Below are 72,089 nucleotides of genomic sequence, written 5' to 3'. Positions count from 1 at the left end.
ACAATATACTTTATTATATATATGTAATTTGCATGAGAAATAATCAATCATGCAAAGAAAACTTATCCAAAGTGAAAGTCGCCATGTCATGATGCTTTTCCTTTCCGCTGCAATTTTGACTAAGCTGATATGAGCCTGGAGATCACTTGACCCTGCCAGCAGGCAATAAAGCAAGAAAAATGAAACAAAAACACCTTTGGAGGCTAGAAAATAAAATGATTATTTGACCGCTATCCTAAAGTTTGAAAGCATTATTATATGGCAATGTGAGCTTCATTAAATGGCTGGTAATGGCACATCAGTTAAAGAGGAGGAACAGGAACCATGCCCCTTTAGTACCCTATATTTGTTCTATGAACAACTCTTTGGTTGGCCGAAAGTGTTGAGCGTAGGCATCTTCCTTGAAAGATGAATTGACCAAACTATATTGTTTGATAACTGAGAAAGGCCCCGGATTCTAAATTAGCACAAAAAATTCTTAAAAAATGCACATTAATTTCATGGATTCCTCCTGTCTTTTTAGTGGCTTTATGCTTTGCCTTGAGAGGTAGAAAAATGTTCAATTATACTTACATAATTAGTTTTAAACTGATCTCTCTTGTTTGACATCATTGACAGTAGAGTTGTCAAATATGCTGTTCTATGGTATCTATCTATATATATATATAGGCATAGGTAAGTGGCTTAATCTTTGCATCTCTAAAAGCAAAAACCAAAAAAATGATGTTATAGCATGAAAAACATTAGGTGGCAAGTGAAATGCAAATGATGTTTGAATCAACGTTGCGCAGTGGCAGCAGTTTGAAGTTGTTGAAAGGCTGAGCTGAAAACCTGCAGTTTTGGTCCCTAAGCCCCCACAGTTGGCTTAAAATGACAAGGGAAAACAAAAAACCTGATGAAATCACGCATGTATGGTAGGGTAACTTATCTGACAGGACCTTGATGTCACCCATTACTAATTTGGTGCATGCAGAAGACCCTACAACTGGTCATGTCTGTTGGGTCCAGGTAAGGTAACTCAAACATCTATCTTTTATTGTTATTATGCATTCAAATACATGATTTTGCTGCTGCTATAAGGCTACAGTGGGAAAAGCAAAAGCAATTGGCACCTGAAAAAGGAAAAGGAAGGGAGGTCATTTCACCAACTAGAAACCAATCAACAGAATTAATTTGATGGATTAAATTAAACAAGATATGCGTTGTTGACTTTGTAGAGTATTTACCGTCGATTGGATATGAACCAAATATATATGTATGAATGTTGAAGTAACTTGCTTCATTGCCAACGCCAGCTGACCGTACAATTAGTGGCAGAAGAATATGGGAATATATGCACTTATATGAGACTTAGACACAATATATTATATGCTTTTCACAGTGATTCCTTATATTCATTTCTACTTGGATTGGAAACAATTCCCATTGCTATTCCACCTTTAGAATGGGAATTGAATTATTTAATCAGTGGTTTGAAGGGAAAGGAATCATGAGATGGATAGCTGGGTGAAGCGAGAAAAGACTTTGCTGACGACTATATATATATATATATATATATATATATATATATATATATATATATATCTATTTTTGCTACCATGTGATTCCTTGAGTCACTTCCATATCTGCTCTAACCCAAGATGCCTCCCTCCGTTTCTAAGATTGTCATTCTCTCTTAACAATATTAGCGCTGAAAAACGTTTCAAATCGATTCAAATTAGTACTTTTTTGTATTTTTATATATAAAATAAAAATGTTTATTTTATTCTAAATATATGTAGATAAACTAAAAATAATATAAAAAATTTTCAAATTTAAAAAATCTCAAAAATGTTATGAATATTTTTGTAAATATCCATTTAATCTATCTATATCTAGATTTGATGGAAATTAGATTGGATTAAGATTTAATCCATCTAATATCTAAGTGTTATCTTCATCTTGAAAATTCTATCAAGATAAGAGAGTTATTTGCCTATAAATAGGCTCCCTCAGTTCATTTGTAAATATATACTTCAATAAGATCTCTTTTTTCCCCCTAAATATTTTCTTTCTTCTCTTTAATTGTTCTTTCAGTTATCTTTATTTATTCTTTTAAGTTATTTTCATAACACTTTATCAGTACGATCCTCTCTGATCTCTCAAGTTTTGGAATTATTTTGTTTCATCAAGGATTTCAATAATTCAGTTTTGATTTATAGTTTTAGCAAATCAAGTAAGTGTTGCTATTACTTTATTTTCATCATCTCAAACCTTTAAAAGGATTTCAATTGTTGGTCTTTAATTTTTGGTTGTAACAAAATCAGGTAAGTAACTTGATATCTTTTTAGTATTTCTATTCTCTTAAAATCAATCGGAATATGAATTTTACTATTATATAGTATATATTATATTATGTCTCTTAATTGGAAAGTGAATTTGCTATTATATAGCTATTAATGAAAAATCATAATGTTCATTCCCTGAAGTCAATGTGACAAATGAGTTACTAATAAAAAAATTATAAATTTGTCTATTCCCTGAAGTAAATGCGACATCATTTAATAATTATGATTATGGTCATAAATCTATCTATTCCTTGAAGTGAATGTCACTATTTAATAATTATGATCATGGATATGAAAAATGTCGTTATAATGATACAATGATCCAAGCCTTCAAGAGAAAATGATTTGGCATCAAAATATTAAATTTAACAATGAGAAAAAAGAAAAGGAACATTACTCTTTCGAGCCAACTAGCATAAAATTATATATAAATCACATACACAATGACCTTTTTGCTTAAACTTCCATGTCTGTCTCTAGAAAATTTAGCGATGTTTAACTGAAGTTTGTTCATGTTACCACCAGAAGTGGATGAATGCTGTAACTTACTAAAAAATGTATAATCCACCAGAAGTGGATAACCCATCATATGTGGATCACCCACCAAAAGTGGATATATACTTGTAACCTACCACAAATAGATGAATACTTTCAACGCACAAAAAGTAGATGGATACCTTAAACCACTAACCCATTAGAAGTGGATAACCAATCAAAAAGTGGGTGAATACTTGTAACCCACCAGAAGTGGATAAATAATGAAAAGAATAAAAGGAATATAAAAAACATATTGTTATTGATGTGGCATGAAAGATCATTGATCACGTACCTGTTGTATGTCTTAAATTTTATCAAGCATCATATCTTGTGATAATTTTAATCATGGCCAAGTTGGTATAGCACATCAAGATATTTGTCCACTTTGAAAAAAGAATTGATTACATGATTGGTAATAGAAATATCTGAGAATGAACTTAATAGTAATTGGTATATTTAATATAACTATATTATGAAGATACTTTAATATGTTTTCATTATATTTAAATGATATGTTCTTATTATGTGTTTTAATTTTATATTTAATATTCTTTTATGTTAACTTGCAAGTTTTTTATTGTATATATTTTATTTTATTGAAGAAAATATAGATATTGATCTTGTTGGATCTAAGATCAATAATGTAAATATATGTCTAGCAGATATTGCTATAACACGCACTATATTTAAAGACAAGAAATATTTTTCCTACTTGACAACAAAAAAAAAAAGCCAATGTTAATTCAATATATGGTAGTCTAAAATTAATTGAAGGCTCCGGAAGAGCTAATATTTTACTACCTGGAGGAATAAAGTAATAGAGGATGTATTATTTTCTATTAAGTCTCAAAAAAGTTTATTAAGTTTTAAATATATTTGTTTGAATAGATATCATATTGAGACAACGAATGAAAAAGACACTTAATACCTCTATATTGCAATTATCTCAAGTAGAAAGTGTGTGTTAAAAAAAATTACTCGCTTTATTTTCCGAATTAAACTATACAAATATTAGAATAATTGAAACTCATAGTAAACCAGAAGTTTACTAATGATTTTAATATTTGGCATGATCGGTTGGACCATCCCGGATCAATAATGATGCAAAAAAAAAATGATTGAAAATTTATCATTCATTGAAAAATCAAAAGATTTTTCAATGTAATGAATTTTATGTGCTGCTTGTTTTGAAGGCAAATAAATTATAAGGCTACCACCAACTAAAGTTGGGACTGAATTTCCTACGTTTTTGAATAATATTCAGGGTTATATGTGGATTCATACATCCATCTTGTGAATCATTTAGATATTTTATGATTTTAATCAATGCATTGACTAGATGGTCACATGTGTGCTTATTATAGCTTGCAATTGGGCATTTGCAAGCACATTTTTCTGGTTATGTAATCAAGATTATTTGTCTTGATAATACTGGTGGATATACATCTCAAGCCTTTAATATTGCATATTAGTTGGAATAACTATTGAACAATATGTTGCTTATGCTTATACACAAATGGTTTAGCAAAATTATTTATTAAACACTTCCAACTGATTGCAAGCTTATGAAATTCAAACTCCCAATGTTGACTTGGGGGCATGCCATTTTAGATGCAGCAGCATTTGTATGTGTCGTAACGTGCGGGTCCGGGAACCCGACCGCTATACGATGAACTGTGAAAACTCACTAAAAAATTAAACTAGGAGTCGCCACCAATTTTTTTTTACTAGGTGTGATTGGCCACCTATTGACTCGATTCTAATCGATGCAAACTTAAATTAATTTTAAGCCCACCGAAAAGAACCTTAAACCGGTCTACAATTTTCTGGATCTAGGTTCGGGAGTGCGGTTACGCCCGGGGAAGGATTAGCACCCCTCGGACGCCCGTTCTATGAACGGTACCATTTTTAGATCATCATATTGGGCTTTAATTTTTAATTTCACTAGATTTCCTTAATTATTATTTTTATTATTTAACCTAAAATGGAACGCAAATGAGTGGCGAGATGAAATGCATGGCGTGAGATAAAAATGCCGGACGAATAACCTTTTATCGAGGATACTTTTCGAATCCGCCCATCATACTGGTGGGACTCGGGATATTCTCTCACCTAGGGAATTATCCGAGAAACTCGCCTTCGCAAATTCGACGAATAATTCCCGTCTTCGGGGTCATCGTACGTTTTCTTTTTAAAATAATATTTTTATGCCTAATGAACCTAGTTCGGGCAAAAGCCTTTTATTAAAGATGGTTCTCGAGCCCTCTCATCATACTGGTGGGACCCGAGGACATCTTTTCACCTAAGGAACTTTTCGAGAAATACCCGCCTTCGCAGGATCCCCGCAAGATCCCATCATCGGGGCTTAAACTCGAAAACCAAAAATATTGATATGCAATGATATGTATGATGCAATATGTATATGTTATGCTAATACAATTATTTATTTTTTTATCATTTATTATTTTTATTTTTATTATATATTTTATTATCCTATTTCCTATTCTTATTTCTTATTATTATTATTATTATTTTTATACTTTACATTTTTTGTCCTAAGTTCTTTGTTTTTCATTTATAGTTAGACAAATTGTTTATAATTCTATGTTATTTTAATGAATAAAAATTATATATTTTTTATCGTACTATTTTATATATATTTTTATATTTTTATTATTATTATATTTTTCATAAGCGATTTTTATTCAAACCTAATGCCTAAGGTCTTTATTTATTATTTTCACATTTCTTTATGCCACTTAATATTCGATGCTTACTTTTAAATTAGTTATTTTTTTATTATTATTAATTTATTTATTTACTTATTTAATGTCATATATATTGTATTTTCACGAATTAATTATTATATATATTTGAATTGTTATCATTTTATCATTATTTTATTACTTATTATTTATTTTTTTATCAATTAATTTCATCAAGTAATAATTTTTGTTGTATAATCAAGCTCTTTATTTATTAAGGATTTCGGAATCTTAAAAACGAGACCCTCCCATCGTACTGGTGGGGCCTTGATTCGGATTCCGAGCCTAGGGAACATAAGCTCGGGATTGCGACTTCTCGCATCCCGATCGATTATCCCATCATCGGCACTAAGTTAAATGATTCTTTAAATAATCTATTATCTCATCCTATTTTTATTAACTTTACATTTTTCATAAAATTATCTCCTTTGATTTGTTTTTTTTTTACTTTACCGATCTTATTCCATTACATTTTACATGTATACATATTATATATATTTAGTTTTAGCAATTAGATGTATTTCTTTGTTTTGTTATATATTTATTTAGTTTTTTATTTACCTTTGTAACCAAATATCTATCTCTTCATAATTTTATTATTATTTATTATACATTCAAACATATATATATATATGTCCCTATATTCTTATCTATCTCCATTTTTTTTACATTTTTACATTTTTTTTTATATATTATGAAACATCCTATTTTTATTTCTACCTATTTCATTTTTTTGTTTTTTGTTTTTAACTAATCATCTTTAAAATGAAATGCTTGTCATTTTACCTCTTTGCATCTTTACATTTTTGCTCATGCTAATTCCCCTACTTATAGAATGCTATTTGAAGATTTTAAAACATTATATTGAAATGATTAAACTTTGCCATATATCATTAATCACCACAATAAGCCCAATTCATATAAAACATAATAAATTATGAAAGACATATGATTTTTTTTTTTTTACCTCACTTGAACGGTGTCGTTTGGAGCCTCGTTTTGCACTGAGGTATGGTTTTCGTCCTTTCTTCTCTATGCTTCTTGTTCCTGACTATTATGTTGCTTTTTTCTCTAAAAAAAAATCATCTCCATTTTTTTCTCCTTGCTCTCTTCCTTCTCTCCGCCCCCTTCGCCGGCGATGGGATCCAGGATCTTGCCGTCCGCCTCTCTATTCCTCTGCTCAAGTTTCCTTTCTTCCTTTCCGCGTCAGCCGTCGCTCCTCTCTCTCTGGTGCCGCGCCAGCCGCCGCTCCTCTCTCCCTTCCTCCGTTCGGTGCTCCTTCCTCTTGCGCCGGCAGCAGATCACTGTCACTGGCACGGCGTCATTTCCAGATCTGGTGTCGCGCCAGCCGTCGCTCCTCTCTCTCTCTTCTTCCGTTCGGCTCTCCTTCCTCCTGCGCCGGCAGCAGATCACGGCTCCGCCTCTCCCTCCTTCTCTCCTAAAAAATCTGGATCTTCTCCTCCAAAATCAAAACCCCCACCCTCCATCATCCATTCCTATTTCTCTCCTTTTTTTGATTGATTTTTCAGTGCTCATTGTGGAATTTTTCTGGGTGTGACTGTTGGAAATTTTTTTGTTGCAGGTTCCTCCTCCCCCCCGAAATGCTACAGTGCCCCCTCTCCTTTATACTCGATTCTCGGGTTCTGGAGGGGGCACGCCCCATTGCCTTGTCCCTGGGCACCCAGGGGCAAGTTCCACTAACCTGCCAGACGCGAATTTTTCGCGTCTGGCAGGTGAGAGAGGTGCCTGGCAGGGTGCGTCCGCACCCTGCCAGTCGTACCTCTCTCCCTTTCTTTCCATCATTTTTTGTTCATTATATTTTTAATTTAGTGTCTACAGCTGCCCCTCTTTGAGCTTTTCGAAAATTCGAAATAGTGCAAAGACGTAGACACTGTATTTGACTAAATTCTTTAATTCTCTTATCAAATTTTATTATATATATATTTATTATTATCATTATTATATTTATATTCATATATATATATATTTTTAATAAATTCCTTAAAACTGAGGTCACAAGACTTTTAAGATGAACTCCTCAAAACTGAGGCAATGAAAATTTTAAAAGTGAGCTCCTCAAAGCTGAGGCAACGAAACTTTAAAAATGAACTCCCCAAAACTGAGGCGACGAGACTTTAAAAATGAACTCCTCAAAAATGAGGCAACGAAACTTTTAAAATGAACCTCTCCAAACTGAGGCACTGAAACCTTAATATGAACTCCTCAAAACTGAGGCAACAAAACTTTTATATGAACTCCTCAAAACTGAGGCAATGAAACTTTTTTCATTTTTTCCGAAATGGTGAAAAAAATAACCAATTCCTCATCTGAAATTCCTATGATTTTTAGAGATAAATTTCCCTCTTTTTCAATTGTTTTAAAATTTTGAACATGTCAATTCATCTTCATTAGTTTCCCTTTTTTGGTGTTTTTAGAGCCTTTTCTTTGATCAATGGGGGATGAATCGATCACATTTCTGATCTCTCGTCTTCCTCGATTCATTGCTCATAACTGTTTTCTTCTTCTATCGTACGCATGGTCCAATCACTCTTCACATTTTTACTATGCTCCATTCTATTGCTAATCTCATTCCTTTCTTTCCCTTCTTAGATTCCATTTCATTCCCTGTCAATTACAATCCTTTTTCAAAATATTGCAAACATTTCTTACTTTATCATGCTCTTTATTAAGTATCATTCCAATTTTATGACAAATGCAATGCAATGTACTCATATCTCCTCTTTTGGCAGAATGGAAATGAGGGCATTGTTGGGAGCAAAAGGCTACTTTTCATTAGAAAAAAGTGAAGTTTCTACAATCAAGTATAATGACAAGGAACAGGGGAAAATTGATTGATACAAAGGGGATACAGTCCTTTCTTAATGACTGTTTCGATAGATATTAACAGTAGTCTCAAAATTTTATCCCGAAATAGGCACATTTGTCAGCTCCCTTGTCTTTTGTATGAACATCTCGAATCATGATCTTCACCCTTTCTGTGTTAAGCTTTTGTAGTACTTGGACCTCTTTTCGTGTCTAGACCGCCCTTTCGGGTTTTCGCCCTAAACACATCTCCCAGATTCAAGCCGCCTTTTCAGGTTTTCAACTTGAAAATTTTCTTTTTCTTCTTTCTTCTTCTTCTTCTTCTTCTTTTTTTTTTGTCTTTTTTTTTTTTTATGCAAAATATTTCTTGACAGCATCGGCATTTACCGGGTTGGAAAACTCCCTTCCGTCCATCTCCGCCAAAATTAGTGCTCCTCCTGAAAAAGCTTTCTTCACCACGAATGGTCCTTCCCAATTTGGTGTCCATTTCCCGCGAAGATCATGCTGGTTCGGGAGAATTCTTTTTAATACTAATTCTCCTTCTCGGAACTGTCGAGAGTGTGCCTTCTTGTCATATGCCCTCATCATTCTCTTTTGATATAACTGCCCATGGCAAAGTGCTGTCAACCTTTTTTCTTCTATGAGATTCAATTGCTCATACCGAGCATTAACCCATTCGGCTTCTTCCAACTGTACTTCTTTAAGGACCCGAAGGGAAGGAATTTCCACTTCAATTGGCAAAACTGCTTACATCCCATATACCAAAGAGAACGGTGTAACTCCCGTGGAAGTTCGGACTGTTGTGCGATAAGCATGCAAAGCAAAAGGTAACTTCTCATGCCAATCTTTGTATATATCTGTCATCTTTTCAATTATCCTTTTGATGTTCTTGTTGGCTGCTTCCACTGCTCCATTCATCTTTGGGCGATAAGGTGTTGAATTGTGATGCTTGATCTTGAACTTGGCACAAACCTCTTTCATCATCGAACCATTGAGGTTACTAGCGTTATCCGTGATGATCCTTTCCGGGAGACCATAGCGACATATTATTTCCTTTTGGATGAACTTACATACCACTTTCTGGGTCACATTGGCATAAGATGCTGCTTCTACCCACTTAGTGAAGTAGTCAATTGCCACCAGAATAAATCGATGCCCATTTGATGCCTTCGGGGTTATCAACCCAATCACATCCATGCCCCACATTGAGAATGGCCATGGTGATGTCAATACATGTAGTGAATTAGCAGGGGTGTGGATTCTGTCCGCATATATCTGACACTTATGACACTTTCGAGCGAAGTCTATACAATCCTTTTCCAACGTGAGCCAGTAATACCCTGCCCTCATGACCTGTCTCGCCAACTTATGTCCACTTGCATGTGCTCCACAAACTCCTTCGTGAACTTCTTCGACTATTCTTCGAGCTTCGGTTGAATCCACGCATCTCAAAAGTGTTTGATCCCTACTTCTCTTGTATAAGATGTTCCCATCCAAGAAGAAATTCATTGCCAACCTTCTAATGGTTTTCTTATCATTTTCTGAGCTTTGATCCGGGTACTGCTGAAATTTGAGATAGTGCACAATATCATGGTACCACGGTTTCCCGTCTATTTCTTCTTCTACACTAGAGCAGTGCGCGGGACACTCTCGAAGATTAATCATGATGGGTTGGATCTTGACATTGGTACCAACTTTGAACATTGCCGCCAGCGTGGCTAATGCATCGGCCATTTGGTTCTCCTCTCGGGGCAAATGATTGAAGCAAATTTCATCAAAATTTTCAATCAGCTTTGATACATACTTGTGATACCGAACTAACTTTGAGTCACGTGTCTCCCATTCTCCTCGCAACTGATAAATAACCAAAGCAGAGTCCCCATACACTTCCAAAATGTGAATTTTCCTCTCGATTGCTGCTTGAATGCCCATGACACAAGCTTCATATTCAGCTACATTATTGGTGCAATAGAAGTTGAGTTTAGCTATAACGGGATAATGATCTCCTTCTGGTGATACTAACACGACCCCTATGCCATGCCCCAAGGCATTCGAAGCTCCGTCGAAAAACATCTTCCAATTCTCTTTCTCTGATTCCTCCCCACTTGTTTGACATATTGACATCAAGTCCTCATCTGGAAACTCAAACTCCATTGGTTCATAATCCTCTTCCACCCTTTCTGCAAGAAAATCTGCGATTGCACTTCCTTTGATAGCTTTCTGGGACACATATACAATATCATATTCAGACAATAACACTTGCCATCTTGCCACTCTACCTGATAAGGAAGGTTTCTCGAAGATGTATTTAATCGGGTCCAACTTTGCAATGAGCCAAGTGGTATGATATAGCATGTACTGCCTGAGTCGATGCGCCGTCCATGCTAAAGCACAACACATCTTTTCCAACGATGAATACTTGGACTCGTATTCAGTGAACTTCTTGCTCAAGTAGTAAACTGCCCTTTCTTTCTTACCAGTTTCATCATGTTGCCCTAACACACATCCCATGGATCCTCCATTTACCGTTAAGTATAAGAGGAGGGGTCTCCCGACCACAGGTGGTGCCAATACTGGCGGACTCAACAAATATTCTTTAACTTTGTTAAAAGCAACTTGGCACTCCTCATTCCACGCCCCCGGATTGTGTTTGCGAAGGAGTTTGAAGATCGGTCACATTTGAGTGTGAGTTGTGATATGAACCGGGCTATATAATTTAATCTCCCCAAAAATCCTCTAACTTCTTTTTGCGTCTTGGGAGGGGGCAAATCACGGATTGCTTGAACCTTATCTGGGTCAACCTCTATTCCTCTTTCACTGACGATGAAACCCAGTAGCTTTCCTGAAATGACTCCAAAAGTGCATTTTGCCGGATTTAATCTGAGCTGAAATTTTCGTAACCTCTTAAATAATCTTTCAAGATTAGTCGCATGGTCCTCTGTTTTGCGAGCTTTTACAATCATATCATCCACATACACCTCAACCTCTTTGTGCATCATATCATGGAAGAGAGTCACCATAGCTCGCTGATAAGTTGCCCCGGCATTCTTCAAACCAAATGGCATCACCTTATAACAAAAGGTCCCCCACATAGTTATGAAGGTAGTTTTCTCTCTATCCTCTGGTGCCATCTTAATTTGGTTATACCCTGAAAAGCCATCCATAAAGGAAAACATGGAGTGGCGGGCAGTATTGTCAACAAGGGTGTCAATGTGGGGAAGAGGAAAATTATCTTTTGGGCTAGCTCTATTCAAGTCTCGATAATCCACACACATTCTCACCTTCCCGTCTTTCTTAGGAACTGGGACAATATTTGCAACCCATTCAGGGTACTTAGCTACTTCCAAGAATCCTGCCTCGAACTGCTTTTTCACTTCTTCTTTAATTTTCAACAACATTTCAGGTTTCATTCTTCTCAACTTTTGCTTAATCGGTTTGCATTCAGGTTTCAAAGGCAGTTTATGAGCTACAATGTCTGTGTTGAGTCTTGGCATATCTTGATAAGACCATGCGAACACATCTACATATTCATGAAGTAGCTTTATTAGTTTTTCTTTTTCCATTGACACCAACGTCACACCAATTCTAACTTCTTTCTTATTTTCTTCATTTCCCAAATTAATTGTTTCAAGTGTCTCTCGATGTGGGACAATTTGTCTCCCCTCCTGTTCTACTAGTCTTAACAAGTCCGGAGTTAAATCATAATCCTCCACGTTTTCTGTATTGTCAAGTTCACTGACACTTGTACCTTTTTCAAAATCAACTTCAAAACCACGTCATTATCATCTTCGCATTCATTATTTGGAATCCTGGAAGGTAAAGGGAATTGAAATATGTAGAGCTATTGTATAGGTAAATAGTTAAAATAAAGGGATGAAACGACACTAATGGAAATGATTAATTATGAGAGGAGATATGAGAAATGCACTACGCATGTCAATTTATTAAAATGATAAATGATAAAAAGCCCGATACATAAAATTCCAATGCTTTTGGGCATAAGCATGGATGTTTAGTTTGCATTACTTTGAAATTGAATCACAAGTGACTGGTAAACTCATGGTGGTCCAGTTGCTCAGCTTTAGATTCGGTGGCCCAAGGTATGTAGTAGGAATCTCATCCACATTTCTTGGCTGCTCTTCACCTTCCTCCGTTGCACATATTGATAAATCAGAAAAAGCCCCTCCTAGAGCTGACACTGATTCTTGGTTCTCAACGGTGAGTGATTCAGGAAAGATGCAACCTCCAGATCGGAATGTCTTGTAAAGATGAAGATATGTCATTCCTTGGATTTCCAACTCATGCCCCTTAAAGCGAGCCAACCTTTCTTTTCTTCTTTCGGCTATCATTTCTTCTCTTTCCTTCTTAGTTAGCTTGTACCCCTGGCCAAACCTTTCTTCATTTTTGGTAGTGCGTATGGGACTTCTAATACCTTGCAGTTCTTTTCCCAATCCTGCTCCCGCTCGGTATCCTTTTCCTAATATCTGACTGACAATCATCTTGGTGGTTTTGGAAAGCCTCGGAATAGGCGGTGTGGTTCCTTCTCCCACATACGTGGTGTTAACAAACTCGAAGGATCGAAAGGAACATTCAGGCACTTCTTCCGCCGCTTCCACGTAAGGCGTATCTGCTGGCTTGCTTATGAGTAAGTCCTCTTCCCCGTTAACACAGACAATCTTCCCTTCCACGATGAACTTGACCTTCTGATGAAGAGATGAAGGTATGGCCCCAGCCATGTGTATCCAAGGTCTTCCCAACAAATAATTGTATGAAGGAGCAATATCCATAACTTGGAATTCAATGGTAAAGGTACATGGGCCAATTTCTACTGGTATCTCAATGTCCCCTACTACTTCTCTCCTTGTTCCATCGAAAGCTCTTACGATCATCTGACTTTTTCGCATGTAGGACATGTTGATGGGTAAACGGGCCAAGGTCCTCATGGGCATCACATTTAAGGACGATCCGTTGTCAAGCAGTACCTTTGCGACGGTACAACCTTTACACTTGGTGGTGATGTGCAAGGCTTTGTAATTTCCTCTACCTCCAGAAGGGATTTCTTCATCGCTAAAGGATATTATGTTACCCACCGAAATGTTCCCAACAATGTAATCCAAATTTTCAACTGAGATATCATGATCCACATATGCTTGGTTCAAAATCTTCATCAGAGAGTTCCTATGTGGTTCTGAGCTGAGGAGCAAAGATAGTAGTGAAATACGAGCGGGCATCCGGTTCAATTGCTCGATTACATTGTACTCACTATGTTTGATGAACTTGAGGAACTCGGCAGCTTCTTTTTCTGTCACCGATCTTTTTGAGCCATCTGTCGATTCCGGAGGTTGTACCTCTTCTCCTCTAGGACTTTGCTCTTTTTCCTTTCCCTTCTCATTCTTGAGATTCTCGAATGCTTCCGGTGAATAGCAACGTCCGCTGCGGGTAATCCCTCTAACGCCAGTTATATTGGCAGCATCATCTTGAAATCCAGCTATCCATTTCTTCGCTTCTGACACTTGTACATTGTAGTTGTAGTTCCATGGGACAGCTTTGTTGTCTTTGTAAGGGAAGGGTTTAGGGACTTCGATGACCATCTTGGCATGGTTTTTGTCCTCCACAAACTCTCCTTTTGGTTCGTAGAAAATGGTCAAAGGTTTTATCTTCATTGGGTGAGTAGACTCCTTGGATATCATGTTTACTGCTGACTCTGAAGCTTCCGTATAAAACTCGATCTTTGATTCGTCCATCATTCTTTGTACTTTCTTCCGGAAAGAACTACAACCCTGGATTGAATGTCCCACACATCCTTTGTGGTACAAGCAACATAGTCTTTGGATATCTCGTGAGTCATTCACATTAGGACATTCAGGCCACACCTCGAGCATATCGGCTTTTACCAAGGCTTCAAATACTTTCTCCATGGAGGTTTCCACTTCCCGAATGTTCCTTTTAACATACACCTCCCTTTCGATTGCATTTACCCCTGCCCCAGCATGATTTGGCAGTGGGTTGTTGTTAACATTCTGTTCTGGCTTTTTTTCAAAGTTCAGGATTCCTGCCTTGATCAACCCTTGCACCTTATGCTTAAATGCCGTGCAATTCTCAATCGAGTGACCTTTGATTCTGTAATGATAATCACAATGGGCGGACGTGTCATACCATCTTGAGAACGGAGGTTTTAATGGCTCTATGTATAAGGGAGCTACTAGATGGTTTGCAACCAATTGAGTGAAGAGTTCAGCATAAGGGATTGGGATAGGGTCAAACTGCACTTTCTCTTGCTTGTTTCGCCATCCTCTTGATTCACCAGTAGTATGGTTGTTTGAAGGTGTTGTTTGTTGTGTGGTTGAAGCTGTAACAGGTGTGGAAGCAGGTGGGTAAGGTGTCCGTTGGATGGGATTATATGGGTACGGGTTAGGGAAGGCATTTGGCATAGGCGGGTATGGGTATGGGCTTTGTGAAGTGTTGTGCACAACTGGGTAATAGGGGTATGGTAGGTATGGCTGGTAAGGGTTGTATGTTCCTCCTTGGTGTTGTCCTGAAGTAATGGCTTGGGCTTCTCCTTCTTTCCTCTTGAAAGTTCCCCCTTTCCTTGTGTTTGCCATATCACCTCCTTCTATCTTCCCTTGCTTAATGGCAGTTTCTATCATTTCTCCCGAAATCACCATATCAGCAAAGTTCTTTGTGGCACTACCAACCAATCGTTCATAGTAAGGGGCTCGCAAGGTGTTAACAAACATTACAGTGGTTTCTTTCTCAGTCAATGGTGGCTGAACTTGAGAGGCCACATTCCTCCATCTTTGAGCGTATTCTTTGAAGCTTTCAGTGGTTTTCTTCTCCATGTTTTGTAAGGAAAGGCGATTCGGAGCCATATCTGTAACGTGCTTATACTGAGCTACAAATGCCCGAGCAAGATCTTTCCACGTGTGGATTCGATTGCGGTCCAGTTGGACGTACCATTTTGCTGCAGCACCAGTAAGGCTATCTTGGAAGCAATGTATCAAGAGTTTGTCATCATGAGCATATGCGGCCATCCTTCTACAATACATGGTGATATGTGTGACCGGGCACTTGGTTCCATCATACTTCTCAAAGTCTGGAACTTTGAACTTTGGGGGTATAACCACATCTGGAACCAAACAAAGCTCAATTGTATCCATAGAACAATACATTCCCATTCCTTCTACCATGCGCAGTCTTTCCTCAAAAAGGTCAAATTTTTGATGAGTATCGGGATTATCTTTCGATTCAACGGATCCACATTTGAGCTTTTCTTGTTCCTTTGGATCATCCAAATCAGGTACAGAGATGGGATCTGAAGGACTTGCCCCTCCAATTGGCCTTTGTTGAGCATAAGTCGGTGGTGGTCCTATTGGCATCCCAAAAAATGGATATTGACCCATGGATGGCATGGGAATAGAAGCATTCCTTGCAGGTGGAGGTGTAAATCCTGGTGGATACACGGGGTCTGTATTGGTTTCTGTCTGTTGAACGGCTTCTGGTGTACCAGAACTCCCTGCCACTTTCTTTCCTTTATCTGTAGATATTAACTCCAAAATTTTTGATAACTGACCCATGATTTCTTCTTGCTTCTTCTCAATCTTATCCATCCTCTCTGAATGCTCGTCCCCCATGATCTTAGAACGGGCTCTTGTATTGTATCTATGGAGAATTTGTTTTTCTGGAATTTTGTTCTATTAGTTCAAGGAATAAGTTAGAATTTTATATTGAGTGCATTATTATTTATTATTTTTATCTGAATCATGCATTATGATGCAAATGAAATGTATTTAAATAGGAAAAATATTGGCCATCCAACATTTACCATAAGAAAATCCGCATCCATAAAACTTAAATATCCAATTACATCATTGTCTAAAACCATACATAACTATCAAAAAGAAAAACCAACTTTGTCATATTGGTCCCTAACCATCTTGAGGTGACTGATCAACCGCTCACTCAATTCATCCTTGGGAAGGATCTCTCGCCTGAGTTCTTCGGTCTTGTCTGCCATTACTCGAGCTCTAAATGCCACTTCTCTCATCTGTCTCAGTATCCATTGCATTTCAGCTTCTTTCCTTTGAAGGCTTTGTGTGCATGAATTGTTTCTTTCCCTCATTTGGAAATATTCTTGCCTTATTGCTTCATACTGTGCCTTATAGCCCTCCATGGCAGTTTCCAACATGTCGCAGTCATTTTTCAACTCTTGGATGGTTTGTCCTTGTCTTCGTACCTCGTGCTGCAAAGCATTGTTGGCACTTTGGAGTTCTTGTATTCTGGCCAACAGAGAAGAATTTGCCACGCTCACTTCCTCAAACTTGCTTTGCCACTCATCCCGCTCTTTCAAGGCCACCCGTACCTTTCTTGAAGTCTCTTTCTTTACTTCTTCTAGCTCATCCGCATGTCTTCGCTTCATATTCATCATCTCCTTTTCAAGTCTTTTCCTCGTTAACTCACTCTCCAACAGGACGTCTTGAGGTTCTGGGTTTACAGGATGTTTGGATGGATTCTTCGGGGGATGTATGACATTTTTCACCCTTTGGTCATGCCAAGTATGATATCCTGTGGTGACTTCATCAGTAACCCTTCCCTGATCTACTCGGCAAGTTTTCTTCCAGTCCTGAGCAATTTCCTCAATTCTCTTTAGCGTCTCTGGCTCTCCATATGTAAACTCTAACTGGTCGAGCTGGTGAGTCATGGGCACGAACTGTTCAGATCCGAACTGTCTCCGTACCATTATTTGGGCATAGCTGATGGCTCCCCAAGGTCCCATCAGTGGTACCCATGGCTTATCCCCACATTTATACATTACTTGCATTCGTGGCATCCATGGAGCTCTCCAAGTCACTTCAATGCTCATTAACCTCTGGAGCCTTGCGACCCACTCTTCTTTCCTTTTGTAGTCGGGCCATTCACTTTCGCAGAACTCAAGGATAGGACAACTCGCAGACAGATAAAGCTTTCGAAATTTGCTCTCTTTGCATTCAAAGTGGCTTTTGATCCATATGGTTAGGAGTTGAGCACATCCGATGAATCGTCCCTCACCTTTGCGTCGACAGAAATTCAAGGATCTGAAGGTTTCAGCTAAGATGGATGGGGTCGGGTTGATGCTCCTTGTCACCTGATCAAAGAAGTCTATGACTGACACCTCCACATGACCTAGAACCTTCGGGAAGACCACTAAGCCGTAAATTGCCATCGCAAAAGCCAAGAGACCTTGTTCATCCTCCATGTGTTTTTTAATATATCCGTTCAAGAAACTCCACGGAAGGCATTCTGTGTCTCCTTTCTTCTTCAAATGCTGATCCACTTCTACCGTAGTCATTCCTAACAACTTGGCCAACTTTCGTCGGTGTCCCGTCTTTTGGGCCCTCCAATAAATCTTGTCAGGCTGCATATGGTCTATCCGGAGCAGAGAGGAGTACTCTTCTATAGTAGGGGTCATGTCCACCTTGTTAAAAACAAAGCAACGATATGAGGGATCCCAAAACTGGACAATGGCTCGGAGCATCTGGTCATCGACCGGTACATATAGGAGCCATGCAATGTGTCCATACTTGTTCTGAAAATTGTCTCGGTGAGCACGTCTCCATTGTTCCCAAATTCCTATCATCTCTGTAAAGTCATTCTGCTGAAGATCCAAGTGAACTCTCTCGGGTAAAATTGAGATATGTCCTTGGGTCAAACAGTCTCCTTTTTCCTGTTGAATCTGCCTTATCTGTAACTCTATCTCATAGTCATTTCTGTATATGTTGAGCGGGCCTGCTGATGACGATGCCATGGATATAACTGGGATCTCTTTGGTTGAATGTTGTGTAGCCAATATTCCTCCTATATGCAATTACGATGTATGCAAATGAACATGTAACATGCGCATGTCAAGCAAAATAAACTCAAGTTAGTATGGTAAAAAGAAATAATGGAATGTTAAAAATAATGAGAGAATAACAAGCAATATCATGGGTATTATTGTCTACTCCACGATACTTTATTATCTCGGGGCATAATTTAAAATAGAGGGAGTGAAAGAAATTCCTTCATGTGTACCTATTTATAAGGTATATTCTCACGAGTGTGGCTCTTTCTAAGGTTAAGCTGCTCTCGGTACTCTATATGCTGAGCGGGGTTTATAAACAGAGCTAAGGTTCCCAAATCGTTCCTCACTGTCGTCCACACGGACTAGTAAGGCACCCCGGTCCTCACCCATTACAGGCTTCAAACGGACTAGGTTCGATTTGAGTGGGAGTCTTCACTAGCCCGTGCGGAGGTTATCACCTCACGAGAGCGTAGCTACTAAACTCCCTCCTAAGAAGGACATAACCCGGGTGGAGGGTTTATGCATGAATGTAAAATGTGTGTGTGTGAAGGAAATCATTAATTCAAAGTAACAATCTCATATCCCTCTACCATAAATCCCCACAAGTATTAGAAGCAATAAAGTAATAAATGCGAAATAAACTAATGTACCAAACAAAGTATGCAGTACAAATCATTAATATTAAGAAAACAGTGAATTATTTAAAGCCTCGGATAACCTATTATTATTTTTTATGGCTCGACTCTCTATTCCCCAGTGGAGTCGCCAGCTGTCGTAACGTGCGGGTCCGGGAACCCGACCGCTATACGATGAACTGTGAAAACTCACTAAAAAATTAAACTAGGAGTCGCCACCAATTTTTTTTTACTAGGTGTGATTGGCCACCTATTGACTCGATTCTAATCGATGCAAACTTAAATTAATTTTAAGCCCACCGAAAAGAACCTTAAACCGGTCTACAATTTTCTGGATCTAGGTTCGGGAGTGCGGTTACGCCCGGGGAAGGATTAGCACCCCTCGGACGCCCGTTCTATGAACGGTACCATTTTTAGATCATCATATTGGGCTTTAATTTTTAATTTCACTAGATTTCCTTAATTATTATTTTTATTATTTAACCTAAAATGGAACGCAAATGAGTGGCGAGATGAAATGCATGGCGTGAGATAAAAATGCCGGACGAATAACCTTTTATCGAGGATACTTTCCGAATCCGCCCATCATACTGGTGGGACTCGGGATATTCTCTCACCTAGGGAATTATCCGAGAAACTCGCCTTCGCAAATTCGACGAATAATTTCCGTCTTCGGGGTCATCGTACGTTTTCTTTTTAAAATAATATTTTTGTGCCTAATGAACCTAGTTCGGGCAAAAGCCTTTTATTAAAGATGGTTCTCGAGCCCTCTCATCATACTGGTGGGACCCGAGGACATCTTTTCACCTAAGGAACTTTTCGAGAAATACCCGCCTTCGCAGGATCCCCGCAAGATCCCATCATCGGGGCTTAAACTCGAAAACCAAAAATATTGATATGCAATGATATGTATGATGCAATATGTATATGTTATGCTAATACAATTATTTATTTTTTTATCATTTATTATTTTTATTTTTATTATATATTTTATTATCCTATTTCCTATTCTTATTTCTTATTATTATTATTATTATTTTTATACTTTACATTTTTTGTCCTAAGTTCTTTGTTTTTCATTTATAGTTAGACAAATTGTTTATAATTCTATGTTATTTTAATGAATAAAAATTATATATTTTTTATCGTACTATTTTATATATATTTTTATATTTTTATTATTATTATATTTTTCATAAGCGATTTTTATTCAAACCTAATGCCTAAGGTCTTTATTTATTATTTTCACATTTCTTTATGCCACTTAATATTCGATGCTTACTTTTAAATTAGTTATTTTTTTATTATTATTAATTTATTTATTTACTTATTTAATGTCATATATATTGTATTTTCACGAATTAATTATTATATATATTTGAATTGTTATCATTTTATCATTATTTTATTACTTATTATTTATTTTTTTATCAATTAATTTCATCAAGTAATAATTTTTGTTGTATAATCAAGCTCTTTATTTATTAAGGATTTCGGAATCTTAAAAACGAGACCCTCCCATCGTACTGGTGGGGCCTTGATTCGGATTCCGAGCCTAGGGAACATAAGCTCGGGATTGCGACTTCTCACATCCCGATCGATTATCCCATCATCGGCACTAAGTTAAATGATTCTTTAAATAATCTATTATCTCATCCTATTTTTATTAACTCTACATTTTTCATAAAATTATCTCCTTTGATTTGTTTTTTTTTTACTTTACCGATCTTATTCCATTACATTTTACATGTATACATATTATATATATTTAGTTTTAGCAATTAGATGTATTTCTTTGTTTTGTTATATATTTATTTAGTTTTTCATTTACCTTTGTAACCAAATATCTATCTCTTCATAATTTTATTATTATTTATTATACATTCAAACATATATATATATATGTCCCTATATTCTTATCTATCTCCATTTTTTTTACATTTTTACATTTTTTTTTATATATTATGAAACATCCTATTTTTATTTCTACCTATTTCATTTTTTTGTTTTTTGTTTTTAACTAATCATCTTTAAAATGAAATGCTTGTCATTTTACCTCTTTGCATCTTTACATTTTTGCTCATGCTAATTTCCCTACTTATAGAATGCTATTTGAAGATTTTAAAACATTATATTGAAATGATTAAACTTTGCCATATATCATTAATCACCACAATAAGCCCAATTCATATAAAACATAATAAATTATGAAAGACATATGATTTTTTTTTTTTTACCTCACTTGAACAGTGTCGTTTGGAGCCTCGTTTTGCACTGAGGTATGGTTTTCGTCCTTTCTTCTCTATGCTTCTTGTTCCTGACTATTATGTTGCTTTTTTCTCTAAAAAAAAATCATCTCCATTTTTTTCTCCTTGCTCTCTTCCTTCTCTCCGCCCCCTTCGCCGGCGATGGGATCCAGGATCTTGCCGTCCGCCTCTCTATTCCTCTGCTCAAGTTTCCTTTCTTCCTTTCCGCGCCAGCCGTCGCTCCTCTCTCTCTGGTGCCGCGCCAGCCGCCGCTCCTCTCTCCCTTCCTCCGTTCGGTGCTCCTTCCTCTTGCGCCGGCAGCAGATCACTGTTACTGGCACGGCGTCATTTCCAGATCTGGTGCAGCGCCAGCCGTCGCTCCTCTCTCTCTCTTCTTCCGTTCGGCTCTCCTTCCTTTTGCGCCGGCAGCAGATCACGGCTCCGCCTCTCCCTCCTTCTCTCCTAAAAAATCTGGATCTTCTCCTCCAAAATCAAAACCCCCACCCTCCATCATCCATTCCTATTTCTCTCCTTTTTTTGATTGATTTTTCAGTGCTCATTGTGGAATTTTTCTGGGTGTGACTGCTGGAAATTTTTTTGTTGCAGGTTCCTCCTCCCCCCCGAAATGCTACAGTGCCCCCTCTCCTTTATACTCGATTCTCGGGTTCTGGAGGGGGCACGCCCCATTGCCTTGTCCCTGGGCACCCAGGGGCAAGTTCCACTAACCTGCCAGACGCGAATTTTTCGCGTCTGGCAGGTGAGAGAGGTGCCTGGCAGGGTGCGTCCGCACCCTGCCAGTCGTACCTCTCTCCCTTTCTTTCCATCATTTTTTGTTCATTATATTTTTAATTTAGTGTCTACAGTATGCATCAGGCCAAACGAGTTATTATAAATTCTCCCTATGCAATTAGTTTATGGTCAGGAACCAAATATTTCCCATCTAAGAATTTTTTGGATGTGTGGTATATGTTTCAATTGCTCCACCACAACGCACAAAGATAGGTCCTCAAAGGAGGTTAGGAATATATGTTGGATACAAATCTCCATTTGTAATTAAATATTTAGAATTATCGATAGGAGATTTATTCATGACAAAGTTTGTCAATTGTTATTTTGATGAAACAATTTTTCCAACTTTAGGGGGAGAAAATAAGCAGCTGAAAGAGGAAATTTCTTACAATAAATTATCATTATCTAGCTTTGATCCTCCCACAAAGCAATATGAACTTGAAGTTCAAACGATAATTATTTACAAAATATAGTAAATCAGTTGCTAGACGTATTTACTGACCTAAAGGGAATAACTAAATCTTATATACCAGTTGCAAATGCTACTATTAGCATTAATGTCTCTGTAGGACAAGGCACGCCAGAAGCGTGGAAATCAATCAGTCCAAAGATAAAATCTTAGAATAAGAAAATGAGCAAATATTTAAGATGGTCAGAAAGAGGAAGAAGAAACTCTATAAGAAACCCCTAACATAATTGAGAAAAAATTCAGAAGAAATTCAAGTAGCTGAAATCATTGAAAATGAAGAAATCTCAATCAATTATGTCATGATGGGAAAAGATGGAACCGGTAAATAAACATCGACGATATTTGTATATAATATAGAACTCACTATTATGAAAGAAAAACGAGGATCTTGAACTTGTATAAATTATTGGCCAATGTGGAAAGACGCAATCAAAGAAGAATTAAATTTAATTGCAAACGTGAAGTTTTAGACCTGTAGTCCGTACATTAAATGATGTAAAACTAATGAAATATAAATGGGTATTTGTGTGAATACGAAATGAAAAAAATGAGATTATGAGATATAAAGCACGGCTTATCGCACAATATTTTACCCAAAGATCTGGTATTAAATATGAAAAGAGATATTTTCTGTGGTGGACACAATTATAATTCTATATTAACTAGTTTGGCAATAAATGAGAAAATGAAAATACGTCTAATGAGTGTAGCTACAGCCTATTCATATGGCTCATTTGATATCGATATCTATATGAAAATCCTTAAAGGATTTAAGTTGCTTGAAGCACAAAATTTGAATTCTCGAGAAATTTATTCAATTAAATTAAATAAATCTTTATATGGATTAAAGCAATTCAGACACATATGGTATAATCCCCTTAGTGCAAATTTATTGAAAGAAGGCTATAGTAATAATCCTATATGCCCATGTATTTTATAAAAGGGGTTTAGATATGAATCTATTATAATTGTTGTTTATGTTGATGACTTGAATATTATTGGAACTCCTGAAGAGTTATCAAAAGCCGTAGATTACTTGAAGAGAGAATTTGAGATGAAAGACCTTGAAAAAATAAAGTTTTGTGTGGGTTTTTAGATTGAACACTTGGCAAATAGAATTTTTATTCATCAATCAAATTATATCACAAAATGCTAAAACGATTTTATATGGAAAAAAACATATCCATTGAGTTCACCAATGGTTGTAAGGTCATTAGATGTGAAAAAAAAAAAAAGACATTTTTCGAACTCGTGAGGATAATTCATGATCCTGAAGTACCATATCTTATTAAAATTGGAGTATTAATGTATCTTGCTAGCAATACATGACTTGATATAGCAATTGCTGTGAATTTATTAGCAAGATATAGTTCTTTTCAACTCAAAGACATTGGAATTGAATTAAACATATACTTTGATATCTCCGAGGAACAATGGATATGGCTTATATAATTCAAATGCATCAAAATAAATTTTAATTAGTTATGCAGATGCAGAATATTCATCTGATCCACACAAAACTTGATCTCAGACAGGTTATTTGTTCACATATGAAGGTATGGCTATTTTATGGCATTTTATAAAGCAAACTATAGTTGCTACTTTTTCTAGCCATGCAGAAATTTTAACAACTCATGAGTAAGTTATAAATGTGTCTTATTAAGATTTGTAACTTAACATATTCGACCAAGAAGAAAATTCCAACAATGTTATTTGAGGATAATACTACTTGCATAGAACAGCTAAAGAAAGGATATATTAAATGCGATTGAACAAAACACATAGTTCGTCAAAAATTCTTCTTCACTCATGATCTCCAAGAAAAGGGTGAAATTAGTATTCAACAAATTTAGTCAAATGACAATCTAGCATATTTGTTCACTGAAGCCCTTCTTACTGCAACATTTGAAAAGTTAGAATATATCATTTTAAAAAATCTCTATAATGCAGTCATCAGATGGAGTAAAATATGCACTGTACTCTTTTCCTTCATCAAGGTTTTTTCCACTGGGTTTTTCTTGATAAGATTTTCAATGAGATAGTATTTTATAAGCGTATTCTTGAAAAGAATTATGTACTCTTTTTCCTTCACTCGAATTTTTTCCCATGAGGTTTTTTTCTTGTAAGGTTTTAACGAGGCATATTCTTAATACAATGGATATTCAAGGGGGAGTGTTATGAATATTTTTGTGAATATCCATTTATTCTATCTATATCTAGATTTGATGTAAATTAGATTAGATTAGGATTTAATCCATCTAATCTCTAAGTGTTATCTTCATCTTGTAAATTCTATCAAGATAAGGGAGTTACTTGCCTATAAATAGGCCCCCTCAGTTCATTTGTAAATATACACCTCAATAATATCTCTTTTCTCCCCCCTAAATACTTTATTTCTTCTCTTTAATTGTTCTTTCAGTTATCTTTATTTATTCTTTTAAGTTATTTTTCATAATGGATAAAATTTAATTTCAATTATTTCAAATTTAACAAGTATAGTATTCGTCCTATTAGATTCAATTTTGATATGATTTTTAAGAAACCCAAATATTGTAAATTAATTAAAAACTTATACAAAATCAAACCGTACAATTGATCTCTACGTATGTCTATATAATTTTAAAATTATTATTTTTTAACCAAAACAAAAGAATAGTTGATACCTTCATTACATAAGATTCCATTTAATTTTGGCTTTAGATGACAGTTTTTAGTGACGACTTTTATAAATGGTGGCTTATCTATTACTTAAGATCATGACATTCTTCTTATCACTCTTATCTTGTTTGCCAAGATAATTAAGAAAGAGGAAAACGTATTTTGGTACTCTTTGTCTCTCTCTTTTTTCATTTTTGTCCTTCCTCTCTTCTTTCTTCTTATTAACGTCTCTTAGAAGAGAATTTGTCAGTTTTGTTCTTTTCTTTTTTTTTTTTTATCTTAAATGGTGTTATGGGGGCTTCTCATCCATTTACAATATTCATTCCTACATTCTTTTCATTTTGGCTAAAATACCTTGATTTTTTAAATTTTGATCGAAATTATACGAAAATCCATTAGTTTTTAAAATAAACACTCTGTCTCAAAAAAAAATTTTTCGCTGGACGCGTAAGTTCAGCCGTTAGTCAACCATTAATATTTCTATCAACTTACTGACGTGGTAAGGGTAAAAAGATAATTTTATCATTGATTAATTTTTATAATTACTATTATATAATTTTATTATTTTTTATTAATTAAAAAAAAAAAAGCTCCCCATTAGGGAGCACTAAAGCTCCCCTGAAGAGCCTTGATCGGGCTCCCTAAGTGAGCACCAAATCTGGTGCTCCCCAGATGGGGAGCCCGATGCTCCTTGAGGGAGCATCGATCGGTGCTCTTTTTTTATTTTTTTAAAAGATAATAATAATTTTTTAATTGAATAAAGAAAGAATGGCCATTTTAGTCTTTTCATAATTTTTGTTAAAGGTGTTTGTGCTCTTGGGGCGAGTGTTTATTTCAAAAACTAATGAACTTCCATGTAATTTCGATCAAAATTTAGAGAGATCAAAGTACTTTACCCTTTCATTTTAGTTTCTTAAAATGTAAGACAAATTATTTAAAGCAAAACATTCTCACACTCTTAAGTTTTAATCAAAATTTCAAGCAGGTTTATTAGTTTTTGAAATTAGCACTTCATCCCAAAAATATAAACACCGTTAACAGAGATGATAAAAAGACTAAAATTTTTTTTTCTTTATTAATTTTAAAAATAAATATTATATTTTTTAAAAAAATAGAAAAGGGAGCACCGCCTACGCTCCATCCTTCTTTTAAATTAATAAAAATTATATAATAGTAATTTTTAAAATTAATAAAGGGTAAAATTATCATTTCAATATTGCCACATCATCAAACTAACGGTTGAACTTATGTGTCCGATGGAAGATATTTTTTTGGGATGGAGTGTTCATTTTAAAAACTAATAAACCTATTTAGAATTTCGATTAAAACTTAGGGATTGGGAGTATTTTACCTATTTATTTATGAAATTCTAAATATTTTTAGATCAAATTATGCAATTAATCCCTATACTCTATCAAAATGATGGATTTAGTTTATATACAATAATTTGTAAAAAACGAGTTCTTATACTTTTCAAAATTGATAATGTTAGTCCAATGTGTTAAAATTTTTTTATTATCTATGATGATGTGGTGTTTAGTTATGTTGATATGACATTTTATTGTAAATGTGATATTGAATCTATGACATGACAATAATGGTGTGACATTTCATAATTGATGTAATAGTAGTGTTGATATGACGTGACTAAACATTGATATGGATTTTATAAATATAAACATGGAATTATCTAATATGAGCTAATGGTTTTAAACAAAATTAGAAAAGAAACATATCAAAAATACAAAAGATTTATAAGATAGATTTATTAGATATAGGGAAAGAGTCTAGAGAAATAGAGAGAAGAATTGAATTTTAGTGTTTTATAAATTAAAATTGTAAAATAGATAAAAGAAATATCATATCATTGTTAACATATCATCATATCCAATTCCACACTAACAAAAAAATGCCATGTCAGCATAAATAATAGAAAAAATTTAATACTATTAAGATTGGACTAATATTGTTAATTTTAGAAAATACAAGAATTTAGTTTTTTATAAATTATTGTATAGAGACTAAATCCATCACTTTGCCAGAGTATAGAGACTAATTAATTAAATAATTAACCATATTTTTACTACTTGTAAAAATTGTGTAATGAATTTTTTTTCTTCGGCATATATTTTATTAGTTTGGCCATGATTGTTATATATTGTGAATTATTTTTTATTTAACATGCAAATTAGATAGATTATAATTTTTGATTAACAATCAAAATTATATTGGTATTAAATGTTTAAAAATATAATCCATGACATAGAATTATGATTTTAGATATTGAAAATTTGGTCATGACTTTTAAGTCGGTGGCCTATAAATAAGACCACGAGGAGCAAGGTGGCTTACCACAACTTTAAGTATTCTTTGATTACCGTCACAAAAATGTGATTTTAGACGATAAGAAAAGTCGTTACCAAAAGTATAAGTTTTTAATGGGTTTGACCCAATTGGACTTTGAAAAAGATTTTTAATCCCAAATTTGGTTCATACATTATTATATCTAATTTAATTTTTTAATATATTTTATAAATATTTTAATAACATATTATATAATTTAAATGGACCAGTAAATCTAAAACTTAAGTTTTGTAGATGTCAATTAATCCAACCCAATTCAGGGACACCTTCTTACAACAATAATATTTGAAAAATTTTGATATCATAGTCGGATTCTGGCTATGTTGTTCCCATGATGCTTAACTATATAATAAGGTCAATATATTGATTAATAGGTAGAACAACTGACATGAAAGAACTGTCATGCAGAGGTAGGTAACAATAAGCATTTATATATATATATGTGTGTGTGATTTTGATTTATGTAATGAAAAGCAGGCTTCCTTGTTGAATAAATTTCACTTGGTTTGTTTTAAAAATATAATATGAGACTTTCAAAATGATTTAAATATAAAGACACTTATTATTCAACAAGAATGATTGAATTTTACTTATAGGTAAATTTTTAATGAGTTGATAACACTGCTTGCTGGCTAATAATTTCCCTCATCAATAATGTTATGTAGGATCACATCTTGACCCCATTTTGAGGTTTTTTTTTTTTTTTTTCTCTTTCCTTGGTTAATTGGTTCAATAATGGCCACTAAAAGTTGCTACAATGCCCATTATTTAATATATTTATCAACCTTGAAATGTTGCTGAAACCCCTTTTAACAAACACATAATAATTCATACTAATAGCTAAACTACAAACACCAAAAAAAAATGTCAGTACTGAGACATGGGGTTGAGAGCTTACCTCAATTTGTTGACATTTTGGTCAGAATAGTGTAACCTTGGATTTGCTGCTAACTAAGTGTACTGGTTACCTAACAGAAGAAAAAAAGATGCATTAATGTCTTATCATTCCTGATTTACTGGCACTTAAAATAAAGTTTTTCCAAAGGTCCATAGGTTTGACTTTTGGCACCCTTGCATCCCATGCACATGGCCTTTTTAGCTTTAACAAGGAGGGCTGAGAATTAATTAGGTTTTAATTTCTTTAATTAACATTAACCTTTTCATCTTTTTGTACATTTTTACTCTTTGGCTTAATGTAAATCTCTCTTTCTTTCAACTTATATGATCAAACATGACATCTCAAGTGCTTCATGGTGATGTAATGGGCTAGATTTCCTGTACACTCTAACTAAAGCAATAATGGTATAGGGTCTTCCTCTTCTTTTTCTTAACAAGTGAAACGCGCAAAAAAAAGTTTAATTTGAGTTTAATTAGACAAGGCAGCAGGTAGCAAGTTTACTTCAATAAGGTCTAATCAACACTGCAATGCTGCTTCCTCATTATGGCGATATAGCCAGCTTTAGTCTTTTCTATTGTGGAGGTCCCCCTGCTTATATATCTGTATATATGCCTATACCTATACAAATAATTATCCTCCATATTATGCTATTCTTCCAAGACATTTTGATAAGACAATCACACAGAGGAAATAAGGAAAAATTTTAAAAATCTACCCTTTAATTTCTCCATCATTTTGTAGAAGGTGAATAACAACTTTTATCCTTAACAAAAACAAAAGTGTAAATAATATTTATATTTTTATTACATTGAATCCAATTTTATATTTTTATTTTGAATTAAATTAATTTTTATTATTAATGATTGATTAATTATCATTAATTAAAATATCACTTATCATTTTATGTACATGTGATATTTATATGACGTTAATGTGAGCATGAAAAATGTTATATAATCATACCATCATTGTCACATCTTAACATCACGTGACATTAAATAATAAGTAAAGTTTTGACTAATAATAGTTAGTCAACTCTTAATCATAAGCTCCTATTTGACTCAAAATAAAAATATGAAAATTTAATTAAATGTAATAAAAGATAAAGATTTATTCAAATTTTTTTAAATAGTTTAAGAATTTTTTTAGATATTAGACTTTAACTTCCTTAATTTAATCACTCTCTCTTATTTTTAACAAAAGGATAATTGAGTAATTATATGAATGGAGAGTGAATTTCTTATTATTGTTTATAGTCATTCAACTTCCACCATTACAGTGTAAAAGGAAGAACTTACATTGAAAGGACTAATTGTGAGAGGTATGGACAATGTAGCTGATAGGATTCATTCACATGACTTGAACCAAACACGAAGTTAGTTTGAGTCTTATCAAACAATCGAGTTAAGTCAAAAAGAATATAAAAGACATTGTGTTAGATTTTAATTTATTTAATAATTCACACATAAATCGATGCAATTTATTCAATTAATGATTCGTGTTATATTGTTTAAAATTTGACTTATTTAACCATGGAAGATCATTTTCATATAAGTAATCCCAATCTTTTGGCATGGAAATCGATTGGTTAACTCCATCATCAATCATTCTAATTGCCAAGAGTTAAGTAAAGGAGAAGGAGTGTTAATTAGCTAGCAAGTTGCTAAGTATTGTATATGATACAATAGAACCAATGTATTTATCAAATAAGTTTTGTGTATACATCGATGCTGTCATGATTTTCCTTTCTCCCTCTTTCTCATCATTTACCAAACATGATCTAAAAGGAGGCAAAAACATAAAAAAATATATTGCAAAACGTAACCCTAGCGGTGTACGTACAATAGAGTATAAATCTCTGATCTGTTACCGAGGCAGTAAGGGCCCATGCATCACCCATAATGGGGGACATACAATGCCTTGGCTTGGCCTCTCTTTACACGAGAGAAGCAGCACTCTCTGAATTCATAGGCAAGAAAAAGAAAGGGGCTACCGAATACGATGCTTTGCTTTCCGTGTGGCCCTTTTTCCCTGTGTGTTTTGTTTCCAAATTATACAGATTATGTTTTCGGAGGCCCACACTCGTTTCAAGGCGTTTGCCACCACTCTCTTATTATACTACCATTACCATTACCATTACCACCACCATCACCATCACCATCATTCATCACCACCTTTTCCTTTTGGGTAATCTCCCTTTCCCTTTTTTGCTCCTCCTTTTGGTTGCAGTTATTTTAAGGACCACTTTCATCATCTTCATCAAATTTTGGGTGTTTTGCTTTTCATAGGTTTATATTTGATAAGATACAACATAATTATTAACTCATCTCCAACCTTCAACAAGAATCTTTACAATGTTTTCTCAATCCCTTTTTTAGGTTCATAATTAGAGATGATCTCATCAATATATCAATATATATTGTTTCTATTTTTTTTTTTTGGGGGGGGGGGGGGGGGGGTTTGAATTCATCTACCTCACAAATATTTTGCTCAAAATCCTTCTCTAATCATCTTTGAATGCCATCATATTAAAAGTTAATTATCCCATAGGATAATTAGTACTCTTAGTTCACGTGCGTATAATTATACACCTCATTCGTAAATGAATTTAAAAAAATATGTATTTTTTAAAAAAATTACAAATTTCATTAACGAAAATGCGAGTGAATCGATGTACTAATAAGTCTCTAGTCATATGATTGGCAGAAGATTTCATCTTGCATACCTCCTCATTCACATAAATAAAAATCATTACTTAAAGAATTCATTTGTATTTATGAAAAAATACGTATAGAGTAAATTAATTAGAGTTAGAAAATTAATCAAAGTAAGACATTTTATGTTTATTATAGACAAGTGAGTCTATTGTAAATAAAACGAATTAAATGATGAATAAGAAGGGCATCGGTTTTGAGTTGTACTTTTAGATTTAGTAATTTCTTGGAAGCAGCGAAAACATAGAATAGTTACTGTGTACATGAGAGTGTAAACACGCGCTGAAAAGAAGAGGCAAAACCCACTTTTTTGCAGAAAAAAGCAAGCAAGGAACGAGGTGAGAAGTATATTTTCCTTACTTAGGGTTGGGCAAGTCAAAGAAAGATTTCTTGGTGAGCCGGCCAAAGCAAGAAAAGCCACCATCCCCCTCTCCTTCCACCACCTCCATTTGTTGCCACTGCCTTTTATCTTTCACAAGATTCTTTAATTTATTTGATTTGGAATATGGCCCAAATTAATGACTCATTGCGGCATTAGTGTTTGACATTAAGACCATAACACCCTTCTTCAATTTAACTTATGCTTTCAATCCCATTAATTTAACTTGATGTTATTGTTTTAAAATTTGGTGAACATTGGATTCAAGTTTGGTTCTTTGAAATATACTTGTTAATATATTAGCTTTCTCATAACCCAAAGTGTAAATGTTTTTTCAATTGATTAACTAACAATGATTATATAAATGTCGATTTGAATCTATTGTCATAGATTTAATTGCAGACTCAATACGGTATTAAAAAAAATAAACAATGTGAAAATGTTAATTTCTGAAACATGCATGAAAAACCCTAGATTTGTATTTTTCTCAAGCAACTGCAATCATATTGCTTAGACAGTTTCAATTTAATTTGGCTCAAATTTTAGGGTATAGAAACTTTACCAGGAACAAAAAGAAAAAAAAGAAAAGAAAGACCTATAACAGTTTGGGTTTTGAGTTAAATGGGATAGTAATATGTTGGTCCATTCTAAAAACGTGATCCATGAACTAGTTCTGCCCCAACAATTGAGCAACAATTTCTCGAGGTAAAAAGAAATTAACCATTGAAAAAAAAATTTACTATTCCTTCTATCAACAAAGGTGGTTATTTGGTTGTATGTAATCATTAGTCAATGCATGATTCATGAAAAAACAAATTAAACTTTCTTATCCAAGCTCTAGTAAGGGCATTATGGTGAAGCTAAAGCAATAATCCAAAAAAGCTACATATATGAGCATATATGTATATATTATAATTAATTTCCCAATAAAACCTTATTATCCTTGTAGTTTCATAAACTTAACAAAGGGGCTATTTGGTGAATTCATCAGTGATCAAGTCCCAACACCTTTCATATAAACTTAATTCCAGGTTAAGGTGGTTCCCCTTCTTTAATTTGGTTCCTCAACAAATGTGTATCGAATTTCAAAACCTACTTTCCATATTCACTTTTGGTGAAGCTTCTTCTCTTCTCTTTTCTTTCTTTCATTCATCTCCTTTTCTTCAGCCGTGGTGCTTGCTGGTTCATGGATATTGAACCCTTGTGGGCTCTTGGGGGGTGGTTATTTCTTTTTTTTGATTGTATGGCAGCGCCTAAAACACTCTCAGAGACCTATGCAAAGCCCCAATCTCTCCTTCTCTTCCTCACCCTTTTCTTCATTTTCCTTCTACTCATTCATCCTACAAACCCCCTAAACTCATCCAATGTCTCCTCCTCCTCCTCCTCCATCCCTTTCAGAAGGCGTCTCTTAGCTACTTCCTCAAAATCCACCTCTTATTCCACGAACCACTTCCGCCCCAAGCAAACTCACAACGCCCATACTTCTTCTTCTTCTTCCTCTCCTTCTTCCTCATCATCAGCATCGTCAAAACCTTCACGTAGAGAGTTTGGAGCCAAAGCTCACGAAGTTCCTAGCGGTCCAAACCCTATTTCCAACAGGTGAGTTTGATTTGTGGAGACATGATTTGCACCACCATGAACGGGTTGAAGATGATAGAGTCGTGACGGCAAACGTATTGTTAATTGTTTGTCGTCTTTATGAGTACGGTTTAGTCCCACCATTAATACTGCTTGTCCTCTGTGAGGAGTTTGTTGCCATCGTCATCATCACTGGCATTAATTACTTCTTTGTTTTTTTTTTTTCTTTTCTTTTCTTTTTTGAACTAGAAATGTATAGGAAGAGAGATACTCTATATTTTTCTGCATGTATGTATGCTACTTGTTTCATATATAGATGATGATGGTATGGTTTATATGTTTACTTTGATTTCTTACATATGATTTTGTTCAATTATTTGGTTAAGTTAAAAAAAATTTTGGGTTAATTTCTGTGTGTGTTTTTTTGGTTAAATTATTAGCCTGCCTCTCCAGGGCTCTGCTCTGTGGGTATGCATGTAAATATTGAAAGATCTCCTTAGCTTAATGAGTGTAGAGGCAGTACAAATTAAGAAAGATGGGAGATTGAATTTAGCAAAAATAGAAAAAAGGAATATGGAAGGAGAAGATCAGGTGTTGATCAGAATGGTGGAGACCAGAGAGTGCATGGGGGTTTCCTTCCATTCTTCACTGGTGTTGAAAGCAGAGAGAGAGAGAGAAGAAAGGGAATCTGCTGGGCCAAAATGGCAAAAGTGTCAGATCTGTGCGTGTCACGGTGAAGAGATGAGAAGAAGTGTTTTTTGGGTTTTGCCTCAAAGGAAAAAAAAAGAAAAAAGAAATACTAGGGTAGGGTGAGTCATTTGGACTTTGCTTTTGTCTTCTCCAACACATAAGCCGAGAAAGTCGAGATGCCAGTGTCATGATTTGATAATTATAACTGTATCATTTCCTGTTCTTTGAATAAATGTTACCCAATCATAGCTTTCTGATTCATCAATTATTATGTCTTTTTCTTTTTCCGTAAATAAAATCTCTACTAGTTTCTTTCAACAATTCCTAGATCGCATATATATATATATATATATATATATATTTGACCTTTGCCAGAGTATTTAATTCCATTGTGGCGCTCTTGCCTCTTTAATTAATTAAGGTCAACTTTATAGTGAGAAATGGATCAATAGTTTTAATTTAAAACACATTTTTATTTCGTAGAGAAAGATATTTACTTTTAGGTTCAAGACCTAAATCATCTTATCTATTATTGATATAAGAATTTGTGATATTCTTCTTTTGAAAATTAGGAAACTTTATAAATAAAAGTAAAATAAACTCAATAGGGGAAGAGTCTCCCTCTTTACAACCACTGCAGCTTACAAAAAATTACTGCAACCATCACCCCTCCAGATGAAAAGGTCAAGAAACAAATCAACAATGGAGGTAAGCACAACCTCCTTGACCAATCCAAAAGAAACATGGTAGCCAAAAATATTGGCACTAGCTATTTAACCCATAGATGAGATTTGTTTATATTCTAACACACCCAACTATGGTGCACAAGCTATTTCACTCATAGAGAATAGTGACTCACCTTGATCTGAGAATACCTCGATCTTGATATCTTTAACGGAGAGTCTTATATCAATGAAGAATACTTGGATAGGCTCTGATACCATTTGTCACGAATATTTACTTTCAACTGAAAAGACATGTCAATTAAGTGGAGGAAGACTTATTCTATCTTTTATTGACGTGAGATTCATGACATTTACACTGTCTTGCATATGGCTTTGATTCCTATTATTATTTCTTTGTTCTTTGATGGTTATTTTTTAATGAGATTTAAAGAAACAACATATTTTTATTTACAATAAAATTTTGAATTTAGAATAAAAATAAATAATATAAAATAGCGTGCAACAAAAATTATGTTGAAGCATGCGTGTTAAAAAACAATTTCTTAAAGATCTTGATAATTAGAAAAATAAATGATTGTGATAAAAATTTAATGCTATAAATGCCAAAGAGGTGTTGGAGGGTTGAGTCAAGCCAAGTTGGATTTGGTCTATTGGGTTTTCTTTTTTTAAAACCAACTCGTCCATTTGATTATTATTTTATATTAATATTCTAATATTTTAAATTTTAAATTAAATAAAAATATTATATTTATTAATAAAATAAGTTAATTAATTAGGTGGGTCAAGTTTGGATCTAAAAAACTATGTCCAAGCTCGGGTTACGGTTACGAGCTCTCGACCTTGGGCAGGTCGTAGTTGAGCTTATGGACAACTCTAGATTCAGTAAAACAATAGTAAGAAAATAATTAAAGAATTTCAATCCATCAAGGAGGTTGAAATACATAATTACGAAATATTGACAAATCAAAGAGGCAAAAATCCGTATATAGATCAAACAGATTGATTCAAAGATGTTTACAAAAAAGAATCAAACTTTTGATGATAAAAATCAAGATTAGGGAAATTAAAAAAATTAATATAAGTAGAGAAGAATAACCTAAGAAACTATAGTCTGTAACAAAAATGTATCAAGAGAGTAAAAATATATATTTATATGTTAGATATGCTTTTAGTCACCAATATCTAGTTGATTTCTCTATCTTACATTAATCCTATTCATCATTTTCAATAAAAATATAATTAAGATTTACTGTTTACACTCAAAAAATGAGGTTCAAGTGATTTAAATTAATTTGTACTATTTGATTTTAATTATGAGATAGAAAAAAATGGTTTTGCTGTGTAATTTAATTAAATTTGTAGGGATACATGTGCAAGTTGAGTATATTTATGATAAAGGCATAATGGGCAGCTATAGCTAAATGAGTAGCAAGAAGGAGAAAATGGTCATGTAGATTAATTATTTGTGAATGGCATGCACTTTGAATTCAGCACAAAGTAACGGCAATCCCCTCTTTAAAATGACCAATGATGAGGATCTTTTACAGAATTGGTTCCTCCAGTGTTTTCCAACTTTACCTAATAACTTCTCCTACAATTTGATTTGATTTGATTCCATTCCAACACCTTTTTCCAATATGCCTTTTATAGATGTCTAGCTAGCACTTCCTTAGAGTACTAGATTCACGCTCACAAATTCCATTGTTCAGTCAAAATTTAGCACAATTGGCAACAGCTTGGCATATATTCAAGATGAATATATACCATTGGGTTTCAAATCCCATCAGCAAAACCACATGCCCCTTTCTTTTCTATTGTATTACCTCTCTCTTAAACCTTCAACTTAATTCATAATGGATTCTTGATTCTTGAGTTAATTATACATTTGGCATTTGAATAACAATGAATGTATAAATTGATAATTAACAGAAAAAATTTACAATGCTAGACTTTCAAATATAGTGTATCATATTAACTCAGACTCTAACATAGTTTAACTTAACTTACTTCTGCAGCATCGGGTTAAGTAATTATGTCACATGTTAAATATTTTGTGAAAATTCCACATGAATGTCATGTGGCATCCAACAATGGATTCATTATATATATATATGGTGTTGGAAAAGATGCTAATGGTTACACATGATGTACACGTGACATGATAGTATTGGTCGAATTGAAAGCATATAGGTCGATTGTTTCAACGGTATTAGAATTTAAGTTAAAATGATACATGATTTGAAAGTTTTGGGTGCAAACTTTACATTTTTGTTAGAACCACTTTGTACATCTTGGCAAAGTAAAATGCTAAATTTGTAATTGTCATTTAAAATCAAACAGGAAAAGGAGAGAATTTTCAGCCAAATCATTGTGCAAGCTTGAACTTAATCATCATAAGTTGAGAATTAACCCATTCCTTAAAAATTTGAAACTTTTGAATTTTTTAGGTTAAAAGAAAATAAAGGCATTGAATTTTCCATCTATATATATTCTTTTCATCCATGTTCCTTGGATGCCTTCTTTGAGACAAAACAACACTGGCAAGCAGAATGGGATGCAATAAGGGGTTCGAAGAAAAGGCTAAGCACCTAGGCTAGCTAGTTTGGATTTGGGGCTGAGGAAGATGGTTGGGGAAAAAACCATAAAAAGAAGATGAAGATGTTATGCTCCAAGTCATGTCAAGGTAAGGTACCTTTGTTCTCTGCCTTTGCCAGCCACTGCTTCCCCCTCTTTAAATCCATCAAACTTAACCACTTTACAGAGAAACTACTATTTGATGAAATTTATTACTGGATATATAGTTCCATCAATAAAAAGCACAAAAAAGTAATTAAATAATTATCAATGGCAGATCATACAGCCTTAATTTCAACTTCACTACATTTGGAAGCAATTTCATAATGTGTCTTTTAATTATAGGGATTATTAGGTACCCATTCTTAATTACAATAAGACTTTAAATTATCGTAATATATGATAGGAAAAAACACCAAAGGAATGGAAAATTTTTTTACTACTGACAATAAATTAAATTCTATTTAGACATTTCAACAAGGTTAAATAAGAAAGAGTATAATATTTTAAAAAAATTTTAAACTATTTAAGAAAATTTAAATAAATTTTTATTATTACGTTTAATTAAGATTTTATATTTTTATTTAAAGTCAAATAAGTTTTTAAGATTAATGGTTGACTAATTAATTTCTATTAATTAAAATATCACTTGTCATTATACACCTATGCGATGTTGACGTAGATAGTAAAAAATGTCATATGGTCATATTATTATGTTATATTAATATATCATGTCATCATTTACTGTGACATATCAATATTTCATGTTAGCATCGTATGTTATAAAATGACAAGTGGTACATTGATTAACAACAATCAGTTGACTATTAATTATAAAGACTAATTTGGTTCAACATCAAAATATAAAAGTTTAATTGAATGTAATAAAAGAATAGTTGTAATAAAAATAAGGACTTGATTTACATTTTGAATATAATAAAAGAATAAATGATTTATTTGAATTTTTTAAAATAATTTAGAGAATTTTTTAAGTATTATGTGGATGAAAAAAATATGTGCCTTGTGGTTTTATTCTTCAAAGAAGAGAGAAAAACATTTCAATTTGATTGACATGTAAAAGTGAGATTAAGAATTAATGTAATATAAAGTATAAATATAAAATATATGTTGTTGGGAACTCAAGAAAGGAAGGCCCAAAAGCTCTGGTTTAACCCGGCCCAAGAAATTAAACTGACTTGACCTGACCATGAACTCGGGTGGCTAACGGATAGCTTAAACCCTACCCGGTACCCGGAGAGTGAAAACCCCCAGCCGATACCTCAAGCTCGGAATTGCAGAAAAGAAAAATTGGACTCAGTAAACTGTCAAGGAGAATCCCAATTTGTTTTCCTTGGGAAATAACATAGAAAATGTCTCTGAGACATCGTCATCTCAGACAAATTTCCAGCATTTTGCCCCGTTTTTCCTCAGGTCTTTTTCTGTTTTTGGCCTTAACTTAATTCATTTTTGTTTCCAATTGATTATATTTTGATTACTTTTTCTGCGAAACTCAGGCTATCATTGTCAACCGTCTACACGATCGCTCAACTCAGTAGCTTCCTCTTCGAATCGTTTCCTTCATGAATGCAATCAAATGAACAATAGATTTTCCGAGAGATTTTCAGGTTTTTCTTCCGATACATGGGCCACTTCATTTTCATTTTAAAATATTTCAACTTGGGTTCTTACCGTAGCATTGATTTCGAAATTTGTGTATTTTTGTGGCTCTCCTAATTTACAAATGACAGTCTCTTTCAGGCACTCAACAATTTCACAACCATCTCAGGACCCTCCTTTTGCAATCCATTTGTTGTCTTTCATTGAATCCGCCTTCGATCAGCTTCAAGGTATTCAAATCTACTACCTGTTTTCTTTTGCTCGAAAATTAGTATTCAGGGATTCTCAATATATATTCTTTTGTTGTGTTTGCTGCAAAATTTTCATTGCATAAACTTCTAAAACGCATATACAGGTCCTTATCATTGCTGGTTAAATAGAGTTGACGGAAACAAGGATTCGTTAAAAAAGGATGGGACGTTTTTAATTGTTGCCACAAGGTTCTTTGAGAATTCAGAGAAAGTAGGATGTGATGTGGTTGTTATATTTGAAAAAGTGAAGTTACTTCAGCAGAGGTAGAGAGATAGTGGATATTTGTTTCTCTAAGCTTCTTGAACATTTGAGGTTTTTTTTTTCCTCTGAGAAAAATTATTATGTTTTGCTATTGTAGGTTTCCTTGGCTACGAGTTATTGGTTTCCAGGATTGCAGTTCACTTTGCTCTGCTGATGATCGAAGTCAACTTGTTCAATTGATAATGAAAGAATACATTACTATTCCTATTTTGTTGTCAAACAAGAGGTTTTCTGAGGTAAATTTTTGATATTAGATTATATGGTTACAAAGCCATACTTGCCCGTGAATGAAATCCTTTCCCATAATTTGTGAGAGTTGAAGTTTACTTCAAAATCATATTCTCACAATTAAGTCATGGTGTCAAATAAGGTTCCCCTGGCTGCTCAAAAGGAACCCATGAGCTGTTATTCTTCTGTTTTCTGTAGGCATTCAACATAGCATCAATGCTTATGGGATACTATTTTCTGCTAACCTCTTCTTTTATGCACTTACACATTATATTTGCTAATTGATAATTTATTGGGAAGATAATGAAATAGGGAAAAAAAAGAAACAAAGGGATATCACAGTAGAGCACTTTCCCATATCTTCCATTGACACCTCAGTGCAATCTGGAACTAGGAAATAAATCTAAGCATGGATCTTTTGCTAGGAATTATTCTAAAACTTTGCTTAGATCTTTTGCGATGAATTATTCTAACACTATGTAATGACTTCTTAAAACTGCTTTATGATTATTTTTTTTCCTCTATATATTTAGTTGACAGATGGAGCAAGCTACATTTTATCTAAAGATTTTAAGAATCCTCTAATTTTCCATGAGAAGGACCTGGAGCTAGCAATGCTTAACAAAGGTATGCATTTTTTTTTATGTGTAGCGACTAATTCTCTTGCAACAATGTAGTTTTTATAGTGAGGATGTTGCATCAGAAATGGAACTATTGCTGCTTGCAGTCTCTTTTACATTTTAGAACAACTGAGATATTACTTCCCATACAAAATATTCAGCCTTTAGATGCCAAAATTCTTAGTATGATTCTCCGAACTTTGAGCTTTTTAATTTGCACAATGAGGAAATCATTTGAAGGATATCTTATGAATGTGGGCTATCTGCTGTAGCTAGGATGGTTGCCTTCACTGTCAATATCATATCTTAAAGTACTGACTGTGATTGTCGCTTTGTCAATTGTATTTTGCTGTTTATCAGTTGTTGTAATTACTTTTTCATGTCTTTTATTTGAAAAAATCCACTGAAGTTTTTGTTTCAAGTATTTGATTTGGATTAGTTGTTTTTACAATTATGACCCACTAAGTATGATTTTGGCATAAATAACTTATACAGCGTGAAAATTGGGATGGTGTACCTATAAATGCATTGTCCTAAATTCTTCTCTATCCATGTGTTTCTCTCTTTGGTGTTTTTATATCCAAAAGTTTTCATCCCCCCCCCCCCCCCCCCCCACCCCAACTTCCCCCCCCTTTTTTTTTTCTCCTCTCCTCCTGCAGAGCAGCTCCTATTCCTGAAGCTCCGACTTTTTTGACATGCTCTTCTTTTCAGCATGGTTGTTGCCATATTGAACCATTTCTTTTTGTTATGGCTTTTCCAACCTCCCCCTTCTCTTTGGGTTTCATTCTCCACTCATTGTAATTGTCATCAACATATGAGTATGGTTTTATGAACTTTGATTTGCATGGTTTTTTTTTTTTTTTTGATATGCATGGTGTTTGCTTGGGCACATGTGGGTAGATAATTCTACTTGCGTGTATGTACACATACATTTACTTTTTTTGTCTTCTGATTGTGCTGCCCTTTTGCAGCCATTGAGGAGTTAAGCATGCAAAACCAAGTCAATTCTATTGCACTTCATAATTTGAAAAGCTCCTGGTCAAAAGAAGCTGAGATCATTAAGGAACCCCATTTTTGCTCTGCACTGCAGAATTTACTTCTTTACTTCCCAGGTATATGTTTTTCATGGCACTATTCTTGTGAGTTTCCATATAGTGCATTGGCTATTTCAGTAATGTTGTAAGAGAGATCAATGATTTGATCAAATTATGAGATCAAACTATGCTCAGTGCAGGACCTTTGATTTGTCTAAAACTGAATGAGTATCAATGTAGTTAGTATAATTTTTAAGAACATTACTGCTTTGTCTTGTTAGTTTAAAGTGATGAGATGAAATGAAAGATAGAATAGTCTCAAAACTCTCATTATTTTTTTTGCAGCATGCATCTCTGTGGATGAAAGTGCCGAGCGTCTGTTCCTTTCTGACAGCAATCACCACCGGATAATCATATTTGATGGAGATGGGAAGATTTTGGACAGTGTACGTATGGGAGTTAAACTTATAAGTTGCAGTGGCTCTTTTTGGAGACTTTATTTTGGATGGTGGTTATTTTATCCCATGTAATTTTTAACTGACAATTTTTAATATATACTGCAACAATTAGAAATAGAACAATGAAAAAATTGGGTAGGTACCTGGCCTTCCTTTTCTTTATCACTTTTACTGTTTAGCAGAATGTAAAAATCATAAAGGTTTCTTTTTGAAAAGCAGAAAGGAAAAAGTTGAAAAAAAAATGTCAAACCGATTCCTTTTATCCTTTGTGGCTACTTGAAATCATAGGTGAACTGAAATGGGTCAGGTCAGCATCATTTCAGCAGTTGATTGTTGGTCAGCCAACCAATGGATTTCACTTACTTTTTGCTTTATTGCACCTGTAATCATTTATAGATAATGATGTAAAATTTTGGGTTCAGAGCTTTCTTACATCCTTGTTATCCTTTATTCAATTTTTTTTCCTCTTGTAATTAGCTATAAGCTGAATTATGGGACAAAACAGTTTAGATTCAGACTTAAATTTTTTATATGTCAGATTGGTTCTTGCCCAGGTTTTGAGGATGGGGAATTTGAGTCTGCGAAGCTGCTTCGCCCAGCTGCTTCCTTCTATCATGCCACTGAAGATTGCCTGTATATAGTAGATTCGGAGGTAAGTTCTTAGGGTCTTAACATTCTTTGATATTGCATCTTAAATTTCAGGCACTAAGGTCTTGGGTATAAAAATCTCCATGATATGACATTGGTTATGATTTTTTTTTTTTGTAAAAAACACCATTTTGTTTTAATGTTTATGACAATTCTTTTAATGTATTTAGTATGCATTATAGGCTGTCAACATTTGAGTCACTGTTCTCCCAGATACTCCTTTGTTATATTCTTATTTTTAGCTAAATATAGATTCAAAGGAAGTGATAAATTCTTTGAAATTCTATCCTATTGTCGCTCTGGATTTATCTACCTACTTCTTGATGTTGGTCTGCCTTCTTGTTCTATCATCTTTCAGGCAATATACTATATTAGAATAAGTTTTTGTTCCTTTGTTGGCATTTTATCTCAGTGGCATGTCATGGAGATATGCTAGTGGTATTTTAATTAGGGTTTAATTATTTACTTTTTTTTTTTTTTGGTTTGTCCCTATCTGTTAAGAATCATGCCATCAGGAGAGCTGATTTGGAAAGGAGGGTTTTGGAGACGGTTTATCCAACATCTAGCATCAACAAGAAAAGTAATAGTTTGTGGACTTGGATCAGATATAAGCTGGGTTTTGGGAGTGATGCTGATGTGAAGTGTGAAAAACATGGTTCCCAGACACTATTGTGTCCTTGGCATCTGATAAAGTCTGGGGATAATAATTTTTTAATTATCAGTCGAAGGTAAATATTATTATATTTTTATTATCAACAAGTCTTAGGTACTTTTTTTGTAGAGTTCTTACCAAACTTCTAGACTTTGCACGGTTGGTAAACGTATTGTCTTGCTCTAGTTTTGGTCAAAGGTCTCTTGGTAACATACTCCAATTACTTGTTGGCAGAATAGTGGAACCTCTGGCTTCATTGTTTTACTAGAAACAGAAATTTGGGAGGATTTAATTTGTAGATCATAAGTCAGGCCTAATTTCTTTTTATTTTTCATGGCTTTGTTTTTTCTTCTTTGCTTTATTGGTTGTTTTAACTTTAAGTTAATAAAATATACTACTATCTATTTTGGTGCCAAGCTAGCAATGTTGACTTGCGTGCTTCTACACCATCCTTGATTTTAATGTTATCACAAATGCCTTGAATCAGTAGGCTACATATCTGATTCTTATTATTCTACTTAATGGTGGTTTGCAGCTTTCAAACTTTATGGGTCATGGAATTTGCATCGGGAGAAATAATAGAAGTTGTCAAAGGTTAAAAGTTACTTTTCTATATTTCTTTTGTTTGCTTTATATTATATATCAGCTGAATATGTCTAACATTTCTTATCCAATTTCTATGAAGGATTTCCAAATATTTTGGAGCTCTGCAGACACTTGATCATGGAGAAATTATCCCTCTTGAAAAAGATGCCAGATTATCTGTTGCAATGTCAAACTGATACTGACTTAGCACTAGAGGGGTTTCCATATACTGGCCTCATATCAAGTGTTACAACCTTCCAAAATCACGTAGTCATGTGTGACACTGGTACTAAATTTTTGTGGCTGTGTTACTTTTGCCTCTTTAAATAGATGTTAGTGAGGTTTTCCAAGCATTACTCATTTCCTAATGTGCATTTCAAGTTGGTCAGGGAGTTCTGAAACTAAGTAGAGAATCTGGAATCTGTTCAAGTTTCCAGTTTTCTAATCTGAGGATGCTTGGACTCCCCTATTGGTTGTCCTTCCCTCTGGAAAGATTTTATGCCCTGTGAGTATTTTATTTCTTTTCAAAATTGCAGAGTGTTCTCATTTCAACCCTGATTCTATTGGTCTTCTTCCCTCAATCCCCTTCCAGCTTTCAATGCTTTTTTATTGCTTTAGTTCGCATAGATGGGTCATGCCAAGTTACTAATGTCGTGGAAGCCCTATATGATAATGTACCGCTCTACTTTGTGATAGTTTAGGAGAGAGCTCGGTTTCATTCTGACTCCACTGATTTTCTTTTTTACTGTTTTTTCTTGGCTGATTGACAGTGCTGCAGGACTTTCCACAGGACAAACCGATCATATTCAGCAATTGAGTTTGTTGCCAGGTAGTTTACTGGCCGCTATCAATGTCTAGGTTTGTGCTTTCTTTGCACAAATAATGTTTAGTTGCTATTTCTCTTCCACTAATATTTAAATGAGATTAATCTAGTCTGCCTACCTAAGTCTGTGTTCAATTATGATTTCAATAATTAGGCTGACATTATAATTTGGTTTTTCATTGCTAACAATTATTTTCTTTTTTGGTATCTTCCTTCCAAGTAATTGCATGGCTGTGTTATGTAGTATTGCATCTCACATAAACATAGAACTAAGAAATGGGTTTACCTGGGCTGAGCTAAGACTGCTTTTTTGTTTCCATCCTTTTTTTTTGGTTTGTTTTTCTAAGGTGCTTGGATGTGTATCTGTATTTCTTTCTGATGTCACATGTTAAGAATCAAATCAGGCATTGCCATTATATGTCAAGCACTAATGGACATAACCTATGACCTGCCATGCACACAAAGCGCTATGGAATGGCCGATCTCTAAAATCTGGGCATAAGAATTGTTTTTATTCTTTAACTATATGCTAGCATGTAGAAGAAATAGTAGCTGTAGATGTGAAATTTATATTACCAAATTTTAGCCAAACTTTTACTGTATTATAAGTAAATAAAACTGGAAGCTTCCATAATTTTACCAAACATACAGTAATGGGTGGACCATGCATGGCATGATTTTGATAACATGTCAAAAGTGAGTACAAGCAAATTTCTGCATATATGGATGATACTAAGAAGGCATAGAGTTTTCTTTGTACAGTTTAATATCTTCCCAACAGCAAATTTAAGCCAATAAAATAAAGTGTGATTACTGGAATCTTCTAAGGAAAGTTATTAAAGAATATTTTTTTCTGGACTCCTAAGAACTTCCTTTATACTGAAATGATTAATGAAGTGGGAAATGTCAAGAGTTCTGAAATATCCTTGAAATTTAAGATCATGTAACAGTTCAATAAAAAAGCCAAAGCATTTTGTCGTGTCTGAGGCAGGCACTCTAGCTACTTTTTTATCATAAAGTTTGGAAATAGGGCACCTTAACCCAGTTGTTCACCTTTCTTGTCCTCAAAAGTTTCAAAACTAAACTTTAAAAGAAAGGTGAAGTTAGCAAAACTATTGTGCACAGAAAAAGGTGCTTGCAGGCCAGTGTTTGATTCTTTTTTTTAGGCAAAAATTTGATGTCTCATAAAGCTGTGTCTCTAACAGGAAAGGTTGACATTCAGTTAAGCATAGACATCCCTGCAGACACTGAACTTGTAGAACCTTTGCATGAAAGTTGCATATGGTGCCAGGCAAGGGGGGCTGCTACTGAAGTCTCAGTAGTGGAGGGTGTGGCAGGATCCGCAGAGAAGGTTTCTTCCTTACATTCATGTTATTTCCTGTGGCTAGTTGTGTTGAGTAGCTTAAGCCAATTATTGGGTCCATACAGGTTGGTGTTGCTCAAAAATGGTATGATGAACTGGACAATCTTGCCTTTTCAACTCCTGAATCAGAATTGGTAATGGAGGATGATATTGCTACTGCAGATACGAATTCTGAAGATCAAAGAATTCACATTGATTGTGTTGTTAACACAAGTCCTGGAACAAGCGAGGTACACTTGCTCTCTTTCTCTATAACTATACTAGTGATAAAAGTACAGCTTGCACCTGCTTCTAGGTTTTTGTTTTAAAAGGTAGTTTGAGTCTTAGCTTTAAAGTTGTCCTGCAAAGGTATGAAGAAATTGATGTCTTTGGTGTCACACAGGTTATCATTTATGCTGCACTGTATCTAAAACTTAGAAGAAATCCAGTTTTACAAGATGACAATCAGGAGAAATTCGCCGCAAGGATAGCAGAGATTTTAAACCCTGAGAGAATTGAAGACTTTGGTGCCAATTCTTGCATTCAATTCTTGTTAAAATCTAATATAGATTTGAGAGACCTCATATTCATAAAACCTTTTCACGTGAGAATAAAATTTAATTGTCAAGATCACCCAAAAGCTGATAATTCAAAAGACATCATCTTAACAGACTCCTCCATTAATATTGATGTGTCCCTGAAGGCATGATCGCTGCTGCTCTGTTAACTCCAAACATGTCATATTCCTGTAATCTAATACTGCTGTATTTATTGTTTTTGGAAAATTATGTAATAATCCCATCTATTTTTTTTCAGCATCATCTTCTTATTCTTCTCTTATTCAATTCCCTGCCCTTTCTGTTTGGAAATTTAATTGAAAAGGTCATGCAAGGAGATGAAGAATGTCCTAAATCAGTTAAATCAGTAATCTTGCTTTCCATGTAATATGGGGTAATCCAAAGTTTGAGTTGTTAGGTTATAGCATCCTGTGAATGCTATGGAAATGTCTAGCAAGCTAGGACCTCCTTTATACTTCATGCAAACAATTGAATCAATGTCACATATTCTTGATGCAAAGAACTCAAATGCATTTGGATTCTTCATTTCATTTAATGTCATGTTCTTCCTCTGATTCACACGTGAAGAAGAAAGCAACAATGAAATTGGATTCTTAAAACCATTTGCTTGGCAGGAAAACCAAAAACACCAAGCAAATGTCGTCTCTTGCCCGTCACATTGACACCATTGGACATCGGTCTAAACGGAATTCTTAAGTAGGTGTTCCATTGGTCACCCAAATAGTCACGAGAAAGGAGAATTCTAAAGAAATATAGGTAGGAAATGCTTGTCAAAGTAACAACCAAATTGGTTGGTCCTTTTCTTTCAATTTTACATCGAAGAGATGAAGAGCTCACGAGATTTATAGTTTTCTGCTGCAACTATTTCAGAACAAGTATGGCAGTGGTTCAGAATAAAGTTAACCCAAGTAATAGTCGTTTCAAATTTACACCAGTCACATAATGATTGAAGGAATGGGGAGGAATATTGGGGCTTTTCTGTTTCTCTTTGATTCTTTGGCTGGCCCTCTTCTTCTGCTTCAGTTGCACCAACAATTGATAAATCTTTATCAAACAAAAGTTTTCTTGCCATGACCAACACCATACATCATATCCTTTAGTGGGCATATCCTCTATAAAAACCAACTAGCCAAGCACTTCCTTTTGTAATCCAATACCAACCTCTCATAAGAACTTAGTATTCTGGTGAGGAAAATGTCTCACCGGGGAATATGCAGTGCAAGCCCAGTTTTAGTTCTGGCCTGCACTCTTGTTTTGCTCTTAGTTCAATCCGACATGGCTCGAGCAAAAACGTTTACCGTTGGTGATACTTCAGGCTGGAGTTTTAAAGTTCAGAGCTGGCCAAAGGGGAAAAAGTTTAAGGCTGGGGACGCCCTTGGTATAAGAAAATTAATCCACCTCTGCATAAACTCTATTCTAGTCTAGGCAAAGCAGCTATTATTTTCAGTTCATTTTACGTAACTGACTTGGACGTATTTTTATGCAGACATCCAAGGCTACAAGAGTTGCTCTGCTTCTCCAACCTCTGAGGTTTACAGCACTGGAAATGATGCAATCAAACTATCAAAGGGACGAAACTATTTCATTTGCAGCATCCGAGGTCATTGTGATGGGGGCTTGAAGATTGCTGTTGATGCTTCTTAAGTTATGAAGTGTGGCTTCATTACTCAAACCTTTATCTACTCTTAAAGACGGTTTTCTTGAACAAATAGTTGGTGTCAATCAATAAGCGGTTGCTTTTGCTTGCTGCCATGTAAAATAGTATTGCAGAAGTAAATGTATACATACAGAATTTCCTTCTACTCCTATATATTTCTAAAAGCTTCCTAGGGGAGGAATTTTGTAGTAATTTCATGCATTAAAGAGGAAGTATGAGTTAGACCACAGTTACAACAAAAATGAGCTTGAGAGACAAATTTGATGAGAACATCAATCGAAGGATTTTTCTCACGCTCAGGGTGGTTTTATTATGGTACAAGAAAAACAAGATGTGATTTCGAGTTTCTCTTCATTTAATGGTCCCAAAAATCGCAAGTAGACCTTCCTCCAAACCCAGTGAAGCTAAATGCCAACAAATAGACTGCCAAATGAACGCAAGTTTGATGGTGACTTATTTTTGAAGCTGTAAAGAGTTCTTCTATTGAGACAGAAAGTGTTGCAACAAGTAAAATGAGATGCACTAGAGGTGACAAAGAGGAAGATTGGAGCAATCTTTAAAGTGTTAAAGTACTTTGTGATAGGAAGTGAGAGATACAAGTTGGGGAAAAAAGGTAGAGAAAGTGTGATGGCGGGATGCAGTGGAGAATAAGAAAGGATAGAGTTGAGTAGAAAGGAGAGTGAGAGTATTTAAGAAGACCTTTTAGAGAGAAATCTGGTAAAATTTTAATGTCTTTTAAATGGCCAATTTCCTATATATATACCAACTAAGAGCACTTTCTCAAGAGCAATTGGTTAAAAGTACTTATTGGATAAATGAGAAGATCATGTTTAGGGAGAGCACATCCTTTATGGAAGAACATGTTCATGATGGGAAGAATACATTCATTATATAACAACATGTTATCCCACTATGTGCGTGTATTGGGTAATGGGAAGAAGTTTAGCTTTAATGACATAATGGAGTTCAGTGACACTTAATAATGTTTTACATGTTCTATTGAGAAAGAGAGAAAATACAAAGCTTGTGTACTTTAAGGAAAAATTAAAAAGAAGATCCCTTTAACTCTCTTTATATCTGAGTCACTAAGCCAAACTCTTTAAAACGTCCCAAATATGAGAATAACTCATGAACCCTACTACTTATTTTAAGCTACTTTCGCAGCTCTCTATGTGAGATAATTGTTCTCCATGTGACATAACTGTTTTATATTGGTTCTCATTCTGTAAAACAACACTTAAAGGAATAGTAATACATTAGTTAAAATCGAGTATTTATAGAAACATCAAACTTGAAACAACACTTATATCTAATTGATTTAAACTCAAACTTGATTACTACATACATAGTAAATATTGATTCAAACAAAAAAAGGCCTCATTTAAATCCTTGACAAATTTGAATTTATATTCTAACAACTTGAAGTGACTTTAATAAATTGGAACATGAAATAACTAGAAAGATATATATCACTATTAATTATAGTTTGAATTTAAAACACTCTAATTTAAAGTGGACTTAACTACCTTTTGAAATACTACCTTTACATGGAATGCATAACTTGTTGTCAAATTCAAATTTTAACAAATTAATAAGTATTAATCATTAAATGAAACGAAAAGAAGGAATTATTACGCAAGTCTCTTACAAGTAAGAAGCAAGTGTGCGGACTTTGCTGTGCCCCCTTTTTATTATAATATATATACAGGAATATATATATTGATTTATTTATTTATGCATTTTCTTGAAACAAATATATGTAAGAATAAATATGTAAAATAGTTGTGAAGACTATTTGTAGTAGCATATTTGAAAAGTGTAATACTGTGTGTAGATAGCAATGATAATGCATATGAGTACTTAGCTCGTTGTTAGCTTTCACGCTTGTAGGTATCTTCAATTTTTTCTTCCATGACTAAGACTCATTTTATGCCAAAAGTCTTCTATGACGAAGCAGAGCTATTCTCATGAAGAAGAGGAAAGGTACTATTATAACTTCTAAGAAATTGCTAGTAGGGAAGATTGGTGAAGTTCCCCTTATGCTTGAAATTGGGAGGATGACGTCATTATGAGAAGAAGTACGTGTAAGGCAAGTGAATTAACATCCATGTGAGCCTGTTGGATATTATTAGAAGCATATTTGCTTTGAAGTAGCTCTAGACAAAAGGAGTTCCATCTTAGGATTGTTTGAGTTAGAGTTCAAATTAAGCATGGATTCCCACTTTCTGTCACTAATTAGTTTGGTTTCAACTCACAATGGGTCTAGGGCTAGGATGAGTGGATGGAGAAAGTGTTGAAGAACTCCACTTATGTTACTACGCCTACCAACACTAGAATACTTGATTTTGTACAAGTCACCTTATGGTAGGGAGAGAAGAATTGAGATATGGTGTCCTTTTTTTTTAAAGTGAAACACATTTTTGCACATTATGATTATTGTTTGGGGAGATTTTACCCTCACTTTTTAAAGATGTAAAGGTTCTTTTAGAACTTCCTTGTGTTAGGCAAGATTATTTTGGAACTTTTTTTCTTATCAATCTTCTGTGTCTTTCTCTTTAAGTGACACCTTGAAGGACAAATATAGGGCTTCGGCATGACATGATTAGACTTGGAAGAATAATATCTTGAGGTGATGGATGTGGCGAAAGAATTTACTCCAAGGCCTTATGTGCGACCAAACAACAACTTTGGTGATCTTGTTGTTTAAGTTGACAAATAACTATTTCAAATAAGGAAATTAAGTGTACACAAAGTTAACATTTTACTATGGGTTCATACTTCTCAATTGTCTTCTATGATTGAAAAGGCTAGTCCAGGTGCTGATAGGGATTCACTTTCTGTGGAGGTATATTCTCCCTGTAGGGTGACACACTAATTTGGACATGATTAACCAATTCTACTTGAACCCCTTTCAATCGATAACTTTTCCACTTGTATTTCTTCATTTCTCTTTGGAGTGCTTCAACATCATGTAGTTAAATTCAAGAATTGTATTGTCTCAACCCTTGACAAATTAAGGATTCACATTATTGGTGGGTTTGATTATTAAAGAGAGTGTCTTGAGGGGTGGACCTCTTTTGTTGTACATGATCTTAAAGTGTGATTCCATACTCCCTCTATTAGTAGCAATGAAATGTCTTTGCAATGGATTCCTTCTAAGAGGAGTAAAGCTTTTTGTCAAGTAAGCTTGTTCATTTTTCTTCTTATCTCATCTTTGTTATACTCACAATCGTCTTACTAAAATACTTTTCTTCCATTTTTCTTTTAGAAAGAATCAACTTCAAGTGCAAAGGTTAGTCCTTAAGTGGAGGAACAAGATATCTCAAAGTTTTAGAGCAAACAGTCATGTGATGATGCGAATAGTGATTAGTCAAGTGAGGAGTCAGGTTAGAAGAGGTTTCCTAGAAATGACGATTTTGTTGATTTAGAAAGAGAGGTTAAAGTAATGCTACATCTGAAGGGCATTCATGATCTGATAAATATGAGTGCTTTTATACCTTTTATTACTCAAAATGTTGGTAGTGATGTGAGTGCTGCTATTGGAGTGGTTTAGAGTACTCATCATGACATTACTTCTGTGACAGTTCGAAATGATGAATTCTCATTGAACTATACTATTTGCTCTGAGTTACTTTCATTGCTCTTCATGTGAGATAGATATTCTCTATGTGACATAGCTTTTTATGCTTGTTCTTATTGTATAGAACGGCATTTAAAGGAATAGAAATACATTAGCCAAAATTAGGTATGTTCAGAATCGTCAAACTCAAAAAGATAGTTATACCTATAGTGATTTAAACTCAAACCTTATTACTACATATAGAGCAAAAATTGATTCAATCCCAAAAAGGCCTCATTAAATCCTTTACAAATTTGAATTTATGTTCTAAAATTAACAACTTGAAGTGACTTTAATATATTGGAACATGAAATAACTAGCCAAATATTTATCACTATTAATTATAGTTTGAATTTAAGACACTCCAATTTGAAATGGACTTGCGTACCTATTGAAATACTGTCTCGATGTGGAATGTATTACTTGTGAAATTCAAATTGTAACAAATTAATGAGTATTAATCATGAAATGAAAGGAAAGGAAAGAATTATCACCCAAGTTTTCCCTAAGCAAAACTTGCAATTAAGTATTAGTTGTAAAGATGGCAATTAATTGTATTGATTTTAAATCTGGTCACTTCGAGATAAGTGTTTGAAGGAAATATAAGTCATTTTCAAGATTCGAGTCATATCGAGTTTGACAATCCAGTTATTTGGAGTTCAAATTATTTTAAATTCATATTGTTGATTTTTAAATTAGAATAAATTTAAATTGACATAATATCTAAAAAAATCTTTAAACTATTTAAGAAAATTCAAGTATACCTTTACTCTTTTATTGCGTTCAATCAAATCTTTTTACGTTTATTCTGAATCAAATAAGCCCTTATATTTTTATTTTGAGTCAAATAAACTCTTATAACTAATGATTGGTTTAGTCAAAATGCCATTTGTCATTCTATGCCACGTGGCATGTCGACATATCATATTAAATGACATCGTAGCATGATAATGTGACATTATGACATGATCACGTGACATTATGACATGATTATATGACATTTTTTACCATCCATATTGACATCAGATTAATGCCATGTAGGCATAAAATGACAAGTTTCATTTTAATTAATGACAATTAATCAACTATTAATCATAAGATTTATTTAATCCAAAATAAAAGTGAGGGGGATTAATTGAACGCAATGGAAGAATAATGGGTTTGTCACGACTCGGAACTCCCATCGAGCCCGTGGCAATCGTCGCGAAGTCTCGTCAGACATTCTTTACCTCGAATGTTGACCAAAACCTCGCAAGGCTTTCATATCAGTTTTTTATCTCCCCTGTGATCGACAGTAACTAAAATCGTGTTTTGAAACGATATGGACCATTTTCCTATCCAAAAACAATGAAAATTTATTTGTCTCACAGGGGTATTTTAGTCATTTTTTTTCTTTTTCGAAACTTTCGAAATTCGTAAAAAATGTAATATGTAAGTGGAAACACATATTTCATGATTTAAATTAAATTTTTAAGTTTAAAACATTCATTTAAAGTAAAATTATATCTACTTGAATATAATAAAAACATTAAATAAAATATTTTATTTTCTTAAAATACAATATTTTCAAAGTCTTCCTAAAATAACTTTTGTAGCGTAGGAGTAAAATAAATTTATTCACATAGTAATAAAGATAATTAAAGTATGAAATTTCGTTTACAGTGATACGTGGGCCCCCAACTGACCAAAAAGGTGTAGGGCTACGAACCCTTACTTTCTAGAATGCAACTCCGAGATTAATTCTCGTCTTAATCAACTATCAATAAACTGTCCTGAGCTTAAAAAATGGATAAAAGAGGGGTGAGATTACATAATCCTAGTGAGTAAACAATTACCATCAAAAGCATCTAAAGTCGAGTAGATGGAGATAATATAAAAACGTTATATCTCAATAATGTTCATAACGTAAAATTCGTTTCAATCTATACCAAACAATTTCTTTTCATCAAAATTTCCCTGACTTATGAGTTTCTTAAACTTGGCCCCTACCAGAATCATTCTCGCGAGTACCTTCGTCAAGGTATCTCACTGAGACCGCCAAGGCTGTTAAATGTCTCATACCCATAAACATGTTTTCACATCTAACACACAGCCGTTCCTTGGCGTTGGCTGAGTCTCACTCTCACGTGGTGGCCCGAACGTGAGGTGCACTCAAATCTTACCTCAGGAGATACTTCATCCAACATCTCCCCCCGGAGGTAGGTATATAATTGGGTTACCGTGCCCGTCTCATAGGCAGTCCACGGAAACCCCCACCACTGCAGTGACCGTTTAATATACCACCAGACTCATAAAATTTTTAGTAGCATAATATTGCGAATAAAATTTAATTCAGTCTACCGAGATCAATCCAAAACTATTCATATATTTCATGCTAACCCCAAAAATTTAGCCATCATGCTACCATAGTGTCATAAGCCACAATTTCAATAACATATAAAATCATAAATTCAACACAGTCTCCATATACTCAATTTTCTCAAAAAATATTTGATTTCAAAATCAGTATAAATCTCATTTTTATTAAAAAATATTTTAATTGGAAAACATAATATTTTATAATTTAAACTCACCATTCAATAAAAGCATCAAACAAGTATAATTGTTGTAAAACCCGACCCTATAAACACATGCCATGACATACATGCACTGAATAACATGTTATTATGCTAGGAAAGCATCTAAGAATAGACGAAACCCGGTATTGTACCTAACGGTACACTTGAGTTGATTTAACCTTGAACTAGTTCAAATAGGAATCGTAGGATGAAATTTAATATTTTATAGTCAAGAAATGACTAAAAATGATTGTTCGGAGTTTGAGGGTTCATTAGGGGTAAAATTGAAAATTTTGATGTTCAGGGGTAAAATCATCATTTTATCACCTAAGTTAATAATTTGATAATGGAGTAAAATATTTGACCAAGATTAACTATTTGGAGTATAATTTAATGATAGGAAGTGAAAAAGTTTAATTCTGGTGATTTCTGGAGTGTAGGGGTAAAATCGTAATTTTACCACCCGCGGATAAAATTTGAGATTTTGAGAGAATTTAGATCAAATTTGACAAATTGGAGAATGGTATGAGTATAAGGGATGAAAAATATGTCTATGGGCAATTTTTCAGTTTTTTGGGTAAAAATGTAATTTTTCACTTTTATGGGGGTAAAAGTGTAAATTTCAAAAATTACTCCACCGAGACTTTGGATAAGTCTGAGAATTTTATCTAAGCTATGGATATGTGGGACAAGTGTATGGTGAAAATTTGGAAACAAATGGATGAAATTTTAAAAATGGGCCAATGAGAAAGTGACACGTGGCATTTTTAAAAATGATATAATATTATTTTAATGAAAAGTCAGCCCATTTAAACCCCATTTTAAGTGCTGGTCGGCCATAAGGGAGAACAAGAGAGAAAATAGAGAGGAAAGGAAGAAAAAAAAAACCAAAGAGAAACAAGAAAATTCAAAGGGGAATTCGCGTTTTTCGTCCGTTTACGCGTCTAACGGTAAGATTTTTCGACTTTAGCTTGATTTCTACCTTTCTTATGCCTTTGTTTCCATTTAGCATGCTTGAGGAGAGAGATCTAAAGTGACATCAAGGGCTGGACGAAATTCTAGGGGAGAGAAATTGAAATTTTTAGGTTTTGATTTTTAGTTAAATTGATAGTTTTAGTTAGTTAAATGTGTTTAGAAATTAAATTGGGCAAGAAAGCATTAAATTTTCACAATGCCCACCCTTGGATGAATCTGCAATGAGGTACAATGATGATAATCTGATTTTTATCTAAGAGAAATGAAGAGAAAATGATGAAAAATGGTTAAATGTGATAGAAAAACAAAGTAGAAAATTAACTGAGTTAATGTCCCATTTTTGGCCGAATTTTTCAAGGAAGAGAGTGAGCTGATTTTGGTGATTTTAGAGGAATATTGGCTGATAATTAATGGTTAGAAATGTTGGAGAGAGAATGGGACAATTTAGAGCTAAAATGGAGCGCGTTAGCAATTTATCAGGTAAAATGCCAAAAATAGGTTAATACCGCGTTTAAGCTATTTTTGGCTATTGCATTTCATACCATGCATTAGTATAGGATTTAAGTCAAATATACAGTGATTTAGCATTAATGTGATGAATTGAGTAAATTTTTGCAATGTGTCTAGGAGGAAAGCCTTCCGGTAAAGGCAAGGAAATCGTACCCGATGAGTAGTTATCTGGGCACCTAGAAAGCTTTTGGTTTGTACAAACGGTGAGTCTATTGATGGACACCAAACCTTTGGTGGTTTTCTTTACTTGTTTTCATGCTACACATCATTAATCACCAAAAAACACTAACATACCTAAAAATCAAACCAATCCAAGATCATTCTCTCTCCATACCCATTTTGACCAGCCATGAATTCACCATGAAAGCATGCTTTTCAACCATGGAAATTAAGGAGAAATGCATGGGTAAGGTAAATCACTAGCAAAATCAAAGAAATTTTACCTTTACTTGATCAAATCCTTGAATTCCAACACTTTCTCTTTGATTTTTCCCACCTAGGGTTTGTTCTTCCTTGGTTTCTCTTCTCTTCTGGTTTGGCCAACCACTATGGGAGAAATGGGCTGATTTTTATACCTTTTTATAAAGAAACAATAAAATAATAAAAGCATGACACATAGCATTTTCTTATTGGTTCAAATTTTAAATATTTGACTTTTAATTCTTTAATTCTCCATCACACATTTCTCATGTTTATCCATTTCCATGATGAATAAAATCCCTTGGTCTTGACAAGTATCGGGGGTGAAAATTTACCAATTTGCCACCGGAGCGGTAAAATTACCATTTCGCCCTTATACTCTAAATTATACCGAAATTAAAATTTTTCACTTCTAAACCTCAAATCATACTCCAATACTTAAATCATACTCCAATAAATCAAATGGGGCCAAAAAAATCTTTTCTAAAAATTTCCATTTTATTTTCAGGTGGCAAATGACCATTTTGCCCCCTAGATAGTGAAAATTTCGGTTTAACTCCAAATTGATTATCGAACTCCGAATTACCATTTTGAGTCATCTTTGGACTGTGAAACTCTTAATTTCACCTTAAAATTTCTATTTGAACTAGTTCGAGGCTTAATCGACTTAATGGTACCATTATGGGCAATATCGTCTTTTAACAATTTCTCGAACTTCCTAAATATGCAAACATTCTATCGAGCATGTAAATGACGTCGTAATTATTTTATAGAACAGGGTTTGACAGGGTTATTTGAATTTTTTTTATGTAGTTCAGAGGTTATTTCGAGTTATGGCATTTAAATTCAGATCCATTTCGAGTTCAAATCATTTTGAATCAATTAATTTCGATTTTGATTAAGTAGGTTCAACTTGTTTATTTTTTCTAATTAAATCAAGTTCAATTGGGTTCACAGTTGAGTGGACTTTTGTTAACTCTAATTATCTACTATATTAGAAAAAATACTAATAGAATAATACTAATGCAAGTATATGGAATAAAAAAACTTTATACAAATTGTAATTTACAAGTGTAAATTGATTTCTGAGCATACAAGGGCAAGGTGGGGACGGATTCTGCGTCTTTTTCCTAGATGTTAGGACAGGAAAGTGAGCTGGCACAATCACAACATATGAAAAAATTTTATCTTTCTTAATGTACTATTTAAAAAGGTTTTTAAATTAATTAAAAAAAATTAAATAAATTTTTAATCATTTAATAATTTTTATATTTTTTTGAATTAATAATTTTTTTTACTTTAACAAAATATAAAAATTTAATTAAATACAATAGAAGAATAAAAAATTATTTAAAATTTTTAAACAATTTAATATTTTTTTCTTTTTACTATTCATGAATTGAAAACAGTTTGTCTAAGCAAACATTCAATTAACAATAAGAACAACAATACGTATAAATAGACATGATCATGCATGCATGTTGTGAGTTGGGCCTCAAAAAGATTGTCCCCCATCTTGTCCTTGGGGCACATAATTCATATTATCTCTAGAATATTTGAATTATAATATATTTTCTTTCTATGGTACTTACTAAAGTAATGGCTGTGTCGAACGCAATGCCAATAATAACCTACCTGAATATGAATGGAAGCAAGCATTAAAAATTAAAAAAGAAAAGAAAAGCTCCATATGGTTATGGCAATCCAACAACAAAATCAAAGATCATCCAAAGACTGTTGTTAAACTCCTCATTAGTCCAAGGCACGTTAAGCCTACAACCTCCAAAGTGATGAGTTGGCCAAAATCATGAATCGATTACCAAGTATGAAATACCCGCCACTGATCTGTCCAGCTTCAAGCCTCCGCCTGACAACTATTTTGGTCTTCGAATGGGTTTTTTACTCTGAATTTTGACATTATCTTAATGCATTCAACTACGTTAAGATGTCAAGTTGGAGTCATAATATATATTATCTCTTGTATAAAACGGAAAACATACAATCTCCACACACAAAGAGAGGATCCCACATTTCTCTCCATTTTCCACGGATACTTCCGTTTCATTTCTAACCGACAAGGACAGTAAATACGTTTTCTTGTTTGTTCCTATTATATGGTGAATATTTATTTTCACCTTAATGTTCCATGGCGTTTAATGATCTGGGATTTCTCCCTGGAACCTCCTACAGTTTGGTTTTGTTATAGTCCAGATGTTGACGTAGTTTTTGGGGTTTCTTATTTTAAATTAAGGAGAGAGGTTTAGTTGATTTGTTTTTCTTCTTTTGTTTATTAATTTTCTATTAGTTAGGAGCTGGCATACGTTGAAGATGTTACAGAAATTGCCAAATCCAAGTCGATTTGGAGTTGGCTTTTGTAGGCCTTTTATGTGATTAAATACAAGCATTCTATGGATTCCATGCAGCCACCGCGTTGCTTTGATTAAATCATAAGTTTCAGATACATATATATAGCTTTGTACCATAGCAAGAAGGAGAAAAGATTTACAGAAAGTTTCCCAAAGGAATCCTAAGAAATGAGTTGTTTTTCATGTTTTTCTTCCCAAGACAAGAAGGCTAGAAGGCTAAACAATCCCAGCAGAAGGTCGCAGACTTCTTATTACTCTGCCCCTCCAAGACAAGCTCTTCTTCCCCGGCAACGCCCTGGTATATATGTCACATTTCACCCCCTCCTGAATTTACAATGTGGAGGCGCCTTTTGTTTTTTGTTCTTGCTTCAATAGTTTTTTTAAGGTTTCTTTTATATTTTTCTTGTTAGCTGAGGCCAAAAATATTTCATGTTGAAGCACTTAGGTGCAACAAGCAATGCAATAACGTAACAGACTAATACTTCCTTTTTCTTTCTCGTATCTCTCCAACGCAAAGATAAGGAACATAAATTGAATTCATTCATTCTTTCTTTCTACAGAGAATAATCCTAAGCCACAGACCTCGGCACCTGAACCTACAAAGGATACCGATGCCCCTAAAGCTACCGGTAACAACAACATTGCAGCACAAACTTTCACCTTCCGAGAATTGGCCACAGCAACCAGGAATTTTAGACAGGAATGTTTGATAGGGGAAGGTGGATTTGGGCGGGTTTACAAGGGAAAACTTGAAAAAACCGGCCAGGTAAAAGATTTTGCTTCATGTCTATTATATATGGTCTTCCGTGGCTTGTACAAATTTTTGAAAAGAATCTGTGTAGTCACATTTGAGTTACTTCATTTTAGGTTGTAGCTGTAAAGCAACTTGATAGAAATGGATTGCAAGGAAACAGAGAATTTCTTGTTGAGGTGCTGATGCTAAGCCTGTTGCACCATCCAAACCTAGTCAATCTGACCGGATATTGTGCCGATGGAGATCAGAGGCTTCTGGTTTATGAATACATGCCATTGGGATCTCTAGAGGACCATCTACTTGGTACCATTTTTCTTTCATTTTCTTTTCTGAATGGTAACATGTTGACGGATACGTACGGTTGCACGAGGAATATAAATAAAGCTATAAATGTTAGGAAATATTTTAATGTTAAAGGAAACGATGCACTCAACTGCAATAGCTAGCATTCAATATCAGTAAAAAGAACTAGACGACTGACTGTTTTTATTATGAATTATGTTTCAACTTTCAGATATTACACCGGATCAAAAGCCATTAGATTGGTACGCCAGAATGAAAACAGCATTAGGTGCTGCTAAAGGTTTAGAATATTTGCACGATAAGGCGAATCCCCCTGTCATCTATCGCGATATGAAATCCTCCAACATCTTGCTGGATAACGGGTTCAATGCAAAACTCTCCGATTTTGGGTTAGCCAAGCTAGGACCCACTGGGGACAAGACACATGTATCTTCCAGGGTCATGGGAACATATGGATATTGTGCCCCTGAGTATCAAAGAACAGGGCAGTTAACAGTGAAATCCGATGTTTATAGTTTCGGAGTTGTTTTATTGGAGTTAATCACTGGAAGGAGAGCCATTGACACCACAAGACCAAACAAAGAACAAAATCTAGTTACATGGGTAGGTCACTTTCTCCAAGCTCTTCTATCATGTTTCTTCTGTTCTGCTAGGAATTTATTATCATAATATCTAGAACAGTTAACCATTAAATGTTTTCATTCTTTTACCAGTCCTTCCTAACATAATCTTGACCATTAACAGGCTCAACCATTGTTTAAGGAACCAAGGAGGTTCCCGGAACTCGCTGATCCACTTCTTAAAGGAGATTTCCCTATAAGGGGCTTGAACCAAGCCGTTGCAGTTGCAGCCATGTGCTTGCAAGAGGAAGCATCCGTACGTCCCTTGATAAGCGATGTGGTCACTGCTCTCAGTTTCCTCGGAAATGGTCCAGATGCCAACACTGCTACTTCCTCTTTTCCTTCCCTGGAATCTGATAAGCAACCAATATTTGGAAACGGAGCAAGTTATGTTGAAGATAGTAAGAAAGAACGCCAACGAGCCGTGGCAGAAGCCATAGAATGGGGTTCCTCTTCGAGGAACGCACAATCACAAACTCATAGTTCGTTGTTGTAGAATTCGCCAACCATAAATACAATGTTGTCTCCATGATATGTATGTCCTCCCTACGGTTCATGTTCCTCGCGGCCTTATCTAACACCAGTTTTATTTTCTATCCTTTTCTCATCCACCCGTAAGGATGGTGTTGAAACAAGATAACGAGTCAATATAAACGAGGATTTACTGCGATGATAGGATGAATGTGTATGAGGTTGTCATCAGATTTTTAAGTTCTGAATGTGGGATGATTATGTGCTACTATCAATTAAATAGGAGGAAATTGTGAGAAATAGACCTCGTGATAAAGTGATTTCAGAAATAACCACTAATATAAAGTTATCTGTTTCTAGCCAAAAAGAAGCATGAGTAGACCAAAATGTCCTTAAAAACATCGTTTCAAATTAAGGTCTCGATATCTCCTTTCCGCCAGAAAGAAAATAGAAAAAAATAAATGCTCAGTTGTTTGAGCTCGGTCATCTTTCTCTCTCAAATCTCTGAACTGTCTCAACTTTGCCAACTCTCTGTTGAGCACCATCGTCATCAGCTCTCTCAGCTCTCTAAACTGTATAAGCTCTGTCAACTCTTTGTTAAGCACCATCGTCATCGGGCTGTGGTTTATCTCTCGACATCTGACCATATTATCGTAGATTAACAGACCCTATAGCAGAGATGACATCAAGGTATGTTATTGGGCTTGGGTTTATTGCTGCAACACTTAAATTTCTGAAACATTTGGTGTAAATTATAACATGGATTAGAAACATTGCCCAGAGTTGTTACACGCCATGCATCTATAACATGTGTTAGCATTATTTTAGCGTGTCACGACATTGGTTATTTTAGGACAATTCGTGTAACGAGTCAATAATTACATTGATTGGAGTGTCACATGCCATGGGTATTTTATGCCAGTTCGTGTAAGGACACAATAATTATAGTCATCGGCGTGTTAGCGTTGGCGTTATATGCATGGCGTGTTACCACATTTTACGTTATATGCATGGCGTGTTACCACATTCTACGTTATATGCATGACGTGTTACCACATTATACGTTATATGCATGGTGTGTTACAACATGACTGACAAATTCTAGAACACGGCATGTCATGTAATGTGTTAAATGATTGACAAATTATTGTTGTTTTCAAAATTTCAGTGGGGTTCCAATTGTGCGACTTGTGATAAGACATGGTGGTCAGTGGGTTGATGGCATTTACAAGGGTGGTGATTAACGAATACGTGGGGTTAGGAGTGATTTGTCGTTTATGGGATTGATGAAGCTGGTTGAAGATGTTGCGGTAAATTCAGAAATTGACGAGATTGAGTTACATGCATTGATCAGTACACTTGGAAAGCTATCATGGCCAATTATTAAGGACGATGAGGATGTTGCATTAATTCTACTAAAACAGAGGAACGTTTTGGCTGTGTATGTCAGCATTAAGGGATGCCAAACAAATGTTATGTCACATGAAGAAGCTGAACAACATGGTAATCAGCTCAATCAAAATGAGATATACAATGCTTCACATATACCACAACATTCGGTCCGTAACCCACAACAATGGCAATTGACGTATGCACAAGAGTTTGTGCAGCCCCATAGACACACGACATTCACAAAACAGTTGGCTACACAATTTCGATCCGGATGTGCATCGAACCAATTAGTTAATTCTGTCCAACAAATGCAACGATCGGGTGAAACTGTACAAGATGTAATGACATTTTCAAATGAGAATGCGACACTTGAGTACAACACTGTGACGTTGGAGGGTGACACTACACGCTCGAGGATAATACTGTATGTGATGAGGGAAATGAGGATTTGTTCCCTGCCGGTGAAGATAGATTTTATGACAATTTGGATGATGGGCTTGATGAATGGCTTGATGAGAGTTTAGACGAAGACTAGCTTTATGACAGTGACATTCCAATTTGCAATAATGTTGAAGGCAAAATGGAACCTGTTGGAGGTGTTGATGTAGGAGATGTTCAATGTGATGACCCCATATATAATAACCCCATCGCTAATGAGAACGGGATTCGTTCCCCTGGTACATTGCTCTATGACAGTTATCAGGAAAGGGGAAATGCAGGGATATCTCGTACGTGAGTAATTCCAGGTGCAGAGAAGTTCTCCTTCCAAACAATTACAACTGAGGAGTCGACATGTGCCGATGATCGCTTATATAAAGGAAGAATATTTTCCTCGAAGGCCGAGTTGAAACGAGCTTTGAACATGTTGGCTCTAAAATAGCAGTTTGGGATAAGAGTAAAAAGGTCATGTAAAGCTCGTTATGAGGTTGGTTGCAAGGACAAGGCATGCAAGTTCAGTGTGCGTGCAACGAAGTTACTTGAAGGAGGAGAATATTGACAAGTTCGGACGTTCCACAAAGTACACACATGTATTGTCGATGGTTTGCAAAGACTATTTACAACCACGAGTGCAAAGATAATTGGTGAACTTATGTCACACAAGCTTCAGGCTAATGGAGTAGCATTGAGACCTAAGGACATAATTGTTGAGGTGAGGGTTCAGTAGGGATTGGAATGCTTGTATGGTAAGGCTTGGCAAGCGAAGGAGTATGTGGAGAGGCTTGTTTTCGGTCCCCTAAAGGAGTCATTTCAACTACTACCCTCGTATTTTTATATGTTGGAACTAGAAAATCCCAGCATAGTCATTGTAGTGGCTACTGATGAGGCAAAAAGATTCAAATATTATTTCTAGGCATACGGGGCTTGTATTCGGGGGTTTAGGGATGTAATGCGTCCTATGATTGCAATTGATGCGACACATCTGAAAGGCAGGTTCAAGGGTGTTCTGTTTGTCGCTATATGCAAAGATGCGAACAAGTGCATATATGCAGTTACGTTTGGCATCGGCCATGTTGAGGACGAAGACTCATGGACGTGGTTTCTTAGCAAGTTGCGTGATACGGTTGGTTGTCTTGAAAACACTATGTTCATTTCTGATTAGCATCTCGGCATTAAGAAAGCAATCCAAAATGCATACCCAAAAGTGCACCACGGTTTATGCGGGTACCACTTGAAGAAAAACTTTAAGCACAAGTTCAAGCATGACGACGTTTTTATGATTTTCACCCTTGGTCGAGATTGCTATAAGGTTTTTGATTTCAACAGACATATGAACCAGCTCAAGCAGATTCACACAGAAGCCCACGCTGACCTTATGAGAATAAGCTCTGAGAGATGGGCACGTGCCTGTTCACCGGCAAGGCAATACCAAATGATGACATTCAACATTACAGAATGTGTTAACTCATGCTTAAAGCATGCAAGACAAATGCCAATCACTGTTTTGATCTAGTTCATCAAGACATGTTCTAGCTTGGTTCCATGACTTGGACGAGGAGGCCATCAAGGTGACCACGCCCCTCAGCCTTTGGTTTGCCAAGCAGTTGAGCAAACGGTTCAATGATGCACATCACTTTGTGGTTAAACCTATCAATCGATTGGAGTTCGAAGTTAAAGACGGAAAGATGGACAGACTTGTAAACCTGTCAACGAAGACGTGTTCATGTTGTGAGTTCTAAACAGATTTACTGTCATGCAGCCATGCCATTGCAACAATAAGGTCAGAATATCTTTATTTCTTATTTGAACCCTAATTGACATAGTATTTATATTGTGCTTGAAGATTAAGTTCATTGTATTTTTCAGTAAATGCAAACGTGAAGCCATTGAATTCTGTGCTGACTACTACAAGACAACCGTTTTGGTGGAGGGTTATGCGGGGTCCATTCACCCGGTAGGCCATCCTAGTGAGTGGGACATCCCTCCTCATGTGAAACAAATTATCGTCTTGCCACCACCTTGGCTAGGCTAAGCAAGAAAACCTAAGAGGAGAAGGATTCCATCGGTTGATGAAGGCAATCGAGCACAGAGATGTTCGCAATGCAAGAGGTACGGCCATAACAGACAGAATTGCCCATTACCATTTACAATTTCATCCACAAATCTGGCACCATCTCCAACTCAATCGGTGCCTCCACAATTGCACCGACCGAAAGCATGTTCAAGTTACAGATAAATCGGTCACACACGCAACAATTGTCTAATACAAAGGACAATTTCTGAAAACGTAGGGTGTCTTGTGGATGAAGATAGCTTGTCGGCCTAACTAAATGTGTAACCCATGTACAATACCTCTGTCACAATTTACTCTTACAGTATCTTACATTCATTCATATTTGGATTTTGTGTTTGTTAGTTTCCTATTGCAGATGAGTATATTTTTTTATTAATTTTGTAGATATATTATTTGATTATTCATTTCATTTTGCCCATAGTTTTGAACACTTAATAAACTTGCGAAGTCCCTATACTGTTACCTCCATATGAAACTTTAAGCCAATCAATTAACAAAATAATAATAATAATATTGTACCAAGGAGTTTACTTCAAAGGATGCAAGTCTAAAAGAGAAAATTTTGGACTAATTAAAAACATATGATATGAAATTTAAGATTAAAGCACATGACTTGACCAAACAAATTTAAAAAATTTATGGATCATTCAATCAAATTTGATCTATGAATCATAATAATTAATTTTTATTAAATTAAAACATTTTAAAAATAAAATTGAAAATAAGGATGAAAATTCTTGAAAAATATATTATGCTAAATCAACACGTTGAGTGCATGCAGATTTCTGTAGTGACACACTAAGTGGAACCAGATTTTTGGAGTGACACGCTGAGGGCATGTAGATTTCTATGGTGACACGCTGACTTCTTGTAATATTGTGGGATGACACCGGCACGCCCCATCTTATGGTGACACGTTGAGTGGAACTAGATACTTGGTGTGACAAGCTGAGTGCATGTAGATTTTTGTGGTGACACGCTGACTTCTTACTGTATTGTGGGGTGACACGGCATGCCCCATCTTGTGGTGACACGCTGAGTGGAACTAAATACTTGGCGTGACACACTGAGTGCATGTAGATTTCTGTGGTGACACGCTGACTTCTTACTATATTGTGGGGTGACACTGAATGCCTCATCTTGTGGTGACACGTTGAGTGGAACCTGATACTTGGCGTGACACGCTGAGTGCATGCAAATTTCTGTGGTGACTCGCTGACTTCTTGCTGTATTGTGGGGTGACACGACACACCCCGATTGTGGTGACACGCTGAATGGAACTAGATACTTGGCATGACACGCTGACTTGTTCTAGTTTTCAGGGTGACACACCATGCCCGAATTGTGTGACACGCCATGTGGTTACAATATTAAAATTTAAAGGCAGTATGTTTGAATTGAGAAAGAAAAAGTAATGTACAAAATGAACGAATATTAAAATTAATAAAATTAATTGTATATACAAAAAAAGTACGGATAAGGGCCAATATGTTTAGGGTTCGCTCTCACAACTGTTGGAAAAAATTTATAGAGCGTATTGGTGACACATATTTACAATCATATTCTGCTTAACTCTGATCGATTCTGATTGCAAGATATCGTCAATGTACCCTATCATGAACATACCGCAACTGACACATCATGCTGCCAATGCACTTTAGCTTTTGGAAAATGAATGTTCAATGGCATCAACGTTAAATCTCGTGTCTTCCGACGTGTTTTGTTGAAATAATCGACTTGGTGGCAGATGATTGGCATAAATGTTGTAAGGGGTGTCATCTGAGTTGCTCGCACTCTGTTATCCTTAGCATCCGAAGTTCTTGCGGAGTCCACCACCTTGATCGTCCACCTCACCAAGTCGATCTTCGCTACCACCCAATGCCCACCAACATTGCAAGGTGCGAGGATGAAATCGACATCTTCCCATTTTTTGTCGTATATCGGCTTCTCACCCTCCACGTATGCCCTCAACTCATTGGGAATTACCATAGTCGACTGGGCATCTTCAGTTGGAAATGAGGTGTGTAGCATATGGATGGTGTCCTGTGAAGCATGTAAACATTAGCTTACATTTAATGCAATAAAAAACTTAGCATTTTCATAATTGAAAAATTTTCAAATAAACTTACGAAGAATATCGTGTCAACCACGCATGCACGGGTAGTGTACAACTTCGACTTTGGCCTTGTCATCGCCTTACAAAGTACGTTGAGGCATGCGTCTATATGTTCACTACTCGTTTCTTCGTTGGGATCCTCTAATGTTTTGAAAAAGTCAATCCCTTGATCCTTTAAGATCCCGACGTTACGCCTGCATATGTAACAGAATGAGTTTGAAAAGCCTTGGTGGATTAATGTTTCATTAAAAAACAATATTTGCAATGTTATTTATGAGCTTAAGTCGCGCACTTGTTTTTCTTGAAAGCTTCGTACGCTACAACCGTTGTGCTCTTTAAATCCTGACAGCTCACTGAGGGGTCGACGTATAGGCTTGCCTTGTATTCTCTCACCATTTTCACCCAAGCCAGTTCAGTTGGGTCTGAAATTTCTTCTGCACGATGATGGACATCAGATGACTCTAGTGACTACAACTGTGACCTGCTGGCTTCAAGAGTGCTCTGAGGAAGATGGTCTCATTCTACTGCTGGCTCCACTAATGCATTGGCCTGAGGAAGATCCTTTCCTTCCGCCACGACTGAGTGAAGGTCCCTCTTCCCTCCCACAAATGCATCGATAACCGGATCAACCTCAGGAACAGGGTCTCCCTCAGGACCAGCAACGTCATCTTGAATGTGCACACCAGGTTCATCATCATGCCCATCATCAACATCATCATGGTCCTCACTAGCACCATCAGATGAAAGACCGCCCTACATAACAAGATAAATGGGAAAATCAGTTAGCTCATATAATACCATAAACCATATACCGAGAACAAAAAATAAAACTATACCTACTAAACGTAAACAACCAATACATGAGTGAAGATAGAATAACGTACCTATGATTTCAGGCCGTTTAGAATCCAAGCAATGACACGGTCCTTAAACGTTTGCATCGCCAGAGTCAACGACTAAATTGAAGCCTTCAGCTCTAACATGTTTTTTTCATACTGGTGCATGATCCGTCGCAGCTGACGCTTCGTGACTACTCTGTCATTGACTCTTGTTGACTGGGTCAACTGCAATAACATATATTACTGTGTTATTCAATAATCATATATGGAATTGTTGAACATTACCCGTTAAAATTTTAATATCCTTACCGGCGGCTCATTACCACTTTGCGATTGAGCAGGACTGATTGGTGGTTGAGGAGCTGTCGCCACATCGTCCAACTGCAAATACAGATATGTTATTTGATAATCACATACGGAATTGTTGAACATAAACCATTATAACTATTCTTACCGGCTCTTCATTAGCATTGTGAGACTAAAGAGGATTTATTGGTGGTTGTGGAGTTATCATCGCATGGTCCAACTACAAACACAAATATGTTATTCGATAATCACATATGGAATTGTTGACTACAAACCTTTAGAACTGTCTTTACCGGCTCTTCACTACCATTGCCATGGTCGTCACCTTTCCCTATTAACTCAGGAACGAAAGCTCATCGACGACAGCAGAGGTGGTGCGCCTCCGCTTCATGGAATTGATGGCTCTTTTGTGCTTCAAGTTTCTCCTATTTTCCTTCACACCTAAGCCCCAATCCGCCCGATCCTCCATGTGCCCTATTGGCACAATTGGTGGCCCTCAGATAACGGGACATCAATGTCTACAAAATAATCCGGACTTACCTCATCCGGGGTAGGCTCCAAGGTCTTCACTACCCACAATTACAAAATAGGGATTGTGATTAAATTTTAGGGAAAATTATTATACAAATTCACAGCAAAAATTAATAGCTGTTCACTCACCGACTGAGATGACTCCAACATCTTAACTGCCTTATAGAAGTCTTTTGGCTTCTGGTTGCATTTCCATCTACATATGCGTGGGTAGACATCCTTCGGAGCAGAGGGGGCAATTATCTTTCGCAAGGTTGGAATTGTCTCTATTGCCCAAAATTGCAAGTCAAATGTAACCATTATCAAATTATAAATGATAAATGATTGTAACCATAAATTATTATGTCAAAAGAAAAATGAAAAATGTTACGTGACAGTACTTGTATCACCCACGCGAATCCGTAAATGTTGTACCATAAACGAGCCTTATGCATGTTTGAGGAAGGCACTTCGAACCCTTTCAAAAGGTATCCCAAGGTCACCCTCCAAACATAATGACCCCATGGGAAGAAATTTCAAGTGTTGATGTCCTCCACCAACGAGAAGAGCCAAGGCGTCACCCGTCTACAGTAGTCTTGACCAAACAAAATGTTATTTGCGATCAAGATGAGTGCCATCTTGGTCGTGTTTCCCGATCATTGAAAGTTGCCTTAACAGAACGTATCAAGCAAGGCCTGTAGCTTAACGATCTGCTGCCTGTTCCAGTATCGCGCATGAATTTCGTCCGTAACAACCTCGTACGGTTGTGTGAACACATCCGGCATTCAACCAAAATTCAGTTTGGTGATAAGGTAGAACTCCTGCTTTGATATGTGCACTTTGCTTTTCTTAATCGCAAACCATAGCTCATGCTCCATTGAATCTATCATAGTGATTCAACGGATCATGATGTTATGCAGGAGACCAGCGAAGAAGTAACCTTGCGGATATACGTCCAGCAGCAACTCGAAGCACGTACGCTTCACTGCATCGTACTCCCCTTTCTCTTTGAGGGACTTGTTGATGTAATGAAGTTGGGACTACTTACAGTGGGTGTTAATAGCGACATTGAATGCCCACTTCTCCCTCGGCACAATAAGCAAACTGTCATGATCCTCATACTGTGTGGACTGCATCTGCAAAACATGGCACACATGCACGAGTGAGTTAACCCATAATGTGGTAACACGCCATGCAGATAACGTAGAATGTGGTAACACACCATGCATATAACATAGAATGTGGTAACACGCCATGCATATAACGTAGAATATGATAACACGCCATGCATATAATGTAAACTGTGATAACACGCCATGCATATAACGTAGAATGCGGTAACACGCCATGCATATAATGTAAATTGTGGTAACATGCTATGCATATAACGTAAACTGTGGTAACACGCCATGTATATAACATAAACTATGGTAACACGCCATGCATATAACGTAAAATGTGGTAACACGACATGCATATAACATAAAGTATGGTAACACACCATGCATATAACGTAAAATGTAGTAACACGCCAACGCTGACACACCAATCACTATAATTACTATGTCCTTACACGAGTTGGCCTAAAATACCCCATGGCGTGTGACACATCAATCAGTGCAATTACTGACCCGTTACACGAACTGCCCTAAAAACCCTAAAAAGCAGTTTACCCACTATACGTCATATCTGTTGTAGTTTAAAACTTTGGTATGATCATAAAATCGGGAAGAAAATAGTTTAAACAAAACAATTGAAAAATATTGAAAAAACACGAATATATCACACAAACTCAGCAAAAAATCAACAAACAGAAGAAAGTTTTAAAAGGAGTTTTATTTTCAGACCGACTGACCTCTTCATTGATAACCGACATTGTTGTCATGGTGTCGTCAAGCTTGCAAAGAAGAAAGTCGAGAGCTCTGCTATATTTGGGAATGAGGAATGAGGAATGAGGAAGAACACAAACATTTTCGATTTCTGAAAAATATTTAAATAAAATGAAATGGCCTCACTATTTTCTCTATAAATATTCATTTGTTGAATTCATTCAATTGAAGTCCAATTGGTTTCCTCGTTATTTGCTCCTTTTTTTTTGCTTTTTCAAACCATGTCGTGTAACCCATCAATTGACATGCTGTGTCACACACTCTAAACCCTACCGTGTCACGAATCTCCATGGAGTCTGACAAACTCTGAACGCTGACGTGTCACAAATTCCCACCATGGTGTGTCACTAACTCTGAACACTGGTGTGTCACAGATTCCTTCCATGGTGTGTACCAACTCTGACCGCTGGCGTGTCACTAACTCTGAATGCTGGTGTGTCACAGATTTTCTCCATGGCATGTCACCAACTCTAAACGCTAGCGTGTCACCAACTCTAAACGTTGGCGTGTCATAGATTCCTTCCATGGCGTGTCACCAACTCTAAACTCTAGCGTGTCACAGATTCCCTCCATGGAGTGTCACCAACTCTGAATACTAACGTGTCGTAGCCGTGTCACACATTCCCACCATGGCGTGTCACAAACTCTAAACCCTGTCGTGTCATAGTTGTGTCACACATTCCAACCATGTCGTGTCACAAACTCTAAACGCTGCCGTGTCACAACCCTGCCACACATTCCCACCATGTTGTGTTACACATTCCCAACATGCCGTTTCACAAACTCTAAACCCTGCCTTGCCACAACCGTCTCACATATGGCCTGTTGTAGCACGACCATTTCGTGTTTTGGATTCACATATTTCTCCTTTCGATTCACCACCGTATCACAAATTTCTGGTTTCACATCATTCTCCACGCTTTCGATTCATCACGAGTTGTTTCTCGTTTGGTTTAATATCATTCTTCTCCTATTATCTGAATGCTATGTCTAAAATCTCTGAAAAACTATCTCATGCAACATTATTTTGTTTTGCGCAAGCTTCGCAAAAAAAAAAAAAGGATGTTTTTAAGGAAAATAATTATCTGTATTTGCAGTTGGACAATAATTCAGAAAATGGCTCATTTTGTCCCAAAATATATTCTTTTGGTTAAAAACAGTTAAAATTATCTGGAGGTTTATTTACAAAAATACGTTATTTTTAAGGGCTAAAAAAAAATTTCCCCGTTAAATAGCTATGTGGCAAAATGTTGCCTCTTCTGATTATTAGTCCGAGTGACTTGTTATATAAAAAAGTATTTTTTTATTTTTTCCTTTGAAGAGTTGTGTTAAGGTCAAAATGGGATGAAGGATGGATGTGACCGGTACGAAGGCTTTCTGGTTGGTTGGATGGTTCTCCCAATAAAGTTGAGGACAAAACCTGCAAAACTGGGTTATCCGAGGTTTTCGATCATTCCCACAGTGCTGTGTATGTCAAATAGGACTTTTTATGTGAGAAAGAATAAAATTGAGAAAAAAAATTAGATCATGTCCTTTGGGATGTGCGTCTACCTATTTTGATAGTACATCTTGCATTCTTATTAACAACAGTCAAAAATATTTTATCTAATATTTTTTCTTTATTGTTAAGAGTGTTTACGTCTACCCTAGTGCCCAGAAGCTATTGAAAGGGCCTAACGGGCCTTGGTTTGATTGGGCTTTAAGCCCTTGGTATAACAAGTTGCCTTCGGTCGAAGCTTCAAGTCAATAGTATGATCTCGTCCTGAAGAAGTTGCAGGTGATGATGAATTCAAAGATCAACACCAAAGTATTTAAATAAATATAGTCATATTAAGTTTTTATAGAATCCGATTTGGCCGCTTTTTTGGCTAATTTTTCATATTAATTTCTAACTATATAAAGGTTTTTGTGATTGTGAGAGAAGTGTTGCAAATAAGTTAAATAGGACATGCAAGAGGAGACTGAAAGGGCGAATAAAGCAATCTTTGAAATATTGACTGTTGCGGTAGGTGATGATGAACAAAGGGTTGAGAATAAGTAAGCGGTAGAGTAAGACAGAGAATAGGTAGGACAAGGCTAAGTAGAAGAAGATTTGAGAGGGAATATTTAGAAAGAGAGAAAGCACTAAGAGTGAAAATGTTTTTGTCTTTGTCAGAGTAATCTTGTTACTCTGAATGAATTGTCAAAACTATATGGGGGCATTGGTTCAAGGGAAATGGAAGACA

General features: G+C 35.2%; 3 protein-coding genes across 5 annotated transcripts; all 3 read left to right on the top strand.

The window, feature by feature from the left end:
- Positions 1 to 32,462: 32,462 nt before the first annotated feature.
- On the top strand, positions 32,463 to 33,342 carry CLE41 (CLAVATA3/ESR-RELATED 41). Its single transcript, XM_007049735.3, has one exon. The coding sequence runs from the start codon at positions 32,608 to 32,610 to the stop codon at positions 33,022 to 33,024; it is 417 nt and encodes a 138-aa protein (XP_007049797.3). The 5' UTR covers positions 32,463 to 32,607; the 3' UTR covers positions 33,025 to 33,342.
- A 4,632-nt stretch (positions 33,343 to 37,974) lies between these two features.
- Positions 37,975 to 46,287, top strand: EMB1974 (NHL domain-containing protein). 3 transcript variants are annotated; one of them, XR_016024445.1, is made up of 18 exons: positions 37,975 to 38,380; positions 38,464 to 38,574; positions 38,698 to 38,796; positions 38,922 to 39,081; positions 39,177 to 39,315; positions 39,841 to 39,934; positions 40,899 to 41,039; positions 41,307 to 41,407; positions 41,958 to 42,071; positions 42,569 to 42,795; positions 43,255 to 43,313; positions 43,405 to 43,590; positions 43,686 to 43,809; positions 44,075 to 44,133; positions 45,333 to 45,478; positions 45,556 to 45,575; positions 45,653 to 45,720; positions 45,873 to 45,939. XR_016024445.1 is itself a non-coding variant. In XM_018119367.2 (17 exons), the coding sequence occupies exons 1-17, from the start codon at positions 38,320 to 38,322 to the stop codon at positions 46,176 to 46,178; spliced, it is 2,292 nt and encodes a 763-aa protein (XP_017974856.2). In that variant the 5' UTR covers positions 37,989 to 38,319; the 3' UTR covers positions 46,179 to 46,287. The 3 variants fall into 3 exon arrangements, 1 of the variants encoding a protein (XP_017974856.2); XR_016024444.1 differs by lacking the exon at positions 45,556 to 45,575 and having other exon boundaries at positions 45,333 to 45,555; positions 45,873 to 46,013; XM_018119367.2 differs by having other exon boundaries at positions 37,989 to 38,380; positions 45,556 to 45,720; positions 45,873 to 46,287.
- Positions 46,288 to 59,043: 12,756 nt separating this feature from the next.
- On the top strand, positions 59,044 to 60,447 carry LOC18612800 (putative serine/threonine-protein kinase PBL26). The gene is made up of 3 exons (XM_088805988.1): positions 59,044 to 59,209; positions 59,421 to 59,812; positions 59,954 to 60,447. Exons 1-3 carry the CDS (start codon positions 59,089 to 59,091, stop codon positions 60,323 to 60,325), a joined length of 885 nt encoding a protein of 294 aa, XP_088662114.1. The 5' UTR covers positions 59,044 to 59,088; the 3' UTR covers positions 60,326 to 60,447.
- Positions 60,448 to 72,089: the final 11,642 nt, after the last annotated feature.

This window comes from Theobroma cacao, chromosome 1 (genome assembly GCF_053813885.1).
Source record: "Theobroma cacao isolate CCN51 chromosome 1, ASM5381388v1, whole genome shotgun sequence".
Classification (NCBI taxonomy): domain Eukaryota; kingdom Viridiplantae; phylum Streptophyta; class Magnoliopsida; order Malvales; family Malvaceae; genus Theobroma; species Theobroma cacao.
This window is presented reverse-complemented; position numbering and strand designations above follow the sequence as displayed.

What these genes read in the sequence shown, in the direction of transcription:
- EMB1974 (XM_018119367.2), top strand. Translation starts at nt 38,320, where the DNA reads ATGTCTCTGAGACATCGTCATCTCAGACAAATTTCCAGCATTTTGCCC. An exon ending in GCTAGCAATGCTTAACAAAG is followed by an intron (nt 39,935 to 40,898) that starts GTATGCATTTTT and finishes GCCCTTTTGCAG; the next exon opens with CCATTGAGGAGTTAAGCATG. An exon ending in CAAGTCCTGGAACAAGCGAG is followed by an intron (nt 45,721 to 45,872) that starts GTACACTTGCTC and finishes GGTGTCACACAG; the next exon opens with GTTATCATTTATGCTGCACT.
- CLE41 (XM_007049735.3), top strand. Translation starts at nt 32,608, where the DNA reads ATGGATATTGAACCCTTGTGGGCTCTTGGGGGGTGGTTATTTCTTTTT.
- LOC18612800 (XM_088805988.1), top strand. Translation starts at nt 59,089, where the DNA reads ATGCTAAGCCTGTTGCACCATCCAAACCTAGTCAATCTGACCGGATAT. An exon ending in TCTAGAGGACCATCTACTTG is followed by an intron (nt 59,210 to 59,420) that starts GTACCATTTTTC and finishes TTCAACTTTCAG; the next exon opens with ATATTACACCGGATCAAAAG. An exon ending in AACAAAATCTAGTTACATGG is followed by an intron (nt 59,813 to 59,953) that starts GTAGGTCACTTT and finishes GACCATTAACAG; the next exon opens with GCTCAACCATTGTTTAAGGA.